At 46.4% G+C, this 71,914-nt stretch overlaps 1 protein-coding gene and 1 pseudogene across 2 annotated transcripts; both read left to right on the top strand.

Moving 5' to 3' along the window:
- Nucleotides 1–581: 581 nt before the first annotated feature.
- LOC146171729 (5-phosphohydroxy-L-lysine phospho-lyase) lies at nt 582–41,464 on the top strand. Of its 2 annotated transcripts, XM_084586292.1 has the most exons (12): nt 582–893; nt 3,824–4,272; nt 5,304–5,425; nt 6,203–6,362; nt 8,114–8,188; nt 11,394–11,487; nt 14,031–14,242; nt 23,244–23,344; nt 27,513–27,637; nt 28,777–28,931; nt 30,253–30,342; nt 39,682–41,464. In XM_084586292.1, exons 3-12 carry the CDS (start codon nt 5,371–5,373, stop codon nt 39,956–39,958), a joined length of 1,344 nt encoding a protein of 447 aa, XP_084442418.1. In that variant the 5' UTR covers nt 582–893; nt 3,824–4,272; nt 5,304–5,370; the 3' UTR covers nt 39,959–41,464. The 2 variants fall into 2 exon arrangements, with proteins under 2 accessions (XP_084442418.1, XP_084442417.1); XM_084586291.1 differs by lacking the exon at nt 3,824–4,272.
- On the top strand, nt 19,911–22,208 carry LOC146171730 (uncharacterized; annotated as a pseudogene).
- Nucleotides 41,465–71,914: the final 30,450 nt, after the last annotated feature.

Raw genomic sequence — 71,914 nt, forward strand, 5'->3', positions numbered from 1 at the left:
CGTCGTGCCCCCAGCTCAACGCAGCCACCGCTTCCTCCCTTGGCTCACGCCAGCGCATTTCACAACCAAAGAAAGAGAATAAAAAGAAAGAAAAAACCAGCGACCGAGTGCTAGGCCGCCGAGGCGGCTCTGACTGGATCTGTGAGCATGGGCGGCTGCCTAAATAAATGACGCCGCATGCATGCAACTTCTCGGCAGCGCAGTCTAGGCGTCGACGTGTAAGAAAATTGGTCTCTGGGACGCGCTTTCGCCGTGCCCGTCCCGTCACAACTCTTCTTCCTTCGGTCGGTTTGGCGAAGGCAGCAAAGTTGGGAGGGAGCGATTGCTGCATCGGTATTCTGAGCCCCGCGCCAGCCCATCACCCCAACAACCCCAAGCGAGCCGCGCTCACCGATAATACTCAAAAAAGAAAAACAATTGGAGCCCCGACAGGCCAGCCGCAGGCTGCGTCGCCAGCGCCGCGGCACTCCTCTCCAAGAAAGCGTAGCAATGACGTCGTGATTGTGCAGCTACACAATTGGATAGGCCTGCATACGTATGCCCGGGTCGACCAATGAGCGTCGTGGCGCAAAAGAGGCATCGTGCCATTATAAGCGAACAGTGCGGCTTCGTTCACCGATGTCGTGGTGTTGTGTGCGGTAGCCGTGTGTAGCTCGGAAACGCCGTGCACACCAGGCTTTGCTTGTACTACTACGCTACGCTACTTCCTGCACTGCTGGTCAGTGGTAGTCCGCTGCCTACTCGTACTACGTACCGTTTTTTTCTCAGTCTAGTAACTGAAGGCAGCGTTTCGCGCGCACTTACAACCCGGCCGCAATGGAGACCAGCGCACCGTCCTCACTTGAGAAAATTTGCAAAGAGGAAACCATCCGGCTTCGTGACATATATGTGGGGTGAGTTTGAATGTGCGAAAATCTCGTCAGAAATTATTTTCATGTCGGTTTAACTCCTGGCTCATTAAACTGACTGTAGAGCTAGAAGCAGTGATTGCTCGGACTTCGCTGCCAAAGTTTGTTCATTGACTCTAACGAACTAGCGGCCTTGACGTTCCCGTTGCTTGTTCCTCACTTCGTGCATGGTATTTGTTAAGTCAAATCAGCTAATTGGGTTTAGGATGTATAACGCGCATTGTTTGTTTTAAGCGTGTATAGCGCGTGCAGTGAAGCAGTTTCGAGCGCTTCACATTCCAGGCGCATGCCCATGCTGCATCAATCTCGGTTAGCTATTTCTGGTGCTTGTTCCATTGCTGGGGCCTTGAGCCAGAAATATTTCCTGTGCCCGGCTTTTTTTACGCAGTCTTTGCCTAGTTCTATTTTCATGTAACCAGCTGCCCGCCCAAGCCGGTGTTCCGCTTGCGGTCGCCTCTTGAGCTTGGTAATTGCAAGAACGCAACTGATTAGCTGAGCATACAAGCCCGCTCTTTGTGGCGTGACCCTCGAATGATTCCGGTGCCAGCAACGTTACAACAGTGGCTCGTAGAGATAAGGACCACTACGATAAATGTGTTGGCTACCGTGTTTAGCTTCATACCTGTGGTCGTTATTCGGTTGTTTACATGTGCTTCTACAGCAGTCGCGCATTGCCGTGCGATCCGTTTGCAACTGTGCGCGCAGCGTATTCCTGTTTATCCTTCAGCGGGACCTGTTTACCTGTGTTTGGTTCTGTAGTACATTGCACGAAATACAGTCATGCGCACGTTGCAGTCAAGTTTATAAATGTAGCAGATTCGCTACCTTGTCAGCTTTATCGCCCCGCCGGGGTGGTGCAGTGGTAAGACGCCCAACCACTGTGCCGGACTACCTGGGTTAAACATTTCCACCACCTGGGTTCGAACCCGACCTCGGCGGCTGCGTTTCGATGGAGACGAAACGAAGAGGCGTCCGTGTGCTGTGCGATGTCAGCGCACGTTAAAGATCCCCAGGTGGTCGAAATTACTCTGTAGCCCTCCACTACGGCTCCTCTTTCTCTCTTTCCATTTTCACTCCCACCTTCCTCCCTTCCTTACGGCGCGGTTGAGGTGTCCACAGAATACAAGTGAGACAGTTACCGCGGCTTTCCCTTCCTATAAATAAATCAATCAATGCCAGCTTTATCCGAGCAGTCCCTGCTTCAAGCTGCATTCAACCTGGTTTGCTGTCGCACCTGGGAAATTGAAGGCTTCACAAGCCTTGCATGCAGCCTCGGGAAAATGTTCTCCTTATCGTGGCAAGCAGTGTTGAGTGTGTAGAGCAAATGTCTTTGGGTAGATGTGGATAATTGCAAGGCTTGTGAAGTTCCTGATGTTCGAGTGGGTTATGGCCGGAAGCCATGGTGCACTCAACTAAACTCCATCGCCATCATTTGAAAAGCATGTAGGCTGTAGGCAGCATTTTTCATTCCTGGAACTAGCCTGCAGGTTTGAAAGGAAAACGGATGGGGTGATTCTCAAACCACTCTTTAACAGTTAATAGTTGCATTTGTTTTAACAATAACCTTAGGATTGTAAACTTTGGCACTGGTTGGCATACAGGTTAATGTACCTTAAATCAAGTTCTGCTTTAGTGGCAGTTGCGCGTGCATATTAGGCGTCTACGTAGATCAGATACGTTGGTGTGTGCCCTGCGTGCATAGGGAAGTCTGCTTCGTGCATCTTGGCTGCAAGCATTAGGTTATGTATTCACACAAGCATACCATAGTTTTCTTATCTGCATTCAAGATGGTATCCTATACAGTTTGCTTTAAATCTGTCTATAAAGGACCCTGCCTTTCCTCTTGTTTATCTTGACAAATGTTCGTGGACCACCACCTGATCAGTGAAAGCATCTCTGGGCCTCAAGTGCCCTTGCGTCTGGGGCATGTGATGTGCAGAGATGTTCCATTTAGACCAGGTGATGTAAAAGTTCCCCTGAGCTTCGCCCCTGGAAAGCCAAGCACATGTAGAAACTAAACGCCAACTGCTTTTTTTATTTTTTTTATGTTCCATGCGCAGTTATACCTGGTTGCTTTATCAGGTTTAAAGTGCAACTGACAACATTCCGCACACTGACTACTCGCAAAGATCTACTTGTCGGCAGCTTGGTCCTGATAGAGCTACCTTTGGGGAGCTTAGCATGTCCCCCCTTGTGATAGCATGCTTAGTGGCCATGGTGTTCCATTATTAAGTCAGGCTCAAGGTTTTAGTATCCTAAAGCTGGCCACAGCATCCATATTTTGGTGCAGGCAAAATGCAAAAAGCTCCCATGCGCTGTGCGATGTTGGCACTTATTACACTATTCTAGATGGTCACAGCCCCTAACTGTGGTAACCCTCTTGGTCCACCCCTGTAGCTGCAGGATATTAAGCCCTCAATACTGTAACATAATTTGTAACATTTTTGGGCTTAGGGGGATAGGGTAATACCATGCCCACCGTTATTGGCGCATTTCCCCACCCCCCTAACCACTTGCATCCCCCTAAATCTCGCTGTCATTCTGGAGCTGCTATGTCTGCAATCAAGCTGTGACAGTAAGGGCAATGGAGCTGTCTTCTTAAAACTGTGAAGAGGATAAGGGGTTTTGTTACGAAGCACTTGTTGACCCTTCAACTGCTTGTATTGGGTGAAACCAGTACGTGACATCACTCTGAATGCTGACCTTTGCCGAGATGTGATGATGACGATTCTGTGGCGTTTTCAGTCTACTCTTGTGCCAAATGTTTTGGCCATATGTGATGGCTGGGTGTCTAGGTTGGGTGCAGCATCGCTCCAGCGCTTGTGTTGTGTGTGCTGCTGCTGTGTGTGTCTGTGCTAAAGACGAGCCCCCGGTCCGTCCCTGCTGCACATACTAATCTGCCTCACCTCTTTTAGTTTCCTTTTAGGCGCCCAAGCCCTAACCACCACAAAGACCACAGCTGCTGCCAGTAGCTCCCAGCAACCATCCGACAGCCCTTACCATCGCCGCAGGTGTAAACGTGGACAAATACTCCACGCGGCTGTTTGCAGTGTCCCAGAAATGGGGAAGAGGGCTAGAGACACTCTTTGTAGCTCTAGCACACAGTGGACGGACAGACGCTGAGAGTTCATGCTCTTTGGCTGACTGAAAGAGCCCAGGCAAGCGCAGTGCTTTGTCGACCAGCCATTCCCTGTGGACCACCTTGGACTGCACTGGGGGAGACCCGACTGGAGGAGATAGCTAGACCCACCCATGTGTCACTTGTGATGGCTAGACGTGTCACCACATGGGTGGGCATCCCGCACTTGTGCGGGCGTGGCTGCCAGGTGGTATACGTGTATTGACTCGGCAGAAAGAGGGGAAGGTAATAATCACTTTTCTACTTTATTTTGGAGTGCCCATTTGGGCTACCCTTGCACTTAAAGTCAGGGGTGCTGTGCGTTGGTTGAGAGAGGAAGACAGTTGCGTCAAGTGTTCTGCAAGTGCTTGGCACTTGTGTGTGTGTGTGTGTGTGTGTGCCCGTGGCTGAAAGTGCCATCTTTTTCCGTTTGCACTTTCGTCCTCTCCCTGACTTCCTGGATTCCTCCCTGCCATTGCCATTGCAGCCAGTTCGGCGTGACAGTTTTGCCTGCCGACGAGGTCTGCAACGTTTTTTTTTTATTTTCCTCTCCTCGATTTTTTTTGCTCGCCAGCCTTTTCTTTTTTCATGCTCGAGGTGCAGCTGTGTGCGTGTGTATGTGTGTGTGTGTGTGTGTGTGACATTTTTCAGCTGGGTTTCAGTGCTCTTCGTAGCCAAGAGCACAACACCGTGAAGTGTACTAAATTTGTCTTCAGTTCGAGGCACCACCCTTCCCCTCTCAGACTGCCGCAAAAAAAAAAAGTTTCAACGTGGTTGTCTCTTGGGTTGCGCGACTTGTTGCTAATCCAATGCTCGTTTTGGTCAGGTGCCAGCTTTCTTTGGATTCGGGGCAGTGAGAGCTAGAGCTTTATTCATTTTTTTTTTTCGAGCTGTCGTTTATAATTCGGACATAACCTGGGATTTTTGAACAATGGCAGTCTTCAGAGTCAGTATTTGTTGATACTTCTCTATGGAGGTGTCTCATTTTGCTTTATTTTGACTACTGGCTAACGGAATGATTCTTTCATGAGGTAGCCTGCACTAACTTCCACTGGTATGTTGAGGGCTGCCAAGTATATGCCTTCGAATGTGTCGGGATGCAGTGCAGCAAGCAAATGGGAGATTAATTGGCCACGAGTAACTTTTGCTTAGTAAATGTCAGTCGTTCAGCCCAAGAGACATGCGTTGAATCTGCCAGTGTTTTTTTTTTCCTGTTTGGTGTTATTTGTGGTGACGCATTTTAACTTTTGCGTGTGTGTGTGTGTGTGCTGCTGCAGGAAGTCATGCACAGTGTTCTTCAAGAGCAATGGGCCTCTGAAGATCGTCCGTGGTCAAGGCCAGTACATGTATGACGAGTCTGGCAATGCCTACCTTGACTGCATCAATAACGTTGCTCATGGTGGGTGTTTCAGCTCATTTGTTTCATGCTTCAGTGCACTCCCCACCTTGTCATTACTACCTCTATCACATCCTGGCTCTCTGCCATTGTTGAGGGAGTCCAAGTGAGGCGACAAAAAAGCAGCAAGTGGCTGTTTTCTGATGTCCACTTGCACTACCCTATTTCGCATGCTGCACTAATGTTGCAAACATGCCTCATCCTAATCTCTTTACTCAACATATTATTATTAATCCATAATTTGCACTAAGCATTTCTAAACATCGCCATTTGAAGCCATTATGTATTGGGCTTATTTTAATAGCCATTGTGCCAAGCTGCAGTGGCTTTGGTTAGGGTGCACTGAGCTGTGGGAAATAGGTTGGATTCTGGCCACAGTGGGGCCTCATTTTTAATAGAGGTGCCCTTGTAATGTGTGGTGCCAGTGCACGTAGGTGTAAATATTCCCAAGTGGTCGAAATTACCCGGAGCCCTCCACTAGTGAGCTGCTTTGGTATGTTAAATCTTTTAAACCTATGTTGAAGGTCATTGTAGGGTAGCTAGCTGCCGATTCCTGTTGCTTTCAGTGATATTCATTTATAAGCTCATCTAGACTTTGATGTATGCGCACTACACTACATATCGTGGCTTCTTTCTTTGGGCACTGTCATCTGTAAACTCCTTCAAGTAGTGGTTACTTGTCCAATGCAGCTTGCTTTGTTTTGAATGAAGAGGGTTGAGGGCGTTTGCATGCTCTTGTTTGCTGCCAAGACAACGAGCATGGCACGTTCCCTGTTGCAGTGGGCCACTGTCACCCTCACGTGGTCAAGGCTGGTTCGGAACAGATGGCTGTGCTCAGCACCAACAGCCGCTACCTGCACGACAACCTGGTCCTCTATGCTCAGCGGCTCACCAACTACTTTCCCAACAAGCTGTCTGTCTGCTACTTCGTCAATTCAGGGTCAGTGCCTGCATTGCAAGGCCACCTTGTGTGTGACACCCTTTCGATTGGGGTGCGAAACGAAATGTGGAGAAAAAGTGCAGTTCCTTTCTCATTCTAGTGAGGATACATGGCATGATGAAGGGACACAGAGGACGACTTGATGCAGTATTTGTACCTTGTGAAAAATTGCTTTGTCGGTGCCTGGTCAGCAAAGGAACAACTGTTTCCACTTGTCCAGACTGATAAAGACCGTTAATCACTGTTTGGAAGTGGATGGTTATGTAGCCTAGCCAGAGAGATTTGCATTCAAAGATCTCGTCAGGTTTCTCTTCAAAACTGGCTGTGATGCCAGTTGTCCATTTCTGAGCCTTTTCTACCCTATAACAGCTGTTTTCAGTAATCGTGATGCAGTGGTCTACGAGTACAGGTAAATTTTAATTTCTCCTCACTGGCCATTGAAAGTCTGTTTCAATGAAGTACTACTCCTCGTTGAAAGTAAAGGTGTGGTTCTGAATTTTCATATTTCCTCGCATACAACCCACATCAAAAATTGAGAAACTGTGTTTAAAATTTTGGGGTGCGGGTTACCTGCTCATATGGGGCGGTGGAGGGTCGCCACGAGGCAGTACGTGGTGGCTTGTGCAGATTCCTCCCTCCCCATCATCATTAGTATGTGTCAAGCCGATGAGGAGCCAACAAAGAGCTTAGGTAAATCCACATTCATTGTCTCTTTATTCTACAGCGTCACATGGACCACACGCTTACAGCATGCCTTTTTTAAGCGCTGCTCTAGAGTCTGGCTACAATTTTGCGCACTTCTGTGAAGTGCATGAGGTAGCTTGACCATGCAAGCGGTGATGTGACGGGTGTAGAGAACAAAGGCATTCTGCCACTGTGGCAGAATGCCTTCGGAAAAAAAAAAAAAGCACCGATAAAGCAGTTATTGTTCCACCGGGGTGCAGCTGCAGGCTTGGTGGCAGGCTGATGTTCTGTGTTGAGCAGGCGGACAACGAAGTCTTGGAAATGAAACTTAGACCGAACACTCTGTCAGTCTGGCATCAATGCACCTACCATTGCGTACATGGCATTGAGCCTCAGGAAACAATGCAGTTGAAGCCCAAGGACAAATATTTGCACAATCATTTGTCGAGCAGGTCATACCCTCTACACGGTGCCACTTGGGAGACTAGCGGAAGCCCCTGATGCTAGCTGCGGGGCATCCAAATAAACGAGCTTCTGACACCACTGAATTAAATGGGCTTTAATTGCCAGGCCTCCATTGGAAGTCAGAATTATCGAATTAGGCGGGGTCAAAGTAATGAGGCTTTACTGTGCTCCATTGATGGTGGCGATGAAGCCTCGGGAGAAAGGAGTGGCAGCGTTGGGGCAACGTTTTTGCAATGGATTTCTTTTGAAAACGGCCTGACCTTTCTCTTTCTTTTTTTTTTTTTCCTGGCAGGTTCGAAGTTTGGTGTGGGGGTGGTATGCAGGGGCGGGTTTTCACGACAATTTGTGTTTAGCTGCAAGAAAGACCTGTAATTTGAATGTATGAAAAAAAAATTCTTCACCCTAATGCATTCGGGAGAAGGGGACAGGAACATGGATAAGAGGGTGTTGTCCCAGCTATTGTCGAGAATGTTGCCTTACACCAGTTCCTTCATCCTTTCTCAGAGCTATAATACTACTGCCTTTTTTCCTCTTTTTTTATATTTATCATTTCGGTGATTTCTGTTGTTTTGGCTACACCTTTTGCTTTTCATTTGTCTTAGGTCTGAAGCAAATGACCTCGCCATGAGGCTGGCAAAGTGCTACACGAAGAACAAGGACATCATTTGCCTTGACAGGTGTGTAGTCTTTGCATTCTAAGGCACTTCTTGTGGGGGGCGTCTGTTTCCCTGCAAAAGCAGGCATGGTAGAGTTTAATTTTCCTTGCTTAGGTGTTTGAATCGCGTTGGTGCTGCATCTCTGGGATAGTGGTACTCTCTGTTTAATGGAGGGGCGGTTAAAGCTGTGAAACTCTTATTTGAGAGGCAGTAAATTCAGTGTTCCATAGCATGTGGCAAGACAGGAGCTGAAGTGATGGATAGATAGATTTATTGAAAGTCTGAGAGGCTGGCAGGAATGATTAAAATCTGGCCTGCTAATCTGCACTGGGGAAGGGGAGAAGAAAGAGGATCATCATAGGTGACTATGTGAGAGAAGGCATATGAAAAAATATACTAGCGTGGCAGTTTGCTTTACAAGCGCGAATTGAGTCCAGTGGCGCACAAAAAAACTGCAGAGAGCCCGCACTGCCTGGACCCTTTGTCCTTCCAAGCGCCCAGCAGCAGCATCTCTTCCAACAGAGGCCTCTTGTCCAAACGCTTTAAGGAAACAGCTAGCACATTTCTTCCACGTGCATAGACTAGGCACACCAATAATATATGGTCCACAGTCTCTGGGATGCCACAAGTTGAACATTCCGGGAAGTCCACCTGTCCAATTAAAGGAAACTACCTGTGCGTGAAAGCCACGTTTAAACACAGTTTATGTAAGAAGCATGCATGATGGCGAGGAATTGTACGCAGGACATAAAATGCCGATGTTCGATCGAGCCTTCTTAGATGAACGTGTCGGGCATCTGGCTGAGCCCAGTAAGCTGCCATAGCCTTCTTCATACAGTTCATTAGAAGATAATTCGTATCCTCTCTTGAAAAAGGCATGTCTGTTTGGAGGCCATTGCTGAGGGCACTTTTTGCTTCGACATCTGCCTGTTCATTTCCATGGAGCTCACAGTGTGCAGGGATTCATTGAAACATTATCCTCCGGCCTTGCAGTCGGGCAGATGTAAGGAGCTCCATAATGTTTAGTGCCAAAGACTGACAGGCGGTGTGGCGTAAAATTTTCCGAAATTTGCAATGCAGCCTTCGAGTCCGTGAATATACACCACTTTTTGAAGTGGTTTTCCACATATGTAGCGAATAGATTCCCGAAGGGCTACAAGTTCAGCAGCGGTTGATGCAGAAGTATGTCCCAGAAAGAAATGTAGTTATTTTCTGAGCTGGTATGACCACAGCTGCAGCGGATGCCTGTGCCGACACAGATCTGTCAGTGTATATGTGAATATAACTGGGATATTCTGACCAGCTGTGTGCCAGAGTAAGTTGTTTGAGCCCACTAAATGACATCATTGATTTCTTCAGTATCCTGAGAACCCATGGTGGTTGGGCGGGACAATGTGGAAGTGATGAATGGTGCGAACTTGTTTCATTTGAGCTTAGGTCTGCCTTGCCACAGGAATAAGCCGTTACCACCTTTGTTCCATATTTGCGATCTGTGAACAGACCACAGCATTTCGGGCTGGTTTTGAGTAATAGGAGTGATAATAAAGGCCCTTTGGGGTTTTGATGCTGGCGTGTGGCTTGTATAGATGGATTTAATGATGTGTGAATGTGTATAGCCCAGTTCAATTCGCACTGCAGGGACTTCGTTTTTGCCAATTGAATTCTCTTGTCGCTACTGTTGGCCAGGATGCAGTTTAGAAGTGTGAGGAGCATAGTAATTAGTTGGGAGTAGTTGAGCAATAAGCCGCCCGCAAAGGCTGCACTACTCCCGAGAGACCAGCGCAAGCAGTACCACCAAACTAATTCTAGATTAGAGTAATGCTAGTATTGGTATGTATTCGTGTTGTAAGAACACAATGAGCATTACCGTGGAAATGAATTTCAATGTGAGCAAACCCAGTAATATTTATTTCTATTTATTTATTAACCCAAAGGGCGTGCCATATTTACTTGAATGTAACGTGGGATTTTTGTTATCAAAAGTGGAAGAGCCAAGTTGCTCCTTGCGTTAAAATCGTTATAAAACATGCATAACTCATGTTCTCATCAAATATTGGAGACAAACGCATAATGTGCTGTATTTACTACCATATTGGTTGATGCATCATACAGGTTGGCCTCCGATTTCAGGAAACGGTCAATTTATAAAGGCATCCCAACATATTTCTTTAGAGTTTCCTGAAATCTACAAGGTGTTGCTTTGCTGGACATTGGTATCTGATCACTTTTCAGAGACTAATGACTTGTCTGCTGCTGCATACCCTTTGATGGCTGGGCATGCAAGACCACAGTTCATTTAAATATTGCAAAATGTCAATTCTTGTTCACATTACAGCAGACTTAAAAATGATTCACGCATTACGATAATTGGTTTGCTGGGTAACTTTTATTGCATTAAAACGGTACCATGATTTCTTTTATGTTCATATCATTCAGACTTGTTGTCTTGCTTCAACACTGAGCATTCAAAAGAACATTGACCAAGGTACGATACATCTTGTGAGTTGAAAATTCGGCTCATCTAACCCCCTTAGGGCCCCATCCAGATTGTGTTGATGACCGATCAACACTCCAAGCAGTTGCGATGCATCACTACTTAGTTTTGTTATCTGGGCTTTGCTGTACCTGTCCGCAGTAATAGCGGCCATCTGGCATGCGTTGTCGAGCCAAGCGATGTGTGTAGTCGTAGTCGTGCTTTGATTGGCGTGGCTGTGGCCTTTGCTGTTTGCGGAAATGTTTTTTTTTGTCCATTCTAATTGATGTTCATTCTTTTGTGTGCTGAATCCTTACAATGGGTGCCGTTGCTGCTACTGCTTACCACATTTGAAGGAGGCCACAAAAAGACATGCTGTTTGGAGCAGTCCTTTCATATGCCCAACTGTTGACATTTAGTACAGCATGACAGAATTGGGGAAAACAAATTTAGTTTCGGCAGTTTTAACTCGTAAACGGATTGCCATTGCTTTTTTTTTTTTTTTTTCTTTCGGGTAAATCGGGCTACATTTAGCAGGAGTTGTCGGAAGTCCACCTTGATGTAATTCTAAACAAAGATCTCGGATTCTCTTGAGCCTGTTTCAGTTAGTCAACTGTAGTTTGTTGTACATGTTTGTGGTGTGTGTGGCGTGGGCAGGGTTCAACTCTCCCAAGTTAGCATTTGGTTGCCCAACTTTAGAGGTAGTTTAAACATTACTGAGCTCCTTCCATTTTATTTCCTTCTCCTTTGCAGTGCTTATCATGGCCACTTGCAGTCCACCACGGCCATCAGTCCATACAAGTTCAATCACATAATTGGCTGGCAGAAGAAGAAGTCTGTTCACGTGGTGAGTGACTGCTAGCCCCGTGTGGACTTGATGCCATTGGGGTGTAGAATGACTGCCTTCTTCCAGGTCCAGAGGCATCAGTCTGTGTAAAAGGCACGTTGTTAGTGCACTACGCAACATGGCCTCCAGTACAGGGACTGCATTATGCGTGTGGTCGGTGTGGCATTTAGTTAAAGGCGCAATTCTCCACAAAAATCTGGCATTGTCGGCGTTCTGAGCGAAAAGTTGCGGGTACGCCTTTGGCTGACGATGGTTGGCATGTGGCGTGGCTGGGCACTGGCAGGCGGGTTGCCTGGCGACTTCATGAGACCACAGGAGATGAACTTGGGAGCCGATGCAAATTTGGGTAGCGCATTGGAGATGGGATCCCAAATCATGTTTGCAGTGCTTGCTTCTTTATCGTATACCTGTATACCTTTATCGTATAACCAGCAGAACTGCCTTCAGAATGAGGGGCGAGCGAATAGATCAGCGCTGTCTGCATAGCTGTCGGCGCGTTTGCGAAGTCCATTCGTGTTTCGGAGGGTGGCGCGGCGTAGAGCTATGGGCTGCGCCCATTTGTGTTCGGAGGGGTGGAGGGTGGTGGGAAAAAGGCGCGCGAGGCTGGCAATGCGGAGAAGGCCAGAAAACAGGTTCTATTGTATGAGTGCGCGGCGGGGAGGGTGCAGCAGCTGGAATTTTATTTATTTTATTATTTTTTTTTTTTCAAGGATTCCGCTACCTTTTGGCACGAGCACTCAGGAGCCAGACTTCATTGTTATAACCGATAATGCGGCATGGGGGCATTGTAGTAAGCGGGTTATTTTACCATAGAAAGCATACAATAGTGGACGGTGCAGCAGCTCTTCATTGTTGTAACAAATATATTAAAACCGGTATCGTTATAAGTGGACTTGACTGTATTGGTTTTTCGAAGGTGTCTCAGTTTAGATATTGTGGGAGTGGGCATTGCAGGTGAGATAAATGTAATGACCATGCATCTTGGTGGGTGCCATTCTCGTGATTGCCGTTTTCCATTAGTCTCCTTTATTGCCGTTTGCAACAAAAAATAAAGGAGAGAACACACAAGGACCGCAACGACGGTGTGTGACCACCCAAAACAAAGCCGGGATGGCTGGGGCTGGCGATACTGATGCTGATATGGATTGCGGAAGCGTGTGGCAGAGGGAAAATATGATGATGATGATGACCCGCGACTTCGGGTGCAATCCGTGGGCGGCATCTGGAAGCTCCTGTGCGCATTCATTTTGAAGACTATTCCTGCGTGGGTCGTGGAAAGTTTGGTTGTGGCCCTTATATGGATTTTTGTTTAATATTTGCTTTGGGAAATAGTGAAATCTCGTTACTATAAATGAAATCTTGTTACTACGAACACCACATTAAAAAATTTTTCAAATGGACTAAACTTTTAAGAATCCCCAGCAGATTTCCCGTGCTTTCAATGTAACTTTTTCAGAATTATGTGTATAGTGTAGTTTGTGAGTATGGTCTGTGGCTTATAGCTATCATCATCAGCATATATAGTGCCAGCTCCTAGTGCCACCACAAAGCTGTGGTTTAATATGCAGTAGCCAGCAGGCCTAGCAGCTTGCCTTTTTTCTCCCTGTGTTGTGTCGTTGGCTGGTCGGTTGTTTGGGCCATCACACATGCGGGACGGTATAAATGTATATATTTTTTCATCTTGGATTATCTTATTGCGAAGTTTGTGCTAGATCTGACAATGATTGTAGCCAGCAAAGTGCCAAGAAGATAGGTACACAGCTTTCACTGCAACAATTAAGCTGAAGGGAAAAGGGAATCTGCCTGTGCAGACAGCTGGCATTGCCGCATCGACCGCTGCAATCATTTTGAAAGACCGAGGCAAGATTTTCAAACTTCAGGGAGCACTGAAGATGTGGCCGTATCGAACTCTGATGTTTTTTTTTTCACATGGACTAAGTCCGTACCTTCATCGCTCTGTGCAATCACTCACCCATGAGGTGTCGCGCAAAGTGGAAGGTGTGTGTGTTGTAGTGGTGTAATATAGTATGTGGTCGTGTTTGCTGCATGCGGCAGAAGAATTTATTTCTTCAAATAAATCTGCTTGGGAGTTGGTGCAGCATTTTTTTTGGAATTAGTGCAGGTTTTGCTTGTCTACACACGTGCCTACTGCCAAGGTACATCATTTTCATACCAATGTTTTACCACTGGCTTATACTAATCTCAGATTTTTCATTACAATGATATTTCAAAATAAAGATTTTTCGCGGTCCCGCGGGATTCATTATAATAGAGATTTGACCGTAAGGGGGTGTGGCCTTACAAGAGTTTATATGGCATCTTTTCTTTGCTAATGGCAATTTCGGTGATTCGGTTTGTTAGGCCTACTACAAATGGAACTTCTTGCCATACCTGCCTGTACAGAAAATTTTCCTGCTGACATGTCCGCATACAACTGTCGTGTTCTTCGAATTTCCCTTTTTTTTTTTCTCCTTGAAATTCGTTTTCACTGTTTGCAATATTGGTGCGTGTGTGACTGAAGTGTTGCTACATATGTGCCACAGGCTCCCCTACCCTGCACCTACCGAGGCAAGTACCGTGACTGCGACTACCCAGCTGGCACAGACTTCGGTCTGATGTACGCCCAAGAGGTCCTTAATCTTGTCAACCAAGCCCATTCAGATGGTCGCCGCATTGCTGCCTTCATCCACGAGTCGCTGGTCAGCTGTGGGGGCCAGTTCCCTTTGCCCAAGAATTACCTGCGCCATGTCTACCAGTGAGTTGATTACCTATTGTACCCACACCTTTTAATAGCATTCACAGTTGTTACCATCATTGCCCAACCAATTGAGCGGGAGATTGGGCTTTTTTTTTTTTTTTTTTTTACCAGTTGTACATACTCTGCTGTGTAGTTAATAGTACCGGGCTCTTGGTTTGGTCAACGTGCCATTTTTCAGGCAGTGGCATAAGCAGGGATGCTGCTGTGTGGTTACGGAAATTTTTTTCGTGGTTTCATGATGCGACGGATTTTCACACTGGTACAGAGTTTTGTTCTTCTAATCGTTTGTATTCTGGAATTGATCTCCTCCATTGAACCAGTCTTCACCTTGTCGTTTTGGACCCCTGGCATGGTGGTTCAGTAGCTGGGGCCTTGACTGCTGTGCCCAGGGATGCAGGGTTGAATCTTGGCTGCTCTTTGATGAAGAACCCCAGGCGGTTGAAATTTGAGCACCCCTCTACTACGTTTCTCTCGCAGCCTGGGTCGCTTTGGAATGTTCAGCCCTACAAATCCCCCCGCAGGGAGAATCCGTTTAAAGCAGATGTTTGTGTGTACTGTGCGGCACCTGAAGCACCCATGCTTAGCCATGCATGGCATCGCCGTGTCTGGGGAAAAGGGATCCTGGTGGTTGAGCCGATGCCGAGTGTTCGGACTTTTAAGGCCCCTTGGCGGAGGCAACAAATCACTTTGGCCTACGCTTCCCATAGATGGCACTTCTAGGCTTACCCACCCAGGGGAAATTGGCAGTCGCTTTTTCCTGTCCTCTCCTCTATCTTTTGCTTTCCTATCTTCTTTCTTATAAATGTCCTTCTCTTGTTTTCTTGAATTTTTCATTTTTCAGGCGGCAAGGGTTAACCTTGTGCGGCTGACTACCCTGAGTTACTCCATATTGGGTTCTAGTCAGGGTGTACGGCTGGCGTTGGCAGAACTGCCTTACAAGTACCTGTCATGTCCCCTTGTCGGGCTCCATGGTGGGTGGTCGCCACCCTGGCCGAACAACAAAATTACTTTTATGGCTTCTAACTCCTTGAAAACCGATCGCCCCGACAAATGGAGGTGGACCGAAGTGGCTGCACATTTGCTTGGAAAACCAAAAACCAGCTATGCAAAGTTTCATATAATTCACTCCGTAGTTGAAGAAAAACCAGCCCGAACTCTGTCACCATCCTTAGTGTCCAAATGCTTAACAACTGCCTTAAGGGGAGACGCGGGTCGAAAAACGGCGATTTTCCGTAAAAAAGTCACTTTTGTGATTTTGACTGTTTCAGCAACACTGATCCTTCCTCTTTAATATATAAGAAAATCAGAGCCGAAAACAGTCGCGAAATCAATTAAAAAGTCTGTTAAAGCACGTAAGGTGGCTAAAGAAGGGGCAGATACGACCCATGTTCAAGCGCGTGACGCGTCAAATCGCGGCGTCGCATGCCACTGAAATTTTGCAAGGCGGCAGGCCTACGCTTTTTCTCCCTAAAGCTGGCTTTGCCGCTTCACAAACCCCCAGCAAGTAATAAAAAAAAAAAGTTTCGCCGCCCAAACCTAGCATTTTCACTGGCCATTTAAATCACATGGTGCGATTTCGACCACGCCATTGGCTGTCAGTGTGGGAAGCGGCCATAGCTCGTCTGCTCTTCATGCGACGCGTAGCTCGCTGTCACGCTGGCCCGCTAGTTTTCTTTCGGCGTGTTTTCAAAATTTCATGCATCTTCGTGCTCGTCACTGCGATAGAATCCAAGAAGAAACGTGACTTTCGGTGTCGAAAGTACCGATCAAACCACGCGTTCAAGGGAAGTCACCGGCAAAGTGAAACGGCGTGCAGTGGAGACGTCCGCGGAAGCTAGGCCTAACCTCGGCGGAGGCGACACTTTTGACAGCTCGAAGCCAGCTGGGCACTGAAGTTTCAGTGACAGCTTAGACGATTTCGTCAGTGCATTGGATAAGAAGACAAGGATCTTCGAGCGTTGAGGAGACCTAGTACGGCGAGTGCCTTTATCGGCGAGATCGGTGCCGCGAACGCACTGGCGAGCGAGCAGCATGTCGGGAGCGCGGACGCTGCTAACTTTCCGTTCGCGAGTTGGCCAAGAAGTGAAAAGGACTCTCGTCGTTTCTAGAGCTGCGTTGCAGCAGTGTAGCGTGTGCCACGTCCGTTGTGTCGTAGTCGTGCGCGGTGTGCAGCTCCGGTGGACGACGCCCTTCAGCCAGCCCGAGGGAGATTTTTGCCGTGAACGTCAATGCAGGGGTTGCGGTGCTCGTTATTGGTGCTGGATACAATCAACTTTCCCGATTTTGTGTGGTTCTTGGTTTGCCGAAACAAGTGCACCATAAGGAGTTTAATGCCATAACAAAAAATGTGCACCTTGTGGTTACAAAGCAGTGGCTGACAGAAGCAAGGTCTCAGCATCACTAAATAGCCAAGAAAGCACGCCTTGAGAATGCTGCTCACAATGTCACTGTGGGAGCAACATATGATGCTGGTGAATTCTAAAACTGTGCACTGTATCATAATACCCTGGCCTGCATTGTGTGCAATTTTCATGCAGAAAGTGCTGCTACAACAGCAATAAACAGCTTTTGTATCTTTAAATCGCATTTTTCTCGAATTCATATTTTGGCCCGAATATGAGTTTTGTGCACAATATTTTATGTCGTTATTTTAGTTCAATCAACACCAAATTTGGCATGCATAATCTTTAGGATGTGTAGAATGCAAGTATCTAGGTTTAAATGCAATCAGCAGTATTTTTGGGCATGCAAATTTAAAAAATTATCTGGTGCTAGCCACTAAAAACAAGGCACCAGATATAAAATTGTCTCAAAACATTGCATGCCAAGGGATTGTTGCTATGTTGCTTATTTGCACTCAGTGGAGTGTTGGGGACAAGAAGAACTAGTTGGCTCTGCCCTACCATGCTTGCTGCTGTGTACAGCAGCTGCACAAACATGCATTGTTTTTCACTTATGCATGGCATTTAGAATATAAAAACATTAAGCTATTTTAAAACTAAAAGCATATTTAGAAAGAGGAGATCAATCTCTATAAGTGGTGCAATTTTCATTCACCTAGCATCAATATTAAGAAAAAAATGTTTTCGAGGAGCATCTCCCCTTAAGCTCAAAGTATAGAGTGAGTAAAATATCAAATGGAGACTTGCTGCTCGAGCTCAGCCATGCAGAGCAGCAAGAGAAACTCTCCAACCTCAAATTCCTTGGGGATTCCCCTGTCACCGTAACTGCACACAGATCTTTGAACACTGTTCATGGTGTAATATCAGATTATGACTTACTGCATCTCACTGAAGAAGAAATGCTAGAAGGCCTAGCTGACCAAAATGTTGTTAACGTGCACAGAATTAAAATCCGAAAGGACAACTGAGAAATCTCTACAAAGCATATACTCTTGACTTTCAATGCCTGTACACTGCCAGAGACAATAGAAGTGGGGTACCTAAAAATCGAACTCCTTTCATACATACCAAATCCCCGAAGATGCTTCAATTGCCAGAAATACGGTCATGGGTCCCAGAGCTGCCGTGGACACAAAACTTGTGCAAAATGTGCTTCTAAGGAACACACTGCTGGAAACTGGTTCTCCCGGCCACACTGCGCTTGTGAAAGAAAACATAGATCATATTCAAGATCTTGTCCAGCCTGGAAGAAAGAAAAAGAAGTTATCACAGTCAAGACAAAAGAAAACATCATACACTGAGGCAAAAAAACTGCTGGCAAAAAACAACCCATTCGTCCTTATACCGCAAAGACACACTACGAGGATATGGCGCTCAGGGGCGGAGCGCCAGACCGCACCCTGGCACCTACCGAGGCGTCTTCGGACTTTGTGGTAGGTCCATCCAAGCTGCCCCAGGTAGAGGCAGCCAAGGCTGCTCTGCCAGCTCCAAAAGAGGGTTTGCGGACCTCTGAGTCCGGAACTCTCAAGGTTTCCCCTTCCAGAGGGAGCTCTCAAGTTCGTCCATCCGTGGAATCACCACAAACTTCCAGTGCCTACAGTGAAGCGATGGACGTCACCCCCAACACACCTGCGTTGCAGGTGTGGTGAAACTCGTTAGAAAAAAGGGGAAACCAAGGGTAACTCCACCCGAAACTAAATTTTAAATCCCCAACGTACCGCAATATGGCTTACATAATACAATGGAACTGTAGAGGTTTACTTAGAATTTATACAGACATCACAGATATACTTACATCAATGGCACCAACACCATTATGCCTCCAGACAACTAGCCTTGGTCCACAGAACAAAAATATCCTTAAGAAATATAAAACCTTCTGAAGAGACCGAGACCTGGCCAACAGACTCTCGGGAGGCGTCGCAATTATAAAACAGTGACATCCTTGCAACAGAAGTGCCACTGAAAACAAAGTTCGAAACAGTGGCAGTTAACATAATCAGCCACAAAACAATTGCAATATGTTTTGTATACCTACCACCACACCAAACCTTTACCGTCGGTGACAGAAACTTACTCAACAACTACCGGAGCCATACGTGGTAGTTGGGGATTTTGACGGGCACTCCTCCTTTTGGTGAAGTGAACTTAATGTCACAAGAGGTCAAATAATAGAGGGTTTTATGTTATCAAACAACATATGTCTGTTAAACACAGGAAAGCCCACTTACTGCTGCCCCCGCTTGGGCAAAATGACCTGTCTTGATCTAGCCTTTTCATCACCTTCTATTTTTAATTATTTTAACTGGGATGTTTTAGATCACCCTAGGGGCTTGTTATCATTTACCCACCATTTTAAAGTTATCATCCTCTATACTCATCATCTCAACGAGACCACAGCGTTGGAAGCTTCACCTCTCTGATTGGCCAGCTTTTAAGGGGGAGACGCGGGTCTTAGAACGGTCAAAAATGGTCAAAAAGTCGATTTTCAGCAAAGTTCATTTTTGGCACATTTAACCTATCAAGCTCCTACACACGAATTATTAATGCTGAATTCGGTCGGGACAATGCGATAAAATCAACTATCGTAACACTGCTGCGGCCACGAAATGCCTCAGAGAAGAAGAAATTTGTTCGAACTTCCCGCGTGCACCGCGGGCATTCCAGCCGGCCGATTGGCGCCATCTTGGGCTTGCTTTCTTTGTGCGCATTTTGCGCCATCTCAAACTGGCGTCGCCCAAGCAGATTGGCTGCCCGGGCCGTTTTCCAGAAGGCCGTTTTCAGGTCTCTGATTCGTCTGATTCAAGCGTGACTTTCTGCGCCTCCCATTGGCTGGTGTGGCTGCTGCATTATTTTTTTTTTTTTCTTCTGCGCTTGCTGTCGTGACTGCTGTTAGGCGTTTCCTGCGCGCTTGCTTTTTACACTAGTGTTTCTCGACGCATCGTGTTTCCGTTTTGTGCTTGGAGTTTTTCTCTGCAATCAAAATGCCAGGAGACAGTCGGCTTAAACCGTGCACACAGCGAGTTTTTGGAAGCCGCAAGAAACGAGCGTGGAACAAGAAATGGGTGTTTGCCACAAGTGCGCCGTCGGGACCTGCTGTGTTAGAGCTGGTGCCGGACTAGGATCTGCCGGGAACATCAACCGCAGTGCACGACGACGACACCACGGGACAAAGTTTCAGCACAGATTGTATCCCGGATTGCGGCACACTTCGTGTTGATGCCGCTTACTACGGAGCAGGCGCAACATGTTGAGCAGTCGGTGCAAACAAAGTCCGTTCTGTCAGAAAAGTTAGCGACTTGGCGTGAGTTTGACCTCCTTGGCGTCAGTGCTGAATGCCAGATCGCCGATCCCGGTACACAGTTTGTGATTGTGGACATAAACGTGTTGAACAACTTTTTTGCGGAAGCAAAGTGCGGAACCTGTGGCGCAGGAAGTCTGACTTTGATGAAGGCAACCGACAAGGAGTATGGCCTTGCTGTACAGCTTCTGCTCGTTTGCGGCAGCTGTAACTTAGAGAAGCAGTTTTCTTCCCCGCGGGTCAGTGGAACTGCCTGCACCACAAGACTTCAGGGACATCTCAGAAGTTTTGCGGAAGCTTGTGAAAGCACTGCAACCGAAAGTGGAGTTGCTAGTGTGGCAGCGACCAAGGAACTTTACACAGACTTTTTGAATCCAGTTGGGAACATTCACGTTATCTTTGGTGGTTCCTGAATGACTCATGGTCGTACCTCGCATATAAGTGTTGGCTGCATTTTGGAGCTCTACACTGGTCTCGTGACTGACCCCATTGTGTTTTCCAACTTTTGTCTTGGATGTGCCTTGGGTCCGCAGCCACAAGACAAAACGTATGATGACTGGCTTGCCACCCACAAGTGCCAGCGAAACATTGAGTGCAACACTGGGCGCATGGAAGTGCAGGCTGCGCTGACTATGTTCCAGAGGTCTCTGGCCAGGCATAGTCTGCACTACACGACAGTACTGTCTGATGGAGACAGCCGGACCTATCATGCCTTGTCCGAAGCAAAAGTCTATGGTTTCATTCAGATTGACAAGGACTGCATCAGCCATTTTCACAAGCGAATGGGAACTGCTCTTGGGAACCTTGTTGGAAAAAAAAAAAGAAGGGTCAGAGCAAATCTGTTGGTGGAAAAGGTAAACTGACGCAGGACAAGATCAAGAAAGTCACTAACTACTATGGTTATGATAACCCCTGAGGAGCAATAGAAATGACATGCCAGACATGAAAAAAGCAGTGGAAGCTATACTGTTGCACATGACTTCCACTGATGATGCCCCAAACCACTCCAAGTGCCCTGAGGGTGCTGACTCTTGGTGCAAGTTCAACAGAGCATTGGCTAATGGGGAGCTTCCACCTCCACACAAGAGTGACCTCCCAGCTTCTGTTGGGACTGCTCTGCAGCCAGTGTTTGCAAGGCTCAGTGATAAGAACCTGCTGGCAAGATGCTGTGAAGGCAAGACACAGAATGCAAGTGAGAGCCTGCACTCTGTCACCTGGACGCAAACCTCCAAGAATGGAAACTCTTCACTGGACAGTGTGAAGCGGGCTGCTGCAGAGGTTGTTGCCATTTATAATCAAAGGAGGAGGGCAACCAATGAATCTATTGCTGCAAGTCTGGGCTACGCTGCTGGGTGCTGCCTTGTATGCCGAAGCATAGAAAAAGATGCTCTATGTTTGCGCAAGGCAAATCAAGCTCATCAGAAGAGCACTAATAGAGGCTCTTACAGGGCGGCACAAAACGAAAGCATCTCGAGACTACAGTCCAGGGCTGCTTTGAAGGCTTTCTGCAGTTACCCAGAAATCCATGTGAGCGGCCAGCTGCTCAACCATCACACCCGAAGGTCCTTCTCAGGACCACTCAACTATTTGCCATGGTGGAGCTCGGTTTTCCTTGGCTCCGGACCACACTCTTGTTGTCTAAAAAAAAGTCTACCCATTCTTCTAAAAAAATTATAATTTCATCATGCTTACACATTCGACATTCATATCTCCACCTTCGACGTTAAAGAAAAAAATGTTTGCTTGGATGGATTAAGACACTTTTTGTCTTGTTTTGTAGGAGAAAGAGATAGGAAACATCTAAATAATATCCGTTGTTAGAACTTCAAATGCGATTTTCTGTTTCATATTTTTTGTCAACATGACTAGCCTTACGGAACTGTTCATCGTGTTTTGTGGTTTAATTTTAACATATCTTATATTGTTGAGTTCAGGATGAATTGAACTGTGGAGCTATGCTATTATTATATTGCTAAATTGGACATACCAAATATTGTGAACAATAATGTCAGCTAATTATATTTTGGAATTATGGGGCAGCGACATATTTGAAAATTTTTATGCAATGAGGTACCTCAATGGCAATATAAATAGCATAGCTCCATATGGCAGATCTCTGGCTACAGCTGCATTTCAGTCGAAGTCAAATAATAATGAAGTAAAGTGCCTTAACGGCCTGTAAGAAATTACCTAATTAGGCTTCATATATTTTCTCATAGGATAACTAATTGAGATATAATGAATCTAATTACATTTTTGAAAACGGGAGAATGAAACACACATACGTGCCAAACAGTCGCACAGATAAGGAAATTTCAGTGTGATTTCTGCGTGCTCGTTTGACCGCAGCCATGGTCGAAACTCGGCAACTTGGGCTGGCCAAGATGTGCCCACTCTGACAGCAAAAGGCCAGTGTTATCAAATTGCGCTGCATTTATTGTTGGCTTCTACAAACGTACAGAGGCATTTTCCTGTCTCAGCGGCCAATACGTCAGCATTAAGCAAGTAGAACCCCTGACGAAGAGTTTGCCCTATTCTTGCTCCAACTCGGGAGAACAAGACATTAAAAGCAGAAGGCACACACTCAGTGCATATTCATAATCTGACATGATGAAATTCCTTTATGGTGACAAACGAAAAAGCACAACAAATAACTAGGTAAGTGAATAGAATGGAAACACATTGTACTCTGTCAAGTCCCTTTGCCCTATGAATGTATGCAAGCAAATAGTATACGCCTTAGCCTACAGTGTGTTACGCTATGGTATTTGCTGCTTTTAATTCTGCTCTGCTTTTTGGCTAAAGAAAGTGAACAGTGCTTTTGAATGCTTAAAAAATGTAGAAATGTAGAAATGTGGTAATATTCATGAATATGAACAGCCAGTTGTATATGAAACGAAATAGATCAGCGAGAGTTCATACAGATGCACGAAACCTTCCAGCGGACAACTTCAAAAACTAGCAGGGGTTTGTCTTCAGCCAGGGATATAATTCTGCTACATTGAAAATGCGGTAAAACTTTGTCCGTCATTATACTGAGGCTAAAAATGCATGGTGTTCTCTAAAAATAGTTAATGAAAACCAAAATACATAGACGAAGGATTTTAGTACATCAAAAAGAAATATATATGCATGGTTAAAACTTGATGTGATGAGCTTCAGTTGAAAAAGTGGTTCATTTCTAAGCACAAATTCTCTTGCCACAATCTTCTCCGGAAGAAGGAATTTCTGAAAGATATGCCTTTAGTCACGCTCTTGTGTTGTTTATGTGCTCACTCTCAATGGTCCCTTGCAGGTATGTTCGAGAGGCTGGCGGTGTCTGCATTGCTGATGAAGTCCAGACTGGTTTTGGACGCGTTGGAGAGCACATGTGGGGTTTCCAGCTTCAGGGTGAAGGTTAGCATTTTATTGCACTTGTTTGCAGCTTTGTGAACGCTTGTTTGGGCAACTTTCCATGTTGGTTCACTTGCAGCTTTATATGTCCCATTATAACGAAACCCCTTGTTGTAATCTGTCTCCTGGTGCAAAAAATGTCCTCCTCTAGCTCTTATTTTTGTATTTCTCCGAAGTGGAAAAGTGACCGCAGCAGCTTCGAAGGGAGAGAACGTAGCCGGGAATGGCAAGAGGGGAGTACAGAGAAATGGAACTGCAGGCGGCAAAGAAAAAGCAAGAGCTAGCAGATGTCATGCGTCGAGGGGAAAAGCACTGGCAGTGCATGGAGTTTTGGAGGGAGTAGGCACTGGCATCGGACAACCTCCCTCGCGACTCTGTAACGCCAGTGCTTACTTGATAGCACACACACTATCAGCAGAAGACACAGAAATTGGAAACGTTTCGCCCATAGTACAAGCCAGCCTGCTTTGTGTGCAAAGCGTCACCACACGGCGTGCTGAATGGCACTTGACGTGTGCATTTTTGGAACAGTGGATGGACCGCGTGGACGAAAGCACAGAAAATGTCCTGTACGGCCAATGACTGTTCTGAACACCGCACAACTGATATCAGTTAACTGGCTGATGCTCATCGATCGATTGATGTGCAGGCTGGTGCGATTGACTCAGTTTGTAAGAAAGAAAACTAAATAGTAAGCCTATGATCAGAAAAGAGGTCGTCTATGTTTTGTCTCTATTGCCTTTACATGCACGTCAAAGGTGCGCAGTCGACTCTGCAACATAAGTTTCAGGTTTCAGGAAGGGGATTTTTTTTTTTTTCCTTCTTTTAAAGATTGCTTACCTTGCCAGTAATACCGGGGCGCGGTCTGACCCGCACGAGATTCGTAGTGCCCGTCTGAAGCCGTAGCCTTATATGGGTATTGGCTGGGACCGTGCCTACAGTAGGACTTGTGTGTATTTCCGAATTAATGTGTGATCGAGTTAACGAGCATTTACTTTCATGCTGGTCCACCCGTCGAAATGAACCATCCTTTGAAAAGAAACAGATATGGTATCAAAGTGTCCGTAGTTTAATGCTGCATGAATTGTTAGGCGCCTGGCCAGCCAGATACAGCGGTTCATAGTTTGACTTGTTCGTGCCGGAACTGACTATTTTTCTTTTATACACAGACTACTATGGAGCAAGTAGTATGGCTCGAATTATTCAAAAGTTGAAATTATCAAGCTCAAAATAACGAGCTTGCTCTGTATTATGCTTAACATTTGTATGTGTCAGCAACCTTAGTGTCTAATCCTGGGTGTTTAGTGGTGAGGCGGAGGCTAGGCTTGGCTGTTTGTTTTCTAACTAGTGAATTGTGTCAATTTTTAGTAAATAAATTTTATTGAAAGAAAATTTTAGTGTGCACCACTCTTTCAATGTAAAAATTATTCAGTGCCTGCACGGTAGATTCATTTTGCAGTGAATCGGCATGGGCCCATTGTAGTTCCCATAGGTTACTACAGTGAGCGTCCTGATTATATGACTCAAATTATTAGCACCCTGCTTCAGGCGGCAGGAACCATTTGGAATGGGAGGCATTTATTGGCAGATTTAATGTCACCCCAAGGCATATTTACTCTGAAGCCAGGTGCATATGATGCTTGACTACCATCATACTGCAGTGGTTGGTGTGAGGCTACTCATTTCGCTGGCGAAGCTGCTACAGAAACCATTTGTACATTCATTTTTGGGCTGGTAGTAACAAGATTAAGCCTTGTGTGATCAGCGACGTGAAGATGGAGAGTGTTTTCTGATGCAGCCTTAGTGTGGAGCATACTGGGCCTCTGGCGAGGCGCACATTGCGGCTCCGTACCGCATTACCATCGCAATTTTTTTTTTCCTTTTATTACAGTAATACCTAGCGCAAGCACTGCTGCATAAAAAAGTATGCTTCATTTCAACACTTGGACTAGCGTGCGCGTTGCGTGAATGTGTTCATTATGGAATGGTTTTGATGATACCCTGGTTATATACACCGGTTTCACACGGTCCCCTGGTAGTCGCACAATCAAGAGTGTTCTACTCTACTTTAGTTTGGACTATATGATGTCAGTTTTTTGTCTGTATTTGACTGAATTCCAGCAGCAGCTAGTATTTTGAATCATGCTGAACCACTAGTTCTTTTTCTAACGAGTAATCAGTTCTAACTAGATTGCTGATTTTGGGTAGATAGGGACCAGGCAGGCTAGAATGCTTGCTCACACAAACTGGAACAAGGAGTTGGTGGCACTCATTGTGATTAAGAGTTGCATTTACTGCGTTCTGGGCAAACATTAAAGGAGTATAGACACCAATTTTTGAAGCGTCGGAAGGAATACAATTGCTTTCCTGGTTATACAAAGATGCTTCCCAAGTAATCTCAACCTCTCATTTTGCCGCAAACATATTTTAATTTGATTTTAAATACTAGCCACACAAAGACTTTTTCAAAACCCATCGACAGTGTCATCTTTGTGACGAAAACGTGTACATAGGTAAACAACATGACGTCGTCAAACAACTGTGACGTGGAGTCAGTAGAGCAAAGATCAGCGACAACAAAGGATACCTCGTCTGCCCTGTCTGTATCGACTGGGCACTCCAGAGAAAGCTCTGCGCTTCTGCTCAATTGACTCGATGACTTTTCGCACTGTCTTCGTTGCTGCATGTTACAATTACTTCAGTTGGCGTCTATTTCGCAGTCAGCATGTTTTTCAAGCGCAATGCTCGGGTATACTTCATGCGCGCGCAGACTTCGGCAGAGGAGCTAGCAGACGCCAGGCAAGTCGCACCGGACAGCAGCAGCAAAGTGGATGTGGAAAAAAAGCACTTTTGTATCGCAGCAATCACACTACCAGCACCTCAATATTGGTCAAACAATCCTCTTAATTTATTCGTTATTCATGGTCCTTTGTAAAGAGTTGTTATGCATGCGAATAAACAGTGATCCGCTAGAGATTACCGATGGCAGCGGCCACAGCTTTGCATACCAGATCGCCTTGACAGCACCAGATGGCGCCATATGCTTAGACGACGGCACTCAGGCCTGCCGCGTTGGGACCAATCAGCGTGTGAGCATGGTCAGCATGGGAGTCGCGCTAGTCACGGTGGCTGACGTCTGATTGGGCCATGCTTTTTTTTTTTTGCGGACGCCAGCTTGGAGTTCACAGCACCGACAAACCGGGCTGAGAGAGCAGCATCTTCATAGTAAACAGTTCTTTCTTCAACATGTCTAACCAGCAGATATTTCTTGTATGCCAATTGCCAAGCTTTCGTGGCTGTTGTTGGTTCCTGCTTTTTCACTTCAGTCGCTGGCGAGCGGGTCAAAATCAAAGTGCTCGGCAATGTCAATAACATCCGCGCCTTCGGACGAAACAACGTCGGAGAACTAGTTATTTTACGCTGAAACACTTGACGATGATATTTTCTTGCACGTGCGATTGCAAGCAGACTTATGTGTCAGATTGTGTGAGGACGTGTCACCAGTCTCGCCAGCAGGAGACGCTCGTATGGCACACGCTTGCATCTTTGACATCGTTGTGCGCTCTTGTTCGGAGAGCTCTAAACCGAAACTGGTCCTGATAATGCCCTGATAATTAATTGAGGCGTGTTGGGCTTTTTGGGTCGCAGGCCCCCTGTTTTGGACCATAGTGGGTCGTAGCAAAAATCCTGAAACAGAAAATGTATGTGTCTATACTCCATTAAGGTCTTTAAATACAGATGAAGAGGAAACATTTCTGAGTATTAGATATATGTTGATAATGAAAACAGCTAAGGAAAAGTTAAATGGGCTAATGCTCTTTTACTCCGAGCCTCTCTTTTTGTTTAAAAGTTTTCTTAAAAGTAGGTTATACTGCTCCTGTGATCTGTTTCAGCTGCTGTATCCTCATCAAGATGAAACTGTTAATGATCGAGATTTTGAAAAGGCAGCAAAAGAGCTTTCCCGACCATTTCATGGACTTACAGGGAAGATCTCTCAGTAGTGACTAGGTTCACTGAGAGATCTTCCGCGGGGTTCAATGTCCCAGTCACTTTGGGACATTGAACCCCGCGGACCGTGAACCATCTTGTCCAGTGCTTGAACTGCATTGCTTTTATAGTAGTGTTGTGGTGGGCTTTTGGGAACTCTGTGTTTCTCCTTCCTTTGTTGCAGACATCTGCCCAGACATTGTGACCTTGGGGAAGCCAATCGGCAACGGTCACCCCATTGCCATGGTGGTCACCACACGGGAGGTTGCGAGCAGATTTGAGGCTCAGGGAGCTGAATACTTCAACACAGTGAGTGGCACATACTTCATCAGTATTGGCTGCTGCAATTAGCCGTGGAGTTGTGTCTATGGCTGAAAACTAGTCTGGGAACTGGGGACATCTTCTTCTCTACATCATCCTGTGGCAACTAGCATGTGACAAAAAGCAAAATTCTCACCGCTTTCTCTTTGCGTATCCTTATCCTTAATGGGAGGACTGTTCAGAAGTGTGTCATGGACTGGGGTTGCTATTCCAGTTGGTATGGCAGAGCATGTCTGGCAACAGTACCGTCTCATGGTCACACATGGGCGATGCACAGTTTTGGTGCAATAGAACCACTTGGGCGGACACAAAGGAAACTGTAATTCCACTAATCACCATCTCAAAATGGTGCACATTCGGGCTCATTTGGCTGGCTGACGCGTAGGTCATGGCATATATACTAGATTCTAACGGGCACTTTTTTTTTTTTTTTCAGAAGTTGAAAAATGACTCTCGTTACAATTTTGATTGCACGAATAAAACTATACCGGCAATCATTTCTTTTTTTTCTGTCAACGGGTGCGCGTTAAAATGGAGCAAATATGGTAGCCATTCTTGTCACGGCCTCTTTACCAAGTGGTTGACCTACTCTCTGAGACTAGGCTGGCCAAGGTCCGCGGGCAACTCTGCAGCATGCAATTCAGCAGTCTTATTGCGCTTGTTATACTTGGACTTTGAATTAGGCAGTGTGAGCATAGGAATTAATGTCATGTCCTTACCTGATTGTTGGCCGGGACCATCGCAGCAGTTTGGGTTATCCAGGTTTCTGAATGAATGGAGACAAAGTTAACCAGCTTTTGCTGTATTCTCAGTCTCTTTTCTGTTTTAATCTTGCCCCCATCAGACAAGTGTACAGCGTGCGAAAACTGTAGCAGCAAGCTGACACGAGCAGTGTTGCAGTGGCGTACTTGCCAAAAATATAGTATTTGTCCTTCCCTTTGTCATGCTGTGATTAATATTATCCACCTGCGGCTATCGAATTTCTTCAGAGTCTTTCAGAGGCTGTCGCGAGTAGGTGTTTGCACTTTTTACTTTATCATGTGTTGACATTCACGTTTGAGTGATACACGGAGGGATCGTCTTTGCCGTCGTTGTGTCATTCCTCTTCTGCCGCCCTCTCCTTCCAGTACGGCGGAAATCCTGTGTCTGTGGCTGTGGCCTCTGCAGTTTTGGATGTGATTGAAAACGAGAAGCTGCAGCAGCATGCCAAAGAAGTGGGTACCTACCTCATGGACTCCCTGCGAGAGCTTCAGCAGAGGCATCCACTCATAGGCGACATCCGGTGAGTCTCGTCGTGTAGCTCTTGTCACACTGTCGTCGTGTTTCCCTGCTTCTATTGCGTATCCTAGTGCAGTGTTTCTCGAATGAGGTCTGTGAAAACCTGCGTCCACAAAAAAAAAAAGTTCAAAAGAGTCGCGAGCGGAGTGTAGAAATGCTGACAGCGGCGAAACTTGAGCTCTGTCTGCCCTGCTGAATGGCGCTGCAATGCAAAACATTTCTGATGTGTGACGAGCGAGCGGCGCAGTGTTGGGAAAGTCTAGTCCCGTCTAGCGACATGCATGTCAACGCGGTGCCTCTTCGTGTCCTCTGCTGGCCATCGTGCGCTGGTCTATCAAGTACGCATTTTTCAGAGACCAGTGTAGCCTTGACTCAATCCTTATTCCTTGACCTGCTCCCAAAACTGCGGCCCACAGAAGAATCTCTCCCCCTGCCAGTCTTCCAGCTCAAGGGGTCCTCCCAGGGTTGACACATCAATAACTGAAAACCATTGTCCTAATGAATGGGTTCTAATTCCATGGAGTGATTTTCAGCCTTTTTTTTGTTGACCAATCATGCAGTGAGCTGTTTCACTCTGTCAGCCTTTACAAACAATTGGCCATTATTTATTTATTTATTTATCTTTTTTTTCAAATTGGTTGTCTCTTACATGCTGTGTTTGGATGAATGTGCGGTAGGAAGGGACTGAAGCCAAGAAAGGTTGGCACGGTTGACCTCGCCACCTTTTGAAAGCCTTTGGGGTTTTCCACGGCTACAATAAGGTTGAGGATCCCCAACTTTGATGTGCTCTTGCCAATTTTAGTTGTGCTTACGCATGTAGGTATATTCTAGGGCATTGGTGTTTTGCAAAAATTGCACGCTTGCTCAGCTCTGGAACTAATGCTCCCTGTCTTTGCCTTTTATGGAATTATTATTTGGCAAGCTCTCTGAAGGGAATGAATAATCATGCAAGGTTGAACATCTCCAGCCGTCTTAATACTGTATTGTTCTAATTTGCAGCATATCATTTCGAGAGTGCTACTGCTCGTTGACAGTTCATCGCACTTGCCTAAAGCTCTGAGGAGCACATAAAGTGACATCTTAACCCTAGCTAATTTGGCTGCAGTACGAGTGATTGTAATGTACGTTCAGCTGCGATCAAGTACGGATATTTTTGGCTCAAGCTCAAGCCAGTGCCTGCTTTACACTGCTGACATACTTTAGGCCACATTGCACTTTTCAGGCACACTAGACAAGTGTGATAGACTCTCTATGCTGTTAATTTTTAGCACAGCCTCATAATAGTTATGCTTTAATACTATTGTGCTAACCGTGTTTCACTGCAGGGGTCATGGCCTCTTTGTGGGTGTGGAACTAGTCCTCGACAGGCAGACCAGGGAACCTGCTGGTGAGCAAGCCAGTCTGCTTTCTCTCAGGTGAGTCTCTCGTCGCTGCATTTTAGTTGCTGGTATTGCCTAGGTAATTGGGGCAGGGGTGACGTATCGGGGTGGCTAATGCATGCCTGAGCAGTGCCACTTGCAACCAGGCAACATGGGCATTTGCAACAGAGCCCCACTTAAAGTTGCCGACCAATTTGCCGAATATGGCAGGGCCTCAAAACTGGTCCAAATAATCGAAAGTCTGGGAGGCCCAAGCTGCAATCAAATAATTTTTTGGTCAAAAGCTGGCTTTTTAACCTGAGAACTTCGCCCTGTCTTGCATTTTTCAGTCGGATATATTGAGCTGTGGTCCGTCGCATCATTGCCTATATCCAACTGTCAGAATATCAGTTTTAACACATTCCTTGCAAATGTACAGCAGTGTTACTCAAGTCGACTCATCGTCAACTCGGGAAAATATTCAGTATATCGAGCTGCACACCGTGGTGTCATTGCAAGTCTTTCTTCTTTTAATGCCTTTCCCACAATCCTTTTCTGCTCGGTTTGGCTTTGGGGCACCTGGTGACTGTAGTAGCAGCACTGTAAAGCAGTGTTACAAGGTAAACGTTGGGAGGGTGGCCTTCCGATTTGGCGTGCAGGTTTCCAGGGGGACACTGCTCTCGTGTGTGGAAGCAGGCTTCATGTGGGGCTGAGGGTTCTGCAGAAGTGAACTGCGCTCCAGCTCTAATTGAGACGTTGAGTTTTTAGTGTACTGCTAAGAGGCCTAAGCCTCTTATGGTTGGTGGTGGCTTCTTCTCCCAAAGCACAATCAATCTGCTGTGGCTTTTGATGTGAAACGAGCTAGGCTTAAGGTGGGAGACGGCTCTGTAGTACGAAAAAGCAAAAAATCGATTTTTCAGAAATAGAATTTTAGAATCTGCAGCTGTTTCTGTACCAGCCTGTGAATTTTATAACCTCCTGAGTCTATATTTGCACTGTAAAATAAGTAGAAAAACTTATATTTGCGCTCGCTCAGATGTAATTTTCGTTCAGAGTTATTTTATTTTTTTTTTTGCGGCACGCTATCGTCGTCTACTGCAGCGATTGGCGCAGTCTTGGTCTCATTTGAAAGAGCTTTTTGTTGTTAATTTAGTGGCATCGTCCAGGGTGTCTAGCAACCGGGAATTGTCAGGGAAATTTCATGCACCTAGAAAAATCGGGGAAAATGGCACAATATATTCTGTTGTGCATTTTCATTTTAAGCTGGCGCACAGCAAGCCTATTATTCGTGCAGTTTTTTTTTTTGTGTGTGTGTGTGTGTGTGTGTGTGTGTGTGTGTGTGTGTGTGTGTGTGTGTGTGTGTGTGTGTGTGTGTGTGTGTGTGTGTGTGTGTGTGTGTGTGTGTGTGTGGTGCGTGCTGAGTGCGCGGCCCCCATTGCAGCCGTACCGCAAGGCGAGGCGTGATAATTACTTTGACGCCAGCGCATGGCCGAGCTGCCACAATACAAGAACCAATACACACGTAATTTGGGTACTCAATAAAATATGCGGAAGCGATCGGCGAGCTGAGCTACAGCTGAGGTCCGTTGTGACACTCCAGCGGTTCACCACTCGCGTCTTCACGATCTCGCCGCAGGTTCTGCGCTCCGTGTGCGCGATACAATTGCTTAACACTTTCATGTCCACAATCACCAACTCGGTACTGGCATTGCATTCCACACTAACGCCGAGGTGAAATTAGACTGGCGTACCCGCCTCGGCTACGGAAAGTTGTAGGTTCGACTCCCATTGCCGGCCGAACACCCATCGGTTTTCTCAAATTGGTACAAGCCACGGCCCGGCCTGGTGCTCAGCTTGCCAGGGCTTGTGGCTTGGCAAAGGAGCCCGCGCCTTCTAAGCTCAACTCTGTGAGCTGTAAAAGGGCCACAAAGGGCTTCTGCCATGCGAGGCGGATTTATAGGTTGTCCGGTGGTGGAACGGATCACTGGCCCATCAGAGCAGCTATTTGGGCCATGACCCCTTTTCCAAGCATTTCACCCTATAAGAGCCAAGCACCAGGCTGGGAGATCGCTTGTACCCATTGAAAAACCGGTGGGTACCTGGCGGCACCGGGGATCGAACCTGGTACCTCCAGAATAAGAGGCGGATGCTCAACCCCAAAGCCACGCTTCGGTTGAAGTCAACTAATTTTATTTTCTAGCTGACTGTGCATTTATCAACAGTCTGAAAGTTTACAACTTAGATGCAGTTTCCTTTTACGGCCGCGGGCGGCGCCACTATTATACATATAGGTATGGCCGGTCTCGAGGGAGAACATGCTAATAGAAGCGCACTCTCCCTAGAGACCAGCCGTGACCTTATATACACCCGAATTTTGACCAATCAAAACTGCCGTTTTTTGATACATGGGGCCTATAGAAAATTTCGCAGCTGTTTGTATCAAAGAGCTCTGCGGAGGCTGGCATCAGTGCGCTTTTAATTTTCAGTAAACTTGTGACGTTTTTACCCGCCATTAACACTAATAACAGCCTTTCACTATTGTAAATTGGAGAATATGATTATTAAATTGCTTTTTGTTCGGAATTATTAGTCTATGCATCAGCAGCTACATATTTGACTCTTACTCGTCGGGGAATTTCACCTGCAGTAATATGGGAAAACCTGGAAAAGTCGGGGATTTTGAAAATAGTGGTTTGCTAGACGCTCTGTTGTCGTTCTTTTGCGCTTATTGGATAAGGGAGAAAATGCCGCTAAAGACCAGCTGAAACACGTAATGCTATTCGCTTGTCAGCGCACGTGACTGAAGCCCGCTATCTTGTTGGTTGACGCGCTCGCGTCGTCTGCTGGGGACGTCAGCAGCGCATAACCGGTAGCCATCTTGCCAAAGTGAGTTCGTCTGCGCGCCCTGCAAAGATGTAGAGGCCGGCGCTGAAGTTCAGTGTTTCAAGTATGTACAGAAGCGAAAAAAATTGCTGATTAGCAACATGAAAAAGAGCACCATGGACACCCAGAGAGCCGTGAAAACCTCGGCCACCCTGGGTATGCCTCCGCCAGCGGATCGGGAAGTGCCGACCGGGATAGGTCTAAAGGCGGCGACGGCTGTGGAAACCTCTTCTGACAGCGGTCGCATTCGTTGCGATACTCTGATGCTACAAACTTGCAATATAAAAGAATGGGACAGGAAAGCCCAAGAGAAGTTTCAACAGATGGCAGCAGCTGCAGCAACTGAGCGCAAACTGAGATCATCAGCAGAGTCGAAGACTCCACAACCGCCCCGCTTAGTGACACAACCTTCACTGTTGTTAGCTTGCAGTTAGTGAACGAGTTGCTGGCATCTGTGAAGTGCAAAGTGTGCGACGGCGATATAAACATTAGGAAATCCGAAAGGGAATATGGCCTTACCGCCAAATTGAATCTGGTGTTCACGAACTGTGGAAACATTTCATCGCGATGGAGCTCGCCGACAGTGAGCCCAATCACCCATCATCACCAGACAATGAGCCGGTTCGTGGGGAACATTCTTGCAATCGACCAGAAATCAACGTGCGGTGCTGAATGATATATTTTCGACAATGAATATATCTCACCGCGGTCTGCACTCAAGAACTTGACAGAAGTATGTCAAGATGAAGTTGACGCCAGCGGTGGACCGCGTGGCCCATAAGTTGACTTATGACTGTGCGCAAGCAGTTCAGGAAGTTTACGCGGAGTTAAATATCAGGCATGCACAGACCATTGCGGTCTCATTCAGCGGTTCCTGAATGACACGTGTACACTCCTTGTACGGTGGCATCGAAACTGTCATCGAACTGTTCACGGGATTTGTTCTCGACTTCGTTATGCTCGCCAATTTTTGCGCCGCGTGTGAACAGGGCCCGAAAGAAGACGACCCCTCATACCCAGCCTGGAAGCAGAGCCATGTACGCCAAAAAACTGAACAAAAAGGCTGGTGAAATGAGATTGAGGCTGCCCTGATCCTATTCAAGCGGTCACTGCAGCAGTATAACCTCCTTTATACTACAGTGCTCTCGGACGGGGACAGTAGCACGTTACTTGCTTTGAAAGAAGCGGTGTATGGATACATTGGACATCCAGAAAGATTGCGTAATCACGTGCAAAACTCGTTGGCATGCAACCTCGTCGCTAAGCAGAAGGGCCCTGCTGGAGAATCACTTGGTGGGAGAGGCAAACTCTCGCAATATTTTGATCACTAGAATGAGGTTCTAATATTCATGGGCGCTCAAATTGCACATAGGTGATGTAGAGGCCACACAAAAAGCTGTGGTCATGTGACATCATGCGACTGTACCTACAACCACAGCCTTTGTCCAACAGTCCCTGATTCTTGGTGCCGGCAGAATGCGGCAGAGGCCAGATGCGATGCTATGCCACATCACCGGTGCAGTCTGCTGTCCTATGTTTGCAATGCCTTACTGCCTATATATGAAAGTCTTTCAGACAGGAGGCTGCTTGAATGCTGCCAATGAGGGAAGACTCAAAACAACAAGAGTTTGCATGTGATGATATGGGTACTTGCCCGAAAGGAACGGCATGCTTCTTTTTTCACTGTTCAGGCTGCTGTGGCTGAAGCTGTGATGAAATTCAATGCCTGTAGTGCAAGGACTGCTGCTCGTATACTGCAAGAGCTCTGCCTAATGCCTAACCCACAGACAAGCAAGCGGATGCAAGAGAAGGATGATCAGCGGAAAACTGCATCTATACAGAAGCGCAAGTTGGCGGGAACTCTGCAGTGCACACTGAGAAAGCGCCATTTCAGTGACTCTAGTCATATTGACTATATCCCAGGGGGAGTATTAGGCATCTGGTAATGCCAGTATGCGAATAAATTTGGTGTATTTTTCTATAAACAGCACATTCTTTTTTTTTTTTTTTTTTTCAAAATGAAAATTCTGGACACTCAGCGGATCCCAAACTAGCATATCTCGATATCTATGGCAGATATAACCATAATTATTTTTAGCACATAGCCAGTTGTGTAGGCTATGCAATGTTGGAAGCAGAAGTTTTTATTAGGTTTCAGAAAATTTTTTTGAATGCTCTAGTTCTTGATTGCATGTTGGGCATGATTTGTATCTTGAGTTTGAATGTCTTTGAAAATCACTTATAATGATAAAAGGAAGAAACTGTTTCCCAACATTGCATCCCTCTTTCTTTCTAGAATTAAACAATGTGCCATATGTAACCCTTTGTTTTTTCCCCACTGTTCGTGGTAATTATAGGATGCTAATTAATTGTATCCTGAGAACTAATTACCTTATTTTAAAAACAATCTCATTTTTGAAATTGGCATGAAAAACTAGTCAGGGGTGGGCATTTCCATTAAGTTTGGTGCAGAAACAAAAAAAGGTTTTTCTAAGAGCAGCCTTTAAGCAGCCTGGTTCTGAGACCAACTTTTTTATTCTTTTACATATTTTTACAAGACAAAACACTTGTGCAGCTTTATGCACTGATTTTATATTTGCATTCAGTTTTTGCGTAGATCAATTAGATCTTGAGATAATAATTACCATTATATTCATCCTGTGAAAAATTGGATAAATACAAGTATACATTTAGCGCATGGTTAAATAGCCCAAAAGATGATGAATGCATTGTTGGAAGTAGTTGGATTATTTGACTAAAGTTGCTTAACTTATGCTGCATCAAAATTTAGTCTCTGAAGTGTCAAAAACAGTTCAACATCATTAAATTTCTGGGAGAAAATATAAAATCTGCTTCCAACATTTCATAAAACACTTGTGCAGCTTTCTATTGCAAAAAAAAAGTGATGTATCTGCTACGGTGGCTGTAGCGGGTAGTGTGCCGGCCGGGGCTGATGGGCTGCTCAGAGTAGTGATGACGATGACAGATGGCGCTACAGGACGCAGGTGTGTTGGCGGCGGCGCGTTTCACACAGGGTTCTGTGCTTTCGCCTAGCCCCTTTGCTTTCTGTCGGCTAATCATGTTCATGTGTTCTGCATGTACAGTTACCGTTTAACGCTATAGAAATGGCGGCTGGCGTTGCGAGCGAAAATTCCCGAGCATGGCTGGCACTGGTAGTCAACATGATCGCACATCGACTGAGCGTAGGCCGTAGGGTTGCCTCGTATTACGTTTGGCAAGCACCTCGGGCCGCTACTTCTATGAAAAAGGTTATATCTGAATCAGCCTCTCGGGCCACTTGTATTCACGCTCCCCCTATGCCAAGTAGGCACTTTAGTACGGCTTGGTTGAAGCGGGGCTTTTATGCGAGGTGGTAGCCTACGGTATCTCGCCATACCCTTAAAGGCGGAGCTGAAGTGTCCCCCAAGATTGTTTGTTTTGACTTGAGAAGTTTGGATGGTCCTCGAATGTTACATGCAGTTTACAGTTCACACTGTCAGCAGGGTAGCACCGAGTCTTGCAGGATTTCAAAATCAATTAAAAATGTGGAGTGTAACAAATAGTCACCACAGCTGAAGAATCAAGAGAACAAAGAGCAAATGTTTATTTCAGACACTGTCATGGAAAAAAAGGCTGGCGTACTTCACCCTTCTGAGCTGCAGGTGCTTCTGGCACTCTCTTTGCAGTGCTTTGTCTTTGTTTATTGACTTTGTGAAAAAATGCAGCCTCGTGATCACAAAGAACTGAATAATTTTTGCTGTGAGCTGTGAGCCCAGCTTTGGCAGCAGCGCATGTGCGATTTCCTCTCAATCCTGCTCACAAACAGCGAAGCAGACTGTGTCAGGCTCTGTCGTCAAGCAAAGCTTGTTCCAGTAGCTGTCGGGCAAGCTAAGATTTTTATAAATACTGCATCTGTTTCTTGCAAATCGTCGTCTCGTGCAGCTGGAACGGCCACAATAGAAACGCCAGCGTCGTGCTGGCTTGGCATATGCGCATTGGCTGCCGTGTGCACTTTCCTTCATTTTGATGGGGGCGCTTTTTGTTCGCAGAGGTTTCTCTCTTTGCGTTTGGTCGAGGCTTTCTTCGTAAAATACTTGGGGGCATCTGGAAACACCGTGGGAGCAGCGTCGTCTTTCAGGTGGGGCCGATCGCGTTGAATTTCAACCACCCTTCCGCCGATCACATGCTGAAAAGTGCTCTCTATAAACTTTTCCTCGAAGTGGTGCTCGCATACTGCACAATCTGAAGTCGGCTCCTTGTCGGCTCTCTATTTCGAGCCCACAGTTCTTGCCGCACTGCTTTCATCAGTGCTTGAAACAGGGAAGCCTTTAGTGAACAGGATCTGTTGCATTCCGGTACAAAGCACGTTCGTGCTTTCAAAGCCATGACAAGCTCTTCCTGTATAATACTACATCATCGTAATAAATAAAAAATTCCAACACCATAGAAACAAGAGAACAAGAGACTCGAAGTGAAACACAACCCACGTGGGCGCAACAACAAGCGAAGACAACTGCGCCTGGCTGGCCTAGCCGCATTGCAGCGCCTCTAGCGGCTCCGCGAATTTTCATCGCGGTTTCGCACTCTCCTGAGCAAGGCGCGCATACCCTCGCCCGTCACACTACCCCCTACAGCCACCATATATCGGCTCTTGGTGCTGACATATTGCAATTGCAAGATCAGCATTTTGAAAATGCATCGAACACTTTATTAAAGAAAAATGAAATACTCTGTAGTATTCACATTAAGACATGATTAAAAAGCAGCAGGAATGTAATCACGTTGTTAACCACCGCAGTGGTGCTTCTTCAGTGCTTTTTGCACATATTTGGCTGCTGAGTGCTTGCAAGCAGATTGGGTCTCCCACAGCTTGACCTTTTCTCTAATAGTTTGTACAGCCCACGCTGCGAAAATGTCATCGAGTGCAGTCTGCCGGTTATCTGTACTCAGCATAGCATGCGCAGCCAAAAAGAACATTTACGGTAAAGGTTTTTTTCCGCCGCTGCTGCCACGCGGTGACCTCCACCCTGCCAATATCTCACCGCAAACAGAGCATGTTAAAACAAGCTTCAGGGCACGGCCAAATTCTCGCTCGCCCTTGGTCAATCTAATGTCGCCGCCGCAGGTTCTGCATTTTGCAAGCTTCAGGAGATCATATACCGAATCCAGGGTGACCATCGCGAAGCACGTCTCATCAAATGTACAGTCCGTCGCGTCATTGCCACCACTGCAAAAGTCCAATTTTCGCTTCGTCGCTGAAGTTGTCGTGAGCTCCTGCAGCCTTTTTTCAGCTCTGGGCTTATTTTGCTGAATATCTGATAGCTGCAGCATCATTGTTGTGCCGAACGTGACTGCTGTTGATGTGATCCTTGGAAGTTGGCAGAACCGCTGGGCCTTTGTTCGCCACGGCATCGCTGGCCCAGTCGTTCGAAGTGTCATTGGTGCATTCCAACAAAGATTCCCTCTTCAAGTTGTCCGCTAGTGACTCCTTCCTCCTTTTACCGTATCTGTGCTGCATATGGAACTTTCCAGCAGATCCGGACATCGCAATATACTCCTCCGCCGTCAACGATGGCTCGGCAAAATGGCGTCCTGTGCGCGTAGCAACCGTGGCCTAGCAGACAGCTCCATCCAGCTGGGCCAATCTGCTGGCTTCCCGAGGTCAGGTGTACATGATAACCGCCAATCTCCAAACAGGGTTGGAGGCGGCAAGAAATTCAAGACCAAAGATAGCCGCTTTTAACGAGAGAGCGATGGGTCCGATCGGAGCTGGAAAATGATCACTGCACATCACTGAAAAAATACCGTTTTGGCGTCAAATTCTGCGTAAATCTGGCTTGTGCACGCATTTTTAAAATTAAATATTTGCTTCTGATGCAAGAAAAATCGTGAAATGATAGAAATATACATGTATGTTTCTAATATTGCATTTTTTTGTTTCGGCCGTCAGAAACAGGCTCGCCCATAAGGCCCCTCGACAAAGGCAGCGCACCACTTTGGTGCCTGCTTCCCATAGACTGCTCCTCCGGACTGACCCACCTGGGGGAAATATGCAGTCTGCTTTTCCAATCCTCCCCTCCATCTTTCACTTTCCTGTCTTTTTTTTTTTCCAGAACTTGTGTCATGCAGGTATCTTGCAGTTTCTGATATCATGCAAGTCCAGAACTTGTGTCATGCAGGTATCTTGCATTTTCTGATATCATGCAAGTCGAGGTCAAATGGAGTTGTCATTTGGGTTGCCTTGTTATAAATCTTTGTTTTGTGTGTAAAATTTTCACATATAGAGGTTATATAGAAGTATTACACTTTTGGGAGTGGTTGTTTATAACCTTCGCCAGTAATTTATGCACAGCTAGACGAGTGCAGTGTTAACATGGTTTTCTGACCAGGTGACTTTAGACCAGTGCCGAAAACATGCACATTAGCATGGAGCAGGTAAAACGGGGTTACAAATCCTTTTAGGAGCTAGGCATTCATCTGAGCATATTTCTTTTCCCTGCGCTTTTTCTGCAGGTTGAAGCAACAGGGCATACTGCTGAGCACAGAGGGCAAGTACGGCAATGTGCTCAAGTTCAAACCACCCATGGTGTTTAATCGCGACAATGTGGACACTGTTATGTCAAAGTTGGACGTTCTGCTTGCCAAGATTGAAGACGAGTGCCTGGACCTGCGGTACAACTTTGCCGACGTCGCACGCTCTCTCGCCAGTAGTGTAGAGTCGCTCTCTACGGCCTCTTCATTCGACTCGCTCGAAGAGAGTTCAGAAGAAGATCTGTCATCCTCCTCCTAGAATCCACTGCTTGTTGGAAGGAGGGGTGGAGCCTTTTCTTTTTTTTCTTTGCAAAGCTGCTTTTCCTCTGCAGTGCCAATTCTTTTGTCATATGGCTGACTCTAGGCTTCCGCCTATAGCATTTTCAGGTTTCCATGCTTGTTTAGTCTCTTATAGCAGGGATTCTTTTAACTGTCTCTTGACTCCAGATTTATTGCTACCAATTGCTGCTTTTTAAGTGTAATTTTGAGTTTGTTGTGCTGTTTTCATAAGTGGTTGCTCAGACCATTCCTGTGTGTACGAATTCATGTTTTTAAAGTCTTTTTGTACCTAGTTTTACCTAATTTCTTATGCATTGGGGGCCTCCTCATACACTACATAACCACTACCCTTTTTTTTTTTTTTCGATGTCAGCGTTGAGTGTTGGGTCGCCGTTGTTATGCCACTCTTGGCACTGTACGTGTTCAGCTCATTTTAGCAGCAAACGAGATTAGAAAAAAATATATGTACTGGTAGGTTTCAGAGTATTGCAAGTTGAGTACAGGTACTGTGTGTAAAGGAAGTACTGTTGCCGTCGACAAACTGTTTTGTGGATGCTACTAGGTGCGGCCAGGAGAGGGTAGTGCACTAAATTCCAGTGCTTGTGTTTGCCATTGGCAGACTAGGTTATCAGTGATCTTTAGTGCAGAAAAGTCAATTATGACACCCCCTTGCCCCCCCCCCCCCCCCCTTTTTTTTAACTGAATTTGCTGCAGATGGTGTGTGTCCCTATTATGGCGATAGAGATAATAGTTCCTGCTTCGTTTCAGAATGGTTGTGCGACTCAAACTCTGTTCGTGTAGCACCCTTTCTCGCCTAGCATAAAGCCTTCTTAACTTATTCTGTTTCCTTCAGAGTGCATTCGTTTGTATCATCCTCTGGAGTTAAATATTTAGTGGCTGGTATCCAGCTGTCATCATTTGTATTCATCGAAAGTGTCCTGGAGAGGGATGTGAATGGTTTCTCCCAGTCATTTTTTTCCGCACTTGTGTTTTGTCATTTGTGCACATTGCCGTGTTGCTTCCTTAGTTTATGTGCAACTCCCCACAACCTGTGAGCGTCCTTGGTTTGGGCTTTACATCCTATGGCTGCCTCCTAGACGTTGGGTTTGCCTGTTTTATTAGATCTGCAGATGCCTGCCAGCCTGTGACGACGCGTGTTTTAGTGTCATGTGTTACGTGCAGGATATTAGTCGGGTGTTTAAGTGTTCTCAGTTCATTGCAGATGTCTGCCTGCTTCTGCCAACTTTGTATGGTGCTGAAAAGTTGTTTCTATACTGTGGAGATTGAAGCTCGGGCTTCTTAAGTATGTTTCTGAATGTTCTCGTCTTCCACTTACTTCTGTGCTCTTGTGGGAACATTTCCTGCACGTGTTGTGTATGCAAACTGATTGGAAGGCTTATTACGCTGTTTACTATGTACATGCCTTCCTGCAATAAACTGATCGCCATAATTCTGCCATGTGCTCGAAAGGTACACACAAAGGAAACTGTTGTCTCATTGTGGATATGTAGTCCACTGTGTTGTGCCAGCTTTGAGCACTTTTCATGTTGGCACTTAGTGCTCTGGAAAGCTTACAGCAAAAGGTAGTCCAATTTAGGCTTGCAATCTGCAGTTACGTGGACATAAAGTCCATGAGGGGCAATTTGGTGCTCACATGGGAGCAGAGGCCTCTTTATTTTAGGGAAACTATCATTGCTGCAATTGCAGCCCATTTAAAGAAAGCATATTGCAAAGGTTTGGCAGCTATTAATGTGATTTTTAGTGGAAGCATGCATTTGGGTCCTGTATATGGCAAGCTTCCTTGCAAGCTCATTGAACTGCTTTGATTATTCTAAATAGCTCGAAATAATCTTGGATGCATGTGGGTAGTTGCAGCAAATTTTAGGGTTGGAAGACTGATCATTTACAATCAAATGCAAGTAAAAGATTTTGCGGCAGGACGAAGTTATGGTAAAATCACGTTATGTGATGTCATATGGAATAGGAAAATGGCATCGGAGGACAGCAGCCGCACGAGATTTCAACCTAACGTAAAATTACGACCCCCCTCCCTCCCTCCATGCTAGTCGGAATTGCCGGCTAGTACTATCCCGGCCAAAACCAGAGCTCTTTAACTATGCTTCAGCTATTAACCTACCAGTTGCAAAACTTCCCATACGGCCCACGTATAAAAAAAAAAAGGCGGTTTTGATTGGTCGAAATTCGAGCGTGTACGAATATTGGCGGTGCCCGCGGCCATTAAAGGAAACTGTGTCTAAATTGCAAACTTTCAGATTTTTTATAAATGCGCAACCACAATGGAAAATAAAAATGAAGCCTTGCAGTAGCAAAATAACAGCCATATGCCATATAGCTAATTAAGATGCAAGAGAGAGAAATGTGCTTTCCAGAAGGCAAGAGCAAAAAGCTTTCATTGACCGCTTCCAGATGGCGCGACAACTCGTAAGCACGCAAGGTCAAGACTGCCGAGGTATGCAATGGTTTAAGGCAAGGTTGTTATCTCTTTTCCTCCTCCAAACCGGGTGTTTTTTAATCCGGCCATACTAAAACACGTGGACCCGACATTAACGGGTAGGGGCAAATTATGCGGGCAGTGTGTGGGCCTGCCGGAAAAAAATAGAAAAATTAAAGTTATAAAACAGCCAACTAGGGAGGCTGGGAGGCGGCCCTGACCAGCTCGGACCTAGAGGAATAGCGTGTCCTGGTCCAGAGAGCTCGGGCAGTGGCGGCGGCCAATGGCGTCCCGGAATAGGGTCTGCCACTAAGCTCCACAACCATGCGCACTTTCCTTCCCAAATAATTTCATTGCAAATGTTTTCTCCTCCTCTATCACCCCTGCAGTTCATAGTTTATATGATAAATATAGAACGGAGGCTACAAGAAAGTAACCTAGGGTTTAACCTGTCATATAGATAAGGCGGAAAGGTGCCTCCCGGGTTTAATGCATGCAGACGATATTGTGCTGTTAGCAAATAGCCAGGAAGACTTGTAAACTCTAGTTAAGTGCTGCGGACGGTGGGTAGTGAAAAACGTTTAATATTTCAAAAGGGGACAGAGGTATGCATGAGCCAGATCTTGACGATCCGGCCCTGACAAATACTAGCGTCGGCCGCTGCCCCGGCGTGCTCGACCAAGGCCTTTCGGGCCTGCAGGTCAGCAGCCGGGCAGGGTCGCCCCCCAGTGCTCCCGAGTGGTGTTGGGGTGGGGAGGAATAGCTGAGTTGGATGGGTGAACCCCCGCCACGTGACAGATGTCCGAAGACTTCTCCGCATAGTGCGGACAACTGTCCGTGAAAGGAATAAAATGCTACCCAGGCACAGAAGAACGTTGGTATAGAGATGGAATAGAAGCCGCTCCTCCGTTCTAGATAGACATTTACTCGGGCGAGGGTATCTAGGGATCTAGGGGATGGAGAGAAGAAGACTGGAAAGAGACCGCGCAGGCGTCGGCGTCTGCTGCCTCATTCCCCTCGAGACCCATATCAGCAAGAGCCCATATAAGAACTATGTTCCGGTGAGCGGGGTCCCCGGTATAGGTGCAATTTTGAAGTAGCCGGTAGGCTAAGTATGGAGCCCAGCCCATGGTTACCCCCGACTCGCCAGGCTCCTGGCGAGTCGGTGGTAATTATTTTTGAATCAGTGGGTAGCAGCTAGCGCAATGACGACCTCCTCCGCGTGAGTTACGTCGTGGGCGCGAAATGTAAGCCCGTTAACTGTTTTGGATTGGTGGTCCACTGTGGCCGTGTACCATCCCTCATGGTGGGGGCCGGAGGCGTCCACGTAATAAGTGCCGGATTTCAACCCATAACGGCGGCCATGGACTTCCGCCCGCGCCAGGCGCCGGCCATTGTGGTCGTCATGTGTCATGTTGCTAGAAGAGGGCGTACGTGGAGGGCGCATCTCCACTCGAAAGGGAGACGTACACGCTCTTTCATAAGGGTGGTATGTTGAATGTGCGACAGTGTCTTAGAAAGACGTGTGTATTAGTTGGTTATGTGAGCCTTTCGGATCTCCCGGAACGTGTTCACCATGCCCAGGCCCAGGATACGCTGGTTGGGGGTGTCCACGGGGAGATCGAGGGCTCTCTTAAAACGTTTCCGCAGGATGACTTCGAGTGCATCCTCGTCTTGTTTCCATAGGTAGAGGTAAGGAGTCGAATACAGGATTCGACTGGTCATGAATGCATGCGCCAGCCGCAAAGCGTCTTTGCACCGCAACCCCCACGTTTGTTGATTTTCCATGAACTCCGCGGGGGTCCTGGGTAGTGCACAAGTATTGGCCCCGCAACGTGTGCGCTAGCTGAGTTGTGTTGCCCTGAAAGCTGTGTATGACACGTTGTAGATGTTTCTGAGTTTCTGTGTGTGTGTCTGCGTTGGGTCGATAAGGGCACGGAAGAGCTGCCAGGTGTTACTGCTGGATATCTGCCGCATCGCCGTGTTGCAACGATCCACCCAGTTGGTGTCTGCAAGCTTTGCCGCATATTCGGCTGCCTGATGGGTGACCTTGGAAATTCGAGCCGTAAGTTTACGGTTATGCTTTTGTCGGCGCCACCGGCGGAGAAGGCAATGCCGCGCTTCCCAGAGGTGGAGGAGGTGGTTATCCACGCCCGATACCGCCTCAGAAAGCCGAATTTTGGTTTAGGCTGAGCGAAGGCTAGAAACCAATTCTTGGGACCATGACTGGTAGCCTTGCTCGAGTATGGATGTCTGGTCCGAATTGTAGTGTTTAGTATGCAATGGTCGCTATAGGGGGTTTCCTCAGTGTTTACCCAGTCAGCATACTGAATGTTGCGGGTAAAGGTCAAATCCGAACACGTATCCCGAGTCACAGAGTTACCTATACGTGTTGGGTGGACGGGATCTGTGTGAAGAGTGAAGCCCAACGTAGACGCTAGCTCCGCCAACTTGCGTCCCCGTTTCTCGTCACGGCGGTATCCCCAGACACGACTGGGGGCGTTGAAATCGCCCACAGTCAAGAGGGGGTTCCAACTCGCAGCTTTTAGCGCACCGCTAAAAAGGTATAAAATTTATACATTCGGCATTTTGGGTGCGCACTAGACATTAAGAATGTGCAGTGGTGGGTCCTTCTTGCGGTGGGGGAGGAGAGTCACCATTACATAGGAACAGTCAAGTTGAAGGTTCAAGTCGACCACATTGGCTGTGTAATTTTTATGAACACAGGAGTCCTGCTGAAACGTCGTATAGTTTGTCAGAGGGCGGCCCTTTCTGGCTCCTGAAGGGCCATCAACGGCGGCCATACACTCGAAAGTTGAGAGAAAAAGACGAAGGTCAGCCCGCTTAGTGCGAGACCATAGTCCTCGGCAGTTGCATTGCATTACTGCAATGGGGAGGTCAATTTAGATATGGGGGAACGCCTACACTGAGGTTGTCCGGCTATGTTCAGATTTAGAGGTTAGAAGAGGGAAGGTAGATGCCCCGAAGCCATCAACCCGGGGCTGAAATTCAACTCCTGGGAGGGGGCAGCTATCTTCATCATCTTCGATGTCAATTTCTCGACGCGAAAATTTTGAGGGCCGGCCGGATACGTTTTTAAGAAGAGCGGCCCGGCGAGACGTGCCGGGGAGATTCGCGACATGTTGAGCGATCATAGTAGGAAGAACCTTCATGACTTTGGATATGATACGCTCCAATGCCGTGCCGATAAAAGTCTCGAATTTAGCGTTAAGGAGGGCCTCAAGAATGACCACGGAGGAGTCCGAAGTCACTGACGCCGCCCCATCGCTCTCCGTGGCTTCTGCTTGGGGGCAGATTGGGGGGAGGAGCAGTTTTAGCTTCAAGAGCTTCAATCTTGGCAAGTATACAGCATCTTATTTTGGACCCGGAGAGAGGCTACCGGGTTGTGAAGCTCGGCGTCGGCTTCCGAGCGAGAGGGAGGAGAATGGGGTGGGGGGAAGAGGCAACCCTACCCGAGCCGCTCACCTGTTTTCCTTTTTTAACCGCATTTGTCCAGGAAACGCTCACGCCTTGCTTTGAGTTGGGGGTGGGCTTGCTTCTCCGATCCGCCATGTGGAGGCGGTGGTGATGCTTGACCACCTTTGATGTCATGCCCGTTTGAAGGCGCTTGCATCTTAGAATTGATGACTTCACCGCGCGGAGAGTCACCGCCGGTGACGTGATCCTGCTGACATGGCTTCTTCCCCGTTGCGCCAGGTTTGCCACCCTTTTGGGCAGTCATATTGGTGTCGAGGTGGTACTTGGAGGTACAGTCTCTGGAGTTTGTGGGATGGCCGCCACAACAAACAGCACATTTCAGCTTACACTCCATGAGGGGCCTGCACTCCCTCCACGAAAAGAGCCTGTAGTCCACACAGGTCGCACTTATCTTGCAACGGATATGGGAATGTGTCTGCCCTGTGGCCAACGGTGCCACACACACCGCAGGCCGGCATAGTGCGCAGGTAGGGCTGCACTTGGTCAATTTTAGAGTTGTCGGTCACCGTCCGCGGCTTCACTTTAACGGCAAAAGTCAGGCGAGCCTTATTGGAGGTTACAGATTTGCGAACTTCCGAGATGGTGTCATGCCTCCACTGGACACCGTCTTTCAGGGTTTCGGCTTTTCCATGATTTGCCACAGTGATGACGCCGTAGCAATTTTTTTCGCCATTTTGCTTGGGATATATGGCCCCGAAGTGGCACGGCACCGAAATGGTACATCTCCCTGAGCTGATTTCATCACGAAATCACCAAGCAGGCAGTCCGCCACGTATTCGTTTTTGGTGCTCGCAATCAATAGATTTTGCTCGCAAGAGACGACGAAGCTGAGTTCGGAAGCTATTTGCACGCCTGGGTATAGCACGCAAGGCTAAGCCTTGCTCAACACATTGAAAGATGGTCCCGATGGCCACAGTAGTTCGAGGCTTGATGATCCCGACAAAATCGTCGGGGCGAAACTTGTGGAGAGGTTTGGACCTCCATGATGACTTGGGTTGGCGGTCCTTGGCCACGTGCGAGACGGGGTCGTGCTGAGGTGGGGTCGACTTTTCGGATGTCAACTTGGACTCTGCGGAGACGAAAGGGATGCTCTAGGCTTCAGTTTTAGCGTAATTAATCTGATGATTTTCAATGGCGCAACTGATCAGGGTTTTAAAACGCAAGGCCATGAATTACCGAGAGTGGAAGAATATAAATATCTCGGGGCATGGGTAAACGAAGGATTGACATGCATTGAAAAGCATGAGCAATCACTTAGAGCAAAAGGGCCAAGAGATGCCGGGATAATGAAGCATAGGGCATTGTGGGGATACAACAGGTGTCAGGTGGTATTTGGAAAGGAATTATGGTGCCCAGGCTTACTTCCGGAAATGCGGTTTTGTGGCTAAAAGCAGAGGTACAGCCCATTAAATCAGAGAGCCGTCGGACGATTAGTACTGGGTGCCCACGGCAAAACCACAAATGAGGCGGTACAGGGAGATATGGGCTGGGCAGCTTTCGAAGCACGGGAAGCTCAGAGTAAAATATTTTATAAGGAATGCTCGAGGAATTTGTACAGTAACAAGTTGGCAGCTAAAGTATTCGAATACCTGTACCTAAAAAGTGTTGACTCACAATGAAGGAAAAGAACTAGGAAACTAACCAGTAAGTATGCTGATGACAAGGACGAAGAAATACAGAGCGTTAAGCAACAGGTGAAAAACACAGAGCGTAAAAATCGGATAAATTCTATGGAAAAGAAACAGTGTAGAGCTATACCTAAAGTGGAAAAGGCAGATCAAGAAGGAAACTTTTTTTTTATAACTTAAGAGGCAGGGCCCTACTTTTTGATGCTATATCAGGGTGCCTTAGAACACGCAGCTACAAAAATAAATTTAACCAAGAAGATCACACATGTACAGTACGTGGTAGATTCACAGAAACAATTGAAAATCTATACTCGAATGTGATGGTACCCATCCGGATGTCGATGCAGGCTCAGGCACTCTTCTTGAGGCCCTGGGGTTTAGAGATACCAGTGGTCGGGTGTATGAACCTGTAGTGGGAGCAAGCAAAAAGCGATTGGAAGATTGGTGGCTTAAAAGAAAAAAAGTGACATAATGTTAGTAATGTAGAAATAAAAAATTCTATACATGGAATGATGGTATAGTTAACTGATCTAAAACAATTTTCAAGACAGGGAAAAAAATGACACTGGCTTAGGTCTGGTTAAGCCTGGTAAATTGCGTTAGCAATGGCCGCATGGCTACGCTTGTGTGTTCGCTTGTGGCGTAGCTTGTGTTGTTCGATAATTTGGCTATAGAGTAACGCATGGCACACAATGGTTGCGACTGTTCTTCCGGCGATTCTTCAGCGCGCTGTCTTCGCTTGGTGGCATTGCGGCGTTCCTGAGCAGTCATGTGTTCATCAGTAGCCGACGAGGTAGAAGCACTCGGAGAGCTAGAACGTAATCGTCGAGTCGAGCTTCGCCTTGTGCACGACGTTCTTCACGTTCTTCCACTGTCTCTTGTGCACGTTGTCGCTTCCTTGCCGCAGCTTGTCGCTGACACCTCTCTTTAGCAGCCTGCATAGCAAAGCAAACACGGCGAGGCCGAAGCAGTGGCGAACCATCTGTTCGGGGCGGCAGCGCCGCCGCTGCAGTGCGCGGCGTACGCGGCGCGCCGAAAGTGCCGCCATCTGGCGGAGCTCGGTTGAAGCGGTTGCTGTTCAAGGTCAAACACGGCGTTCGCCGGGGATACGCGACGGCTCGAAACCTGGCGCAGTATTGCTATCGCAATAAAACGAGCATGATCAGCAACTGCTACCACCCCGTTTCAGAGACACTCCTATACTCCATCCATCCGTCCAACCAAAAAATACATACAAAAACTAGTCACTTCTTGAAGCAGAGCTTCGCAACTGGTATGATCCAAAATCTCTGGCCAAAATTCAAGATGACAAAATTTTGCAAAAAAGAGAAAGAAAATGCACAGTGTATACGGCTGAAACTGATTGGCGCGCTCCCGCAAACGCTTTCTCACGGCGAACATCGGATAATCGGATGTCTCGCTCGCGGTGGTCATCCGACAACCTGCATCGGCTAGCCTTTCAGATTCGGGAAAGTGCGCAGACGGGCGAGTCGGTCTGGGTGCGATGTTTTTAAGGGTTAGTGTGCATTAAAAACGATCACCAGGACGCCGGTCAGGACAAAACCGGCATGGTGCAAATGCCATCGTAGCGAACTCTAATTTCGACTGGATGGCTGGCCCAACGCTACCTAGTCTAGGGGATGTTGGCTTGTCAGTGTTTCCTGAACTGAGAGGTGGAGGGAGGAAGGGGGGCACTTTCCCGTAATGGCGCGGAAATGGGAAATTGGCATCAAAGTTGGGGGTGGGGGTGGCAAGGGGGAGGCTCTTGCAAGGGTGGGGGCGCTAGCACACGTAGCATCTACTTTTATTGCTGTGTCGTTATCGCATCCGTGCAGTGAGTGATGCATTATGGGGGGGAAGGGGCACGGATGGGGGCCTTGCACACTCTCAACAATAAAACAGCACGCCGATCGCTGGATGGCCCAAGTGCGCGACTCAACTAAAGAGGCGGCAAAGAAATTCTAGAGTCATATAAGCTGCCTGTAGGTAAAAGGAATCATAGGGAGCCGGAACGGATTCAGGGTGTCTAGAAGGGGATGAAGTGACAGGCTATATTACATCAATTATTGCAGAATCATTTCAGCGCGATAGTGGGGTAATCGCCCCGAACGAAGAAGCAGTATCAGACAGTATGAACAAAAGAAGCTCACAAGTGAAAAATTTTAACTGAAAGAATGCGGATACAAATATCTCTGTGTGCACAGCAATAGGGATGAACGAAATTCCAATCAAGGTAAATTAATGACCTTGGTCCAAGAAGCAAGGACCCGTTGTTAAAGGCATTGTAAACAGTCATAACAAATAAATAAATGTCGGACAGCTGGCAACTGAGTAAGATGAATTTAATCTCTAAAGGAAAAGAAGATAATTTAGAGCGATCACAATAACGTTAGTTACGTACAAGCTGTCAATGCAGGCAGTGAAACTAAAAATGCAGGCATGCATAGAAAGTACTAGTGTACTGAGCGATCTGCAGAACGGGTTCAGAAGTGACAGGCGCCTAAATGGTAGCATTTTCATGAGAACACAATGCATACAAATAGCCAGGGCAAAAATTAGGCCGCTGTATAAGCCTATCTGGAGATAACCAGCGCATACGGCAACGTAAATAGGGAACTTCTTTGGAACATACTCGAATCTGAAGGCATCATGCCAAGAGGTAATTGAATTACTAGGGGAAATATACAGGTACAATAAAGTTGAGATTGCATGGGAGGGGTTAAAAAGTACGACTACTGTCGAGGTATGCAAATGACTAAGGGAAGCATCTCCGCTATCACCGCTGTTCATGCTTTATATCAAGAATATGGAAAACAGTCTGCAAGAAAGAAACCTTAGTTTTAATCTCTCGTTTAAGCTATGTGGAGCAGAAGTAGAACAAACGCTTCCAGGACTAATGTGCGCGGACGACATTGTTCTATTAGCCAATAGCCAGGAAGATTTACAAGCGATGGTTAATATACTTCGATACTAAGGAGATGCAGTCGGCTTTACCTTCAGCGCTCTTAAGTCGGCTCTGATGGTATGCAAAGATTTCACTGATAAAAACCTTACAATACAAGAGAGTGAGATACCAAGACTGAGAAAATATAAATATTTTGTGATATGGATAAACGAAGGTCAGGTATACATGGAAAAACATGAGCAGGCCACCAAGGCAAAAGAACGATTAGATGCCACGATAATGAAGCACAGGGGCCACGGCACCATGGAGGTGCAACAGATATCTATTCTATTCGCATCTATTCTTTGAATGACGTCATTGCTGTTTTGTTGCAAACACATATCCTTATTGTCCTATTATGGTTGATTTTTTCACATGTACAGATCTGTACTATGAATTTTGTGTATTTTATTTTTCACTGTACTGTCCTATGCATGGTAGGCCACCATGCCCTGCCTTGTACATCGGGCACCTGGGCCTTGTCAAGTTGACATGACAGCTTTTAGCCCAGGTGACCCTTCAAAAGCTTTCTGAAAAAATAAATTGAATTGAATTGAATTGAATTGAATATGAAGCACTTAAAGGTATTTGGAAAGGAATAATGGTACCGGGGCTTAACTTCGAGAACGCGGTTTGTGATTAAGGGGTGAAGTCCAGTCGTGGTTACAAATAAATCAGATATCTGTGGGAAGGTTAGCAACTATAGGAGCCCACGGCAAAACTACAAACGAAGCAGTACAGGGAGACATGGGCTGGACATCCTTCGAGGCACGAGATACTCAGAGCAAAATCATCTACGAACGCCTCAGGAAACTGGACGACAATAGGTGGGCAGCTAAAGTATTTAAATACTTATACCGAAAGGACATGACTCGCAGCGGCACAAAAGGACCAGAAAATTAACCAGTAAGTATTTAGGAAGACAGGACGGAGAAATAAAGAACATTAAATGACAGGTAAAGAACACAGAGGCTAAAAACTGGAATAATTCAGTGGAAAAGAAGCCGACCATAGACATACGTAGAAAATGGAAGAATCTGATTAAAAAGGAAACCTTCTATGACAACTCCAGAGGCAGCGGCCTCCTCTTTGTAGCTAGATCAGGACGTCTTAGAACCCGAAGTTACAAAAGGAAGTTTAATCAAGAAGGTGCAACTAGTGCTATGTTCACTAGATGCCAAGAAACAATTGAAGATATTATACTGGAGTGTGACAGTATCCATCCAGAGGTCGATGCGGACATAGTCACCCTGGCCGATGCCCTGTGGTTTAGAGGTAGAAAAGGAAGCGTGAATAAATCGGTGGGAGAGGTTAGCAAGAGACGTTTGGAAGATTGTTGGATAAATAGCAGGGAGGGGACTCATGTTAGCTAAGTTGAAATTGAACACTGGTATTTAAAGATAACCCGGGTCTAAAAGTAAAGTCGTTCAAGCTGAAGCATTATCTAAGTTAAAAAGCAAAAAAAAAAAAAAATAGGTTGTGCATGGCGATGATTATACCCACTCCGTTTCAAAGGGGACGTTCCCAACGTCCACCCACATACACCCATTTACTATACCGTGTCGTTACCGCATCAACTCATCCGTGCAGTGAGTAATGCATCTAGAACGTCGATGGCCCTTCGGACAGTACTTTAAATTTGGATGCCTCATTAATGTGCATCGCATAATACAGTAAAATTGCGTTAATTCTACCCCAATTAATTAGTATAATTTGAAATGGGAGCTTTGTCCCGGCCGAGGCCTATGTAAGTATATGACGCCGGACGCTCGTTAATTCGTACATGGGAGTGCCTAGCTCCGGTCAATTCGGACGGTTGATCGCGTCACGATACGACGCGTGCAGCCTGCGATCACCCAAATATACCTCCCCGAGCTTCAGTCACATGCCCAATTTCCGAAATGTAGCGCAGTCGCATAGTTCACGCCATCAGGCGGCTGCGATCGAACGCGCGTAGGCCAGTCGCGCAGTTTCGGACTGTGCGTCGGTGTTTTATTTTTATTTTGGAATGACGTCACGCAATTATAACAAGGGCAACTGGTTCTAACGTGTACGCATCCCTCGCGTGGATTCAGATGCTGCTTTCGGTACGCCGAAACTGCGCGTTGGACACTCAGAGCTTCACCGCGGGACTGCGCGATGTAGCATCCTCAAAACGCGACGCGGCTGCTTTGTGAAGTGGCACAGCTGCTACTGACCGCGAAAAGGGTGGAGAAGCGCTTCAACGTAAGTTTCCGACAGTGTCCATAAAGTAAAGCACTTGACTATACCGGAAAATAACAGCGGTTCTCACTTGGGTTTTGTCTCATGCGCAGACAGACATCACACAGGTGTTCATTAGATAAAATTACTGTGATGTAAATGGTTTTCGGCAGCTTTTTTATGCCAATTAGATAATTCCAACTTTCGGTTAATTCTAACATTTTTTTTTTTTTTCTGGTTCCTTGAAGGTCGAATTAACGAGTGTTTACTATACACCAAGGAAATTGGTGCTTTCAAAGAACGGGGGAGCGAATCATCCCGCTTCTCAGAGGAGGGAGTGAGTGAATAAACTTTATTGAATTCAGACAAAAATAGGGATGTTGGTAACCTCTGCTTGCGGCGGCGTTCGTTGCCATCTATTTCGATACATGCGGCAATCACCTGAACTGCGCCTGTGTGGCCTAGGGATAACGTGAATGTAAGAGTCCTGGCAGGCTTCTGATACCACTCTCCCATATGAAAGGAGAGACCCGAGTTGGCAGCTCCTGCAAAACATAACATACAGGCAACCCTACGCCATGCTTGTGATTTTTCGCTCACAACGTCGACACCGCGTTTGAGGTTTGGTTTGGTGTGGTAAAACTATTTCCCACAGTAGGGGTTCTAAAGGGCACTCGGCTAGGTGAAAGGGAGGGGCTAACGCTATCACGCTTTTGAAAAAAAAAAAAAAAAAAAAAAAGAAAGCGCTATGTAGTCATTTCAGCTACGGTGGCGGCATCACGCGTCATCTTTATGAACCAGCGAGCTGATGATAGTCTGTGCGGCGCGAGCTTTCGTAGTGCTTCAGAGTGTAAAAGTACGCGTCGAAAATTCGAAAATATTTGCTATTTTATGATGCACGAATCAATGAATACTCGAAAAAGGGACCATAGATTGCTCTTGCCGCCAGGAAAAAGCTGAATAATTACCAAGCGGGTTGGGGTGGTAGGGTGCTTAAGCTCCGTTTCCTGCGTGTTTCTCAGCGACGTATAAATAGTGTTGACGCGGCAAGACAATAATTGAGACTAAATTTGAGGCGGCCGCAACTGCATGAAGCTAGTAAGGTGTTACTGAGCTGTGAAATATATCGGTGATGGTGATAATTGGTGGCGAGATGACTGAAGAAAAAAATGTCTTTACTCCTCTCATGCATGCAATTCCCTGCACTGCAACTGTAATTCTTTTCGACGGTTTCCTGTCCATCTTGAGTCAGTTCACATTGAGATTGGGAACTCGGCTACCAAGCCCCAAAGCGATTGCGAAACAGCGATATGAATGTCACAAGTTTCACAATTGCATTCATCTGTAAAGCTCAGGTTATTCTGCGGCAGTCGGTCGCTTCAAAGAATATTAATTCATGTTCAAGAACAAAGATATTCATTATTTCATTCATCAGTCCTCTATTACCTCACAGTATTCCGAACATTGCGGATAAGTCAATTGCCATGTTCGGTATGACTGGTATGACAGTAGCGCGCAATAAAATGTCCCCTACATTTCGCGAGTAAAAGAAAAACAAAAAAAATACAGGAATAAACCCCATTTCAATCTGTCTTATTTGCATGCGTAAGCTAAAATTCCGATATTCGTGTCACCATAGCGAGCTATCGATACCCTGCTCATATCAATAATTTATTTCGAGCCTGTAATGCAGCCATGTTGTAATGCAGGCGTAGACACCTTTAGAAGACCGTGTTGCGTGTTGCGGTCTGCGTTACTAAAGTATGTGGTGTCCAATCTGGACGAGCCGCAAAGCACGCGGGGTAATTCCGACTTCCGGGTCTTTCTGCGAGTCTGCTGCGCTGTGCTTGAAACTCGGCATTGATAAGCTTAAATTCGACTCTTCACGTGTTTTATAAGCACGAATTAAATCTTAGAAAATGTCATAATGATCTGAACACATGTTATGACCCTATTTAACGTTTCGCATTTGAAGAAAATAGGTGAAAAATTGTTGCAAGTGCAACCATTACAACGTGTCTCGTCTGTTCGCGCTGAAGTTTAGCATCTCTATCATTCGCCTAAAGTTCATTTTTCGTTGATGTTATCATGCAGTCGCTACATATATCTCTAAAATATACTAGAGTAAGTATTTTTAGAGGTATTTCGCTGGAAGAAGCCGGATAATTTGACTACCGGCGGCCGCAGTTTAGCGATACGTAGGAACGGACTGTCGCACAAGTTGTAGCTGCGACGGCTAAGAGCTGAAAGCATGCAAATACCAGGAGGACATTGTGCACTATTTTTGCAGCCTTTAGAAAGCTTTATCGGTTTATGCTGCACTGCCCTAGAGAGTCAGAGAAGATAGGGTTTCTTGTATTGTAGTGTACTGCAGCTGTGTGTAAGCAAGGGCCAGTACACCGCATTACTGTTGCTCAGCTCAAAATTGTGACATGCGATTCTAACAGCTGCTGTGCTATCCCTTCAGAAGATCTAGATTTACTTACCAGTGCTTCGAAACCTTAGAGAAGTATGCACAATCTTCGCTATTTTAAGTTGCATATGCTTTTGGCAGCTCAACTGATTTTGTTTACATATGTGCTATTTTTTTTTTCTGAGAACTGTAGGAGGTCGAATGCCAAAAAAATATATCATGGTTAACATCATACTGTCAATCAACGAAAACATTAAGAGGATCATGAAATAAATAAAAATCCCTCTCAAGCATTTGGTTTTTACTGGAGTTGTATTACGAAAATGCAACTGCATGATGCATGAATTGCATTTTTAGCACTGCTGTATTCATTCTGCCTACATCATACCCCAACATGTATGTAGCCTAAGACTATACGATCAAAATCCTCTACTAATGCTTGTTGAGGGCCTGGGTCGGCTAGTGGCGTAGTGATTCCAGCAGTCAGAGAGACGAGGCTGCAGTGCATGCGATAAAACCCCACTCATAAAACAAAATTAACCAAGCATAGTGTGTGGGACATTTTACGTCATTCACATACAACTGCGGAAGTTCTCCATGCTTGAAATTCCCATGCTTGATTCCCTAATACTGATTGCTGCATTATATCGGTCAAAAAAGGGAAGTACTAAACAAAAGCTTTGTTTTAACGGCATATATCTTGAAACTTTCACGAACTTCAGGATGCGAAACAATTATTTCTTGCAATCAAATCTGGCAAGAGCCTGTAACAATTTCACTGTTGGGTACTTTGTGCTTGGGGTCTGGTTGGACAAAAAAAAAAACTAGACTGTGTATTTACATTCAGATGTTTACATTATAGGCACATAGGCTGTTAATGCATACATACTAAACTATGAGAATGTATAACTTCTGCACTATATGCAGTGTGTTCAAGGTAAAGGAGTCAAGTAGGAAACGCCAGGTTTAAAGTCAACTTGTCTTGTGGTTCTTCATAATGAAAGCATCAATTGAAAGCAAGGTATCAACGCCTAGCACAGCTTTTCTCCGGGCACCAAGAGAAACAGTTAGGCACAAGAAAATAGCCAAAGGTAAAATTGACTAGTTTTTATTATACAGCCATGAAAGACCAAATATTTTGGAAATAGGAAAACGTTCCCGTACTGTAATTACGCCTCATAATAGCTTCAACAGACCTGTGGGCAAGCCTCATAATACTTTCTCCAGCAGAGTGAGTAATAGTAAACTGTGACAAAATGCCTAGTAAAGGCTGTCTGTAAAAATGAGCTTCAACAGACCTGTGGGCAAATAATAGCTAGCTGTAAGAAAATGCATAGTAAAGAGCACAGAAATCTTGCCTCGGCAAGATTCATACTTCTTACCCTTACATACATAAAAGCTGCTAGCTAGGCCAGCCTCTGCGTACCTTGCAGAATTTTGTACTTCTAGGGATAGCCAATGGCCACCAGTGCCTTGTTTTCCATCTGAAGGCCACGCAGCGAGTGCTTCATGTATGCAGCACCTTGTATGTATGCAGCTTACGTAGATATTCACTTAATTTTCGCATGCACGTTTAGCAGCACCTAGGCCATTATAAGACTGCATTGCTGAACAGCAAAATTTGGTTTTATACCACGTATCTCAGCTGTCAGCTTTTCTACATGCCGTACAATGAAAGATGTAAAATAGCTGGACAATGTTAGTGCTGTCCTGAAGTGAAGATTTGCATTACTCTGACCCGGAGTTGTTGTGGTGGCTGTAGGAAGAAGGAAACGAAAATGCATGGGCCTGCTAGTGGCTCTGTAGCTGAGCCACCTCCGCTGCCTCGTGCGGACAGAAAAGAGAAAGTAGAGAAGAAAGAAAAAGAAGAGGGAGAGAAAGACGCGCGCCACAACAGCCGTCGCCCACCACCTAAGCGATGGCGGGTGCAATGACGGCCTACAACAGATAAAATTTCGTGGCAGGCTAGCCCCGCCGCAAGCGGCGTTGACCTACCAGTCCCAGCCCCGTAGGGTCAGGAACAGCCACCCTTCACCAACTCCTGCCAGCCCGCCACTCTGACCCAGAGTATAGAAAAATGCTGTTAATTTTTATCCGTGCAACAGCATTTAGCTGTCTTTCTACACAGGACAAGAATAAACATCACAGCACCATGTAGTATAGGTGTGCACAAGCAGGAAACTTTATCTATCTTGCTTGTATTTCTTCGTAATAATTATGCGTGCTCACGCTGATTGCTTCGCTGGTGAAAGTATGTTTCATTATCTGGAGGTAAAACAGCAAGTAATTGCTTACACAACAATGTATACGCAACAATCTATAAATCTTACAACTGCTAACGGTGACACGCTGGCCTAGCCAGGCAACGAGACCAACCGTCGACAGCTGATTGGTAAGCACTGGCCGTGGTTCTAGAAACTTGCATTTAGCAGAAATGGCCGAGGAGAAAATTGTTCAGTACTTATAATATCATATCACGCTTTACTGATGGAGGCCAAACAACACAATTTGCGAACCTTTTGAAGACGTGGAACGGCCGCTGGCTGCTACCGTCATCATGCGAAAACAGCTGTAGCGCATAGCCAAAGTCGCCCGAGCGAGAACTTGGTGCTTCTGAACGAGAGCAAACAACCTACTTCACAAACTTTCCTAGCTTTCACAGCACTATCCAACACTTGCCATTGACAAAATACTCGAAATAAAGCCTCGTGTTGCACGTGCAGCTCGCCGTCGACGATCAGCCAGCGGATCGCAACAGCCAACTGTTTTCGCCGTTCACAACTCGACGGCACTCGGAACATCTTGTATCGCGTTCTAGTTGAGTTGCCGTAGTTTTTGAAGCCGAGCACAACACCACATTCCCAGGAAATTGAGTGCAAATATCAAGAAAATAAAGGTCGAAACCGCATGCCTGCAAGCAATGCATGGAGGAAGGAAAGAGCTTAGGAGAGGCCCTGACGTCATTTTTTTGAAGCCGGCGCCCCGGCGCGACCGCGCCGCGACCGGACGCTGCAGCGTCTCTCCTCCTCTTTTACCCTCTGCATTCTCTTTCTCCGCGACGTTCACGTACCTAGGGCCCTTAGCAACGCTGTTGCTAGTGGCCCGAGTTTTCATAGCAACAGCGTCGCCGTTGCTAATGGCCCGACTTGGCTAACCCTCAATTTTGACGTCACTTCCGCCACACTCACCAGTTACGAGGAAGTGACAAAATTTTACCGCCTAGCTCGACGGACAATACCGCCGCCTCACCCGGCACTTAGTCGGGAGGAGGCGGTCATCCTAAGGCAAATGCAAACCGGGTCACTCCTAGCCCCGGCAGTGCTACACGTCCTCCACCCAGACATCTACACGAGTGATATGTGCAGTGTATGTCAAGTGGGTCCGGCGGACCAATGGCACATCATGTGGGACTGTGCCAGGTTCCCGACCGAAGCTGCATCCAGGACATACCCGCCGGAACTTCAAAGTGCTGTGCAGAATACAGACAAGGACATGCAACTATGGGTCGTCCAGCAGGCCCGGGGTGTGCTCGAAAAGCACAAGCCTCACAACCCACCACAAACGGGCCAAATGAGGTAGTGCAGAGTAGGGCTTAACCCCGGGTAGACGCTTGGCCAGCGTCACGACGCTTTAACCCGTCGTTTGCCGGCTCCCTAATAAAGTTATACATACATACATAGAGGAAGAAAAAAACTAGGAGGGAGCGCGCGCAACCTCCGCAAGCCAACCTTTTCTGACGCCGCTCCCTTCTCTCGCGCGCAATGATTCTTGGGAATTTAGCCAACATGGTTGCCAGACTCAAAAGCAGCAGGGTACATGGTATTGTTTAGTGACTTTGGATGTCCCCGCGGAAAGCCTACCTGAGTGGTCTGCCGAAAGTTGTGCGTCTCGTCGTAACAGATAAGTTACTTTGTTTACAATTGTTGAATTGTACTCCGTGTATATAGGCATACTAGTGAGACCTGCAGGCAGCCTTTTTAACGCGGTAGCGTTAAGGAGCTCGTGTCGCAGAAAAGCCGGTGTCGTCGGCGGCGTTGGCCGTGAGCGATAAATCCCGGCATGCACTTCATAAATAAACATGCGCTTCATAAATAAAAAGCAAATTCCAAGATGGGCTGGGTGGGAATCGAACCAGGGTCTCCGGAGTGTGAGACGGAGACGCTACCACTCAGCCACGAGTTTCTTTTTTTTTTTATTGCCTGTTTTGAGTTTTACCATTATTGTGGATCTTTTTTGAATTGATGTGAACTCACCACTCAGCCACGAGTTCGATGCTTGAAAGCGGTACAAAAGCGCTTCTAGTGAATGCGGTGTTGCCTTAGAAACGTGCCGTAGAACGTTATACTGCGGTGTATATCGGTAATTATGAGCATGTTACAGAAGTCGCAGTTACACGAGTAGCGAAGTACGTTTCCGCTACATTTCTTCTGCGCTCTACGCACATGCAGAGCCATCTTGCGGCAAACACAGAAGAACCCCTCCTCGAAATGTGTGGCGCTGCCCCGACACGTGGCGCGCCACTTGCCCCTGACGTTTCGCCGTGCACCCTCACGGGTTGTAGAATCATGCGTCTTTCCTTTCTTTAGATCACTATCTTCGCTCACCCGCTTCTCCCCTTCGGGCCGCGCGGGTACCGGTGCGAGGATGCCCCAATACCCTTGCGTTTAATCAGTTTTCTCGACGAGGTGCAATAACGCTATCGCGTTCCACTCTTGAAGGCGAAGCTTAAGCGTCCTCCAAATATTTTGGTTTCGTCAGGGAGACTACGAATTCGACATAACATTGCATGCCTGGGGAACTGGCTTCAGCGTAACAATGTGTATTTGAGGTCTGCATTTCCTAAATGAATCAAACAATTTTCGTCTCGAACAATACATGCACATGCCCTGACAAACAAATGTTTCGTTTCTCGAGGAGTGCGCATAACAGGGTACTCACCATTGGAGCGACAGCCCCGAGGTATATCCGTGTAGTTCTTGCATCCCGGCACGCAGCATTTCATATGGCAGTACTGTTTGTTAGGCTAGCTTGCGGGACTCAGCGCACAAAGACAGAGCACAAGAACGCAACGGACGACAGGACGAAGCAATGATCAGCGCTTCATCTCCTCCTCCTTGTTCTCGCGTGCTTCGTCTTTGTCCGCCGAGCCCCGCAAGCATTTCATATGACGCAGCTGAGGGGACCCAGCCATACTTCGCGAAAAACACAGGTGAACTGCTCGGCGGCGGCAGCCCCACGGCATCAGCCCGTCTAAAAGTCCAAAGTTCCATCCACCGCCTGCTCGCAGCGCGCGCTTCAGGTTTCTAGTGCAGGCGTCGCGTAGCGAAGGCCACGCGAAGGCATTCCTTCAGAGCGAAGCGTGCGAAACCGCAACCGAAACCAGCTATCGGCTACCGCTTGCCGTATCACGTGACGGCTAATTTCCCATGATTCTTTCCATTATATTTTTTATGACTAGGCCATGATTGGGAATGGCAAGGGCCTCTCCTAAGTTGTTTCCTTCCTCCATGAAGCAATTCCAGTAGAGACCAAACCACAGAAACGACCCGGCGGTCGAAATTCATGTGACAAAGCCTGACAAAGCCTCGCCGTGACGCAATGTCCGCCAAAACTTGGATGTGGCAGCTGGCCTCCAAGACGCCAGATGGCGATAGTTGCCCGTAAGCTTAGAATTACTATAGTAATTCTAGTCAGCTTAGCGCATGTCAAGTACCTACCATTCACCTTGTACCTATCGCGTCGACAGCGTCGGGACCAATCAGTACGGGAGCACTGTCGTTTGGAGGGATCCCGCAACACGCAACACGGTCTGCTAAAGGTATGTATTATGACCCGCTGCGCCTTACCTGTACGCCAAATTTCATATGAAATATTCCATGCAGTCAAAAAGCCAATTTGCTTCCAAAGAAGCATATTTTGGAATGACGCAATCAGCACCGTGCCCGCCATGTCGCTAGGGTGCCGCTGTGCCGCCGCGTTATCTATAGGAGCTGGAACCACCGAAGAGCCACCAATTAGAGTGCATTCGTACATCAGAAAAGCCTAGAAGAATGCGCTTATTCCCCATTTCTTTCATTCGTTTCTGTGATGTAAGCATTTTGAAGCGAAACCTTCACTACGTTAGGTAGAGCCGGTTTTCGCTCGGCACTAAATTTTACCTTCTGGTGACTGTGACCTAATTAAGTATGGGTGTCCATGATTTCATGGTGTCCACTCAGAATACACTGTGCCTTCCTTGCCTCAAAACCCAACTTAAGCGCAGAGACAGCCTGTTATAGAAGAAGGAGGGCCGGCACCAGGACACCTCTGAATGCGCTTAATTTTTTAACAGCACGAAAAAGACAAGGACGTTTGCACACAACAACACGAGCGCTGACTTTCAACTGAAGATTTATTATCACAAACGAAATTTATACATAATCCCGCCAAAATATGCACAAAAACCTACTTATCCTATCTTAATCTTCCGGCAACGACTTCTCAAGGAAGTATAGTTTTTTGCAGCGCGTAGCCGGACAAGGACGAATACGTAGACTGTGCAACTAGTCCGACAGCTTGTCCTCTTCCCAAGAAAGGCAAATGTACGCTTAATCAGTGACAACGACGGTTTTGCGATACACGCGGAACCCTCATTATCAATGTGATACGCTTCTCCTAATTCTCTTACCGTCTAATATTTGTGTTTGAAAATGACAGACGTCTCTTGACGCAAAGGGGTGCAGGTGTCTTCACGATGTCTGCAATGCAGAGCTAAATTTGATCCGCCTGCTTTGTATAAAGAATTAAAGTGTTCCCTCAGGAGGTTGTTTAAGCAACGTCCTGTCTGTCCTACATATACCATGCACCGCAAGACAGGGGGATTCTGTATACAGCCCCTTTTACGCAGTCGACCCTCCTTTCAGCATGGTTAATGGTACATTCACCTTCGGCCCTGCTACCTACTATGTACGCACGCCTTCGTTGTACAGCCGGGCAAATGTTACTCAATTTCCTTCGAGACGAAAATAAAACGTCAACTTCAAATTTGCGATCCACTTTCTTCAGACGGTGCGATACCGAGTGGATGTAAGAAATAACCGCTACCTTCTGGCGCTTGGCTTCTTCGCGGATGTGGTTAGATTTCATTTGTGACACCATTCTTTCACATAGCCTCCCAATCGTGAATTCTGGGAAATCTGCCTCCCTGAGCCTGGCAGTGTGGCTTTACGTTCCTCAAGCAGGACTTATTTAGAGTGGCGCGAATGCATAAGCGGCAACCATCTTTCGCTAACTTGGAATGCCCGGACTGGAAGCTTAGTAACCTCTTGACGGAGCGTGGCGAATACAACCGGCAAACATGCCCAGGTTCAAGCATCAGTTCTAGACCCATGCAGAAACTGAACCCTGCCATGGTGAATGGGCTCTGTGGTAAAGGTAAGCCCATGGCCATTCCTGACAAAAGTGTCCAGCACAGGCTGTGTATAGCTGTCGTTTCTTACAAAGGCGAGGTAATCGTCCACATATCTAAGTAGCTGAAGTACGCAGACCGGTAACTCTCCTTCGATCGCTCTGTCAACCCCGCTAAAGAACAACTCGCTTAGCATTGGCGCTACACGGCAACCGATACAAATACCAGAGCGCTGTACAATCGTATTATCATTCCAAGCAACAATAGTTGACCTAGGATACATGCACAGTACTTTATTTTATATCTTCTTATTTTATTTTAGATACATATTGCCAGCCTGGGTCTCAGGCTTTAGGTAGTAGTAGGCATACAATGCATACATAGGACCGTAGCAAAAAAGATGAATAAATACATGGAACCGTAGTTAATCATAAAACCAAATCAGCGTTAGGCCAGCGAAAAGTAAATTTGTTTGCAGAAAAAAAAAGAATGTACAAAAAGACAGGTTGCAACAGAACTCAAAGACAATACAGCTTGACGCCAAAATCCGAATACATGTCAGTAAAAAGCAATTCAGTAAGCTCATTCAATATTCAGACAGCGCGGTACAGAATGGTGATACACTTCAAGAAAGGCATCCACCGACACACCACGTATACGTTGCGGAACCGTACCTCATTTTCTTCCGTCCTCGCCTTTTTCGCGCTGTTAAAACATTTATAACAACCAACTAGCCCAGCTTTTTTTTTTTAATTTCGCTAACTTGCCATAATGCATTACAGAAAGTCATGTAACTCGTTTTCTGCCAGAAACTGGAGAAGGCTTTTGCTTTTAATGTTGTCCAATGGCCACTTTGAGAAATCAACCTCCCTGTCGCCGATAGTCCTATTTCCCGGAGAATCTGCATCCTTGACGCCCTCGTCCCTGCACAAGTCCACATCCACCTCTGCAGTCGGTGTAGAACATTTCGGGCAGTTGGTCGGTCCTATGTCTTGGGAGTCCTATCTACACTTGACCGACGGGGTAAGGGCCGCCCCAGCCCTTATCCTTCTAAGGGATACCTCCTCCAATCTGTTAAAGTTATGAGGGAGGAGGGGGTAAGTGCACGGCGGGACGAGGGCACGTGTACATTTCCGTAAAGAGGATGCTAGGATGGGGAAAAAGGAGCGGGCATCAAAAAGTAGCTTGGGGGGGGTGCATTAGTGTTTGGAATTTGGTGTGTTAGGTTATGAACATTTCTCTGCTCAACGTTTTCAGCATTATTTTGTGTCCAGTGTATCTAAAAGCGTATCTTTGTTTCCTTATTAAAGGGACACTAAAGAGAAAACTGAAGTGGGCTTGCATCGATAGAATGCCAATTCCTGACTACAAAAATCCACTCTGTTACACATTGGGATGGTGTACGGCAGGATACTCGAACGCATTCAGTTAGCCCGAATACTCTCGTTACTACCCTTCAAACGGTACTCAAGGATCACACCATTACAACTACAGTGAACGAAGATCAGCCAACTCCCGACCTGCACCTACTAAAACTTTGGGCACGCCGAAAGCGGGCCGAGATACAGGCTGGTCGCCATCCTGAAGACGTGCAAAGAAGAATTGAGGTAAACAGAGTGACGGCACAGGCACGCCGATATCAAAAACAGCTGGCTCATAGGAGATGGGATGAGTGGTGCAGTCGTTTGGGCTCAGGAACGAATAACAAGGCCCTCTGGAGGACTTTCCATGGCATGGAAAAGAGGCGGCAGGTTAAAGATCATGCAGAAAGTATTAGACTCGCATTACAGCTTACACCAGAAGAGTTTGCAGATCAGGCTGCTGCCCTTTTCTTCCCGAACCACGCACATTATCCGGCGCCTTCACCGACAGTGGATGCGGTTGATAAAACAGGAATAACATTACCATTTAGCAAATTGGAGTTATTGGCTGCTATAGAAGAAGCGAATGGTAAAACTGCGCCTGGACATGACGATATTCCTTATGAAGTATTCAAGAATTTAGAAGGAGCCGCAGTTGACGGCTTGTTGGATGTGGTAAATGAGGTATGGCAAGGAGGAGACATTCCACTCGGCTGGAAACACTCGGTGGTGGTAACAATACCAAAGGCTGGGAAACCTCCCACAAGTCTAGAATCTTTGCGGCCTATCTCGCTAACACCCACAATTTGCAAAATCTATGAAAAGATGATAGCCACCCGCCTGTCATGGTGGTTGGAAAGTAATAAAAAATACCATGCTCGACAAATTGGGTTCCGAACAAACCTTGGGACAGAAAATGGACTGGCTGTGCTCGCTGAAGAGGTCATACACGTGTCGCCTTATAGCCACCTAGTGCGCACTGTAGTGGCTACCGACATGGCGAAGGCATACGACAACGTGTTACATGCCAAGATTTTAGCAACATGGAATGTATGGGCATTCCCTTGCAGGTCATAAAAGCAGTACATAATCTGCTTAAGGACAGGACGTTTTCTATCCGGATAAACGGAAAACAAATTGGCAATTACACCTCGAACAGAGGCGTGCCACAAGGGTCAGTGTTAGCACCTTTATTATTTAATATCGCACTGATCCCATTGGCGTGGAAATTAGCTAAAATACCAGAAGTGGGGTTCATGATATACGCAGATGATGTCACGATTTGGTCTGTTCATAAACAAATTGACAGACAGATTCGGCATCTGCAAGAGGCTTTAAATACCATAGATGAGTACGTGCAAAGTGCAGGGCTGGAATTATCACCTCAAAAGTCCAGTTACATTCATGTTGCCAACAAGAATGGAAGAAAACAATTGGCAACGCAAAGAGTCTCCCTAAAGATTGGAAATCAGGCACTGGAAGAGGTGGACGAGTTGAGAGTTCTTGGCCTAGAAATTCACAAATCCGGCAAAGGAACACAATGGCTTCATAAAGTGAAAAAAGTAGCTGCGACTTCCTTAAACTTGATAAAACGCATTTCGTCTAGGGGAGGAGGAGCTCGAGCGGACATGGCAAGACGTCTTGTACAATCAGTGTTACAGCCGAGGATACTATACCAGGCCCAATTCCAAAGACTCACGAGGCGGCAATGGGCAAAATTGGAAACAATAAATAGAAACGCAATGCGCACTATCACGGCCTTACCAAAACTTACCCCTATCCCTATTCTCCAAGAGTTTGCACAGATAAATACGTTGACAGAATTAATTGAGCAACGAGAGGCAACAAGGGATATGAAGCGAAAGTACGTTACGCCCATAGCATCCTTGTACAACGAAGTGGCAGTTCGAACACCACCAATGGCTGACCCCCCTCCTTGGGAATTCACTACTATCACGACAAACAAGACCACTCGGCTTCGTCGCAAAGAAAAGCTGGCATTCTGGTTGATGCACTTCCAGGTACCTTAATTGCATATACGGACGCATCAATTATAGAAAATGGCGGTAGAACAGCAGCTACTAGTCCAACACACAGCGAACTAAAGGTACATAAAGAATATCTTTTAGAATACCCGGACCCGCTTGTGATGGAACTCTATGCAATCCGCGATGCTATGGAGGCCATAAATAAAATAGATTCGATAACAGAAGCCCACATCTATACAGACTCCTTAGCCGCCATAAAACAACTAAAGAAAGTGACGAAGACGCTATTTGTTACCCAGGAAATCCACGCACTCAATAAAAAAACAAAGATAAGCATCCAGATACATTGGACACAAGACAATGCTGAGAACGCTGAGCAGAGAAAAGTTGACCACCTCACACACGAAGTTCCACACACTAATGCGCCCCTCACCAGGCTCCCTTTCGATGCCCGCTCCGCTGTTTCCATTTTAGCATCCTCTTTAAGGAAAAGTACACGTGCCCTCATTCCCCCGTGTACATTCCCACTCCCTCGTAACTTAACGAGATTGGAGGAGGTTTCCCTTAGAAGGATAAGAGCTGGGGCGGCCCTTACCCCGTCGGTAAAATGCCGATGGGAATCGCAAGCTGAAATCGGACCAACAACATGCCCAAAGTGTTCCACACCAGCTGCAGAAGTGGATGTTCGCCACCTGCTATGGACTTGTGCAGGGACAAGGGAATCAAGGACAAAGATTCTGCGCGAAGTGGGTCTAACCACAACAAGGGAAGATGACTTTTCTAAATGGCTCACCGACAACGCTAAGAGCGGGAGCCTGCTCCGGTTCCTCACGGAAAACCATTTACATGAGTTTATATAATATGTCTTATGGCAAGTTTGCGTACAAAAAAAAAATAAATAAAAAAAAATCCACTCTTACTGAAAACAGAGCTGTTATAAGGTAGTAAAGAGGAAGAACAGAAATACAGGTATCACCGCCACAGCTCAAACCCGCAACTACAAATCACGTGACGCGCTAGGGATCCCGGAGGCTCACAAATGCGAATTACGTTGCCCGTTTGAATGCGGTCGTAGGTTTTGTCTCGAATATGATAACGCGCTTTTATCATACATAAACGACGGCGAAAATACAACGTAAACGTTGCAAGGCAAATACAAACATATACTTGGAGGCGCCACAGCAGCTCACTTCAGTTTCGGTTATGTTCCGGCTCAGGCATTTCGTGCGTGCTCGGATAGTTTCAAGTTTGGACCTGCAGCGCCTGAATTACGAGCTTGGAGCACCAGATGCGCCTGGCTCGTTCACATTTGAGCATTCGGAGGCGCGAGCGAACGAAATCCTCTGCCTCCGACGCGCTCCTTCGTTCACACTTCTGAGCCAGCATATCGCCGCCGTCGCCACTTTGACTGCGAGCTCCCGTTAACCCTGACCTGACCGCTCGACTGCAGCTACGTACGTCACGAAAAGTATACATATGCTAAGTGCCGAAGGAAAAACGCGTTATCATTCAATTGTTCACTACATCATGGCACTTCTGTCCCACGTACTGTGTTCCCCTATTGCATCCTTGCCTATTGCGCTGGTCGCCCAGCGAAAAAAAGGGATTTGGATAAAAAGTAGAAACTACAAATAACGAAGCACCACAAATACATTAAAAAAGGTAAAAAAGAAAAGTTGTAGAAAAAAAGCGCCACCACCAGCTGGATTCGAACACACCACTGCTTGCTCCGTAACGTTCGGCGGTGCCGAGTCTTTTTTTTTTTTTTCTTTATTGCATGGAAGTACTTCGATTACTTTAACCAGGTCGCATTCCGCAACCATTTAATATACAGTTACACCAGCATCGAGCTCTCACTTTGATCACACATCAAAATTCCGGGAGACATATACATGCATCAAGTAAATGTAACCAGGCAGATAGCACACTGTTCTCTGAACAGAGACTTCGATGAACGTGGTGGCTCTGCGTGGCGATCATAGGAAGCGGGGAAATATTTCTGCACATTATGTCACGGCCGCATTTATAATGGAACATGTTTCGAGGTCCATTGCTGCCGGTCTAAAAATTACAACTTCATGACCATCGGAGCTTGCTGCCTGCTCTCACGTCTTGCAACTAATGTTTTTTTTTTTCTTTATTACACTTGCAACTAATGTTCTGGATGCCTATGCGCACTATGTTGTGCACTGGAACCATTTAACATATGACATCGCAGGCAAATTTAGGGGCGCCGGCTCTTCGGTCATGCTCTGCTACCGTGGACGTAATTTTCGCTGAACACAGAACTGTAGCACAAACCTTGAAAGAAAAAAGTGCGGCGAAGCTTCAAAACTGGCAAGCGCAGCAGCGAGGACACGATTTTGCTGGTAACTAAATCTTATTTGTATGTAAACATTTCGGGAAGCGTTGCGATGACCGAGGGCTCGGTTTGTTTATACGCCGTGCAAGAAGGAGCGCAAAAGCATGAGAAACACGTATAGTGCATTACAAGCGCTCTGTGTTTTTTTTTTTTTTTTTTCCTTCCTTTATGGGCCCATCGCTCGGTAAATTACTCTCTGCATCGTTTTATTTATTTCGGCTGTGGCCGTCACTTATTGTGAGCCGATGGTCGATTGCGAGTACGCTGTTCCATGTTGGCCCCTGAGTAATGCTAACCAGTCGACGCTAGCAATCACGGAGTCTCCGCATACGTCATAGTGTGCGTCACTCAACTCCGACTACGTAGTCGGAGGAAACAGTTTGAATTCGACCGGCGGGAACAAGAAAAAAAACCTCATCTTCTTCTTATCGCAATATCTCAGCAATTATTCGATTTTTTGCTGCCGGATATGCGGCGACAGTGTCACCAAATGTAGTTTATTAGATTTTCATAGCATCTTTGGATGTATTTAGTGTCCCTTTAAGTGCATGGATGTCCTGGGTTACACGTAATGCCTTCGTCACTCTTTTAAGTTTTTTTTTCTTTTTTTTTTTATGGCGGCTAAGCAGTCTGTATAGATGTAGACTTCTGTCATGGACTCTATTTTATTTATGGCTTTCATTGCATCACGGATTGTATAAAGTTTCATCACAAGATGTTCTGTTTCGTATTCTTTATGTACGTATAGCTGTTCGTGAGTCGGGCTTGTAGCTGCTGTTCTGCTGCCATTTTCTATAATCGACGCCTCTGTATGCGCAATACAGGTTCCTGGGAGTACATCGACCAGAGGGCAAGACGCTGGCTTATCTTTACGACGTGGCTTAGTCGCTTTGTTCATCGTAATAGTCGTGAACTCCCATGGAGCGGGGTCAGCCATTGTCGATGTTTGACTTGTCACCGCTTTGGTCAAGGATGCCGTGGGTATAAAAATTTTTCGTGTCATATTTCCTGTTGCCTCTCGCTGTTTAATGAGCTTTGTCAGTGTGTTCAGCTGCGCATATTCCCGAAGAACAGGGATGGGGAAAAGTTTTGGTAAGGCAGTGATTGTTCGCATAGCGTTCCTATTTATTGTTTCCAACTCTGCCCACTGTCGCCTCATGAGTCTTTGGAACTGGACTTGGTATAGTATCCTGGGCTGAAGCACCGATTGTAGAAGACGTCTTGCCATCTCCGTTCGGGCTCCTCCTCCCCTTGACGAAATGCGTTTTAAGTGCAAGGAATTCGCAGCTACTTTTTTCATCCTATGGAGCCATTCTGCTACTTCGCCAGATTTATGAATATCTATGCCAAGAACTCTCAGCTCGTCCACCTCTTGTAATGCCTGATTTCCAATCTTTAGCGTAACTCTTTTTGCCTGATTGCCAATTGTTTTCTTCCCTTATTATTTTCAACATGAATGTAGCTGGACTTGTGAGGTGACAGCTCCAGACCTGCATCGAGTACGTACTCCTCTAGTGTATTCGGGGCCCCTTGCAAATATTTTATGTCTCAAGGGGTTTATGAGTCGACCATATTCTGACAACGTCTGCGTAAATAATGAACTGCACTTCTGGCATTTCAGCTAATTTCCACGTCAAAGGGATGAGTGCGACATTAAACAACAAAGGTGCTAAAACTGACCCTTGCGGCACGCCTCTGTTTGAGGTGTAATTGCCGATTTGTTGTCCATTTATCCGGACAGAAAACTTCCTGTCCTTAAGCAGGTTATGCACCGCCTTTATGACTTGAAGGGAAATGCCCAAACTTTCAATGTTGGTAAGTACCTTGGCATGTAACAAGTTACTGTATGCCTTTGCCACGTTGGTAGCCACGTCGGTAGCCACCACGGTGCGTACAAAGTAGCTATGAGGCGACACATGTACGACCTGTTCGGCTAGTATAGCCAACCCAGTGTCTGTGCCAAGGCTTGCACGAATCCAATTTGCCGAGCATGGTATTTTTGCTGACTTTCCAATTCCCCCATGACAGACGGGTGGCTATCATTTTTTCATAAATCTTGCAAATTGTGGGTGTTAGCATTATTGGCCGCAAAGATTGTAGGCTTGTAGGAGGTTTTTTAGGCTTGGTATTGGTATCCCCACCGAGTGTTTCCAGCCGACTGGAATTTCTCCTCCTTATCATACCTCTGTTATCACATACAGCAGGCTGCCAATTGCGTCTACTTCTATATTCTTGAATATCTCAAGGAACGTCGCCATGCCCAGAAGCAGTTTTACCATTTTCTTCTTCAATAGCAGCCAATAACTCCAATTTGGTAAATGGAGATGTTATCTCCGTTTTATCAACCACGTCCAAGTCGGTGGACGAGCGGGACACTGAGCATGGTTCGGGAAGAAAAGGACTGCGGCCTGATCTGCAAACTTCTCTGGTGTGAGTTGTAATGTTAGTCTAATACTTTCTGCATGTTATTTAATCTGTCGTCCCTTTTCCATGCCACGAAAAGTCCTCTAGAGTGCCCTGTTGGTTGTCTCTGAGCCAAACAACTCGCATACGCAGCTTGCGCGTCCGCTCAAAAAGCTCCACCACACTAGCGCCCTCAGACGTCGCGAGGATTGTTTTGCGGCAAACGTTCGCCCAAGAAGTCGAGCAACAGCAGCAGTGCTATCCGCCTCGTGCATATAGTTTCTTACTCTTACCTAGAGGGAAAGCTGTGCTGCCGTCTATGGAAGTTTACATGGAGTTTCCAGACGGCCAGTTCAGCCACCATGGGCGCTCAAAGCATCATGGGCCGGAGAGCTACCGAGTGCAGAACTACAACTTTTGGCCAAAACTAATGCAAAGATAAACGTTGTTCGAACGTAAATAATGTCCTAAGATTAAATATTGTGACTATAAATTGCAAAAAGAGAGGAAACAGCATGTTAGTGTGATATTTATCCAATATAAGCGATGGCTCTTTCTCCTATTGGCTTAGTTTTGAGCAGCACAAATACCAATATTTCGCACTTAATAGGCAAACTTTGAAACATAAAAACGTTATGAAAATATTCATGGTTATGCAATCACTTAAGGAAGTTTTTAGTGGCATTTCGGGAAACAGAAACCATTTATTGGCGACGTCTGCTTTTGCGCCTTCGCTACTATGGCTTTAGCGGTCTATGTACGCACCTTCAGATGATGATGTTGACGAAAAAGAAACATCGCAGTAACGCCACTCCACGTATCCGAGAAAAACCGACTGTCCCGCAACAAGTAGCACACCGGCCCATGCGCGCCCATGATGGCTGAAGTGCAGCGCTCTCAGTTTTCCCTCTAGTTAGTGTAAGGACCTCTATTTCCTCGTGGCCACAGCACGCACACGTGTTAAATAGCACAGAGAATTCACCTGACTTGCAGTCTGGCAACTATGTGGTATAAGTTCCCAATATAGATTGCGCAAAAGCAAAGTCGAAGAAAGAAGGCATCGCCGTCATAGGAGGATGGCTTGCGGAATTTGAGCGGTTGACATCATGCTGATTCCAAATCTCTTTTCATGACCCTCAAATATTCAAATGCAGATCAAGTCCGCCGGGGTTAACAGAAATAAGGTGAAAAAGATTGCGCTAATGAGTCTTTATTGAACATCCGCTGCTGTAGTTACATACGTCATTTTTGTCATATAAAATATACTTTCATAATTTCTTAACGAGCAACCTTCTGGC

Source organism: Amblyomma maculatum, unplaced genomic scaffold (genome assembly GCF_055883805.1).
Source record: "Amblyomma maculatum isolate TAMU_Amacu unplaced genomic scaffold, ASM5588380v1 scaffold_18, whole genome shotgun sequence".
Lineage (NCBI taxonomy): Eukaryota > Metazoa > Arthropoda > Arachnida > Ixodida > Ixodidae > Amblyomma > Amblyomma maculatum.

What these genes read in the sequence shown, in the direction of transcription:
- LOC146171729 (XM_084586291.1), top strand. Translation starts at nt 817, where the DNA reads ATGGAGACCAGCGCACCGTCCTCACTTGAGAAAATTTGCAAAGAGGAA. An exon ending in CTTCGTGACATATATGTGGG is followed by an intron (nt 894 to 5,303) that starts GTGAGTTTGAAT and finishes GTGCTGCTGCAG; the next exon opens with GAAGTCATGCACAGTGTTCT. An exon ending in GCCAGTCTGCTTTCTCTCAG is followed by an intron (nt 30,343 to 39,681) that starts GTGAGTCTCTCG and finishes CTTTTTCTGCAG; the next exon opens with GTTGAAGCAACAGGGCATAC.